General features: G+C 39.5%; 1 protein-coding gene across 4 annotated transcripts; it reads right to left on the bottom strand.

Annotated features, from left to right (window-relative positions):
• Positions 1–34,515: 34,515 nt before the first annotated feature.
• On the bottom strand, positions 34,516–56,142 carry LOC122070247 (cytochrome P450 CYP82D47-like). 4 transcript variants are annotated; one of them, XR_006137711.1, is made up of 3 exons: positions 56,012–56,142; positions 54,907–54,978; positions 35,499–35,631 (listed from the first exon to the last, which is right to left on the bottom strand). XR_006137711.1 is itself a non-coding variant. In XM_042634372.1 (2 exons), exons 1-2 carry the CDS (start codon positions 38,776–38,778, stop codon positions 35,005–35,007), a joined length of 1,575 nt encoding a protein of 524 aa, XP_042490306.1. In that variant the 5' UTR covers positions 38,779–39,388; the 3' UTR covers positions 34,516–35,004. The 4 variants fall into 4 exon arrangements, 1 of the variants encoding a protein (XP_042490306.1); XR_006137712.1 differs by having other exon boundaries at positions 54,907–54,998; positions 56,012–56,139; XR_006137713.1 differs by lacking the exon at positions 35,499–35,631 and adding an exon at positions 52,232–52,321.
• Positions 56,143–72,089: the final 15,947 nt, after the last annotated feature.

The raw sequence follows: 72,089 nt of genomic DNA, 5'->3' as shown, positions 1-72,089 counted from the left end.
CCCAGGTGGCCCAATTTCATTGACCCAGCCCCCAGGTGGCCCAATTACATTGACCTGGCCCCAGGTGGCCCAATTACATTGAAACGGCCCCAGGTGGCCCAATTTCATTGACTCGGCCCCAGGTGGCCCAATTTCATTGACCCGGCCCCAGGTGGCCCAATTACATTGATCGGCCCTAGGTGGCCCAATTACATTGATCGGCCCTAGGTGGCCCAATTACATTGAACTGGCCCCAGGTGGCCCAATTTCATTGAATTGGCCCCAGGTGGCCCAATTTCATTTATCAGGCCCCAGGTGGCCCAATGTCATTAACCCGGCCCCAGGTGGCCCAATCTCTTTGAATTGGTTTCGAGTGGCCCGATCTCATTATTGATTTCTTTAGACTGGCACATGGAAGCCCAATATAGGAAAAAGACAAATACTAAAGTCTTTTTGTAGGATTGGAAGAGCAGTAAATTTCTTTCTTGTAAATCGACAACCCAGGTTAGTCTCAAACTTCAAAGTAGTTAAAAGATATTACCTATTGCATTTCAGCTCCGTCATTAATGAGCAAAATGACGACAGTATATGCTCCAGGTGACAAAATGTTGTCGTTCTTTTCTTTTCCCTTCAGCCATTGGCACAGGCCTCGGCCAAAGAAGGGCATTCTGTAGACACCATCACCACCTCTGGCTATGAGGAATTATGGATCTTGGACATGACTTCTTGCTTCCAATTGATAGAGATTATATTTGATTTAGGAAACCTAGAAATATCCCCTACCTAAAAAACCCCAAAAATCCTGTGCAGGAGAAAAGAGGATCCAATTTTTACTTTTTATATACGAAAGAATTCGGTCAAGATAACCATACAGATGGATAGTACTCGAAAATACGATTCCAATGATATATGGCACATCAAATCGGATCATCGGTTCTCCCGCAATCTTCCCTGAGAAAAGCGCTCATGTCTATGGACTAGACCAACTTTCGGGCCCTCTGCTTAGGAATTGGGCCCACCCCTAGGTCCTAGGCTCATAATCCTAGGTGGTGACTCCAAACCCTTTTGTATGATCTCGATTACCGTATTGGACCATCATCAAATTCTTGTCTCGAATGATGAATTTTACACTCTTGTGAAGTAGGCCTCCACTTATCTCTGAGTGGCTATATGGTGGTGCGGGACCCACTGGGTAAGCACACACAACACACCCCTCCCTCAAGGAAGAGAAAGAGAGGAGAGAGTATAGAATGGATACAAGCCCTTTTCCTCCCCCAAAAAGGAAGAATGCAACAATTTTTTCGGCCGCTACCCTCACAACTGTACCCAGTCAGCTTGCTTACCCCAGAATCCTTCTCTAGCAGAGTCCACAACATCACAACCAAATGATATAAATAATTAAAATCAGAGGAGCTTGCAATGGATAATATACAATCCAGTAAGGATATTACTCACCCAGTGCATCTATGTTGTACCTGATAATATATGTACAGACTAATTTACTTACAGTAATCCATCACATTACATAAATCCAAGTATCAAAATATATGTACACAAAGAATCCTTCCACCTGTCAAACCATCAAAAACTGGTCTTTACCTCCTTCCTCATATATAAACAAAAATAATCATAATATCATCTCAAATAAACTATCCACCATATACACAATCATCGTACTCGCAATCATGTCCATGACTGAAATCATCAAAATCCATAGTACATGCCAACTGATCCAATACCAAAGCATCATGCTCAGTACTAGTAGCCTATAGGTGACTGCTCTCCTCATCTATATATCAAAGGAAAATGGGGGGTGAGCATTGGTAATGCTCAGTGAGGGGTGGGGTGGACACACACATCCATATGCAATGTATGCTCCACATATAAAGATGATTCGCATGAATCCATTTATTTATGTATACAATTTTCCTAGTCCTTTACTAAGTCTCATCACCTATGGATATAGTGCAACGCAACAGAGGTGGCATTCCCTATCCTGTACGTTGGACCCTCAGGAATATAAGCACGTTGCAGGCAGGAGCCTGCCGGTCCCGGTCAGAGCCTCAGTCCCCCTGGCTAACCCCTAGATAGTAACCCCATATAATAATATCCACCAGGCATATAGTAGGTAGTATCCTGTCCAAATCCATAACTAATATCACACATCTCATCATAAAGTGCACTGTTGATCAGGCAACCACATATATCAGGATTAGTTTGCACCTAACACCCTACGGATAAGGGGTGTAGCACTTAGGGTTGTGATACCTAGCCATCATACTAAATGATGCACAACCAATCATCCAAACCACACATGCACACATGGGCACCTGCTCGTGACCCATCTCACTTGCCTTACCTTCCACATTTCCATCACCATCAATTCCATCATACCACAAACATGAAAGTAGATGCAAATGAAGAAAATAAATGCATAGGCACAAACACAAGAGGTAATGCATGAACAACATAAATAAACACACCAAAAGAAGTAAGGTAGAGGGGCACCCACTCACCTGGATAATCTAAATCAGTTCCCACTTTTCTAGGTGTTGAACTTGTTCCCTCATAGTTAACTGGAACTTTTAAAATTCAAAATCATATATATATATATATATTTATTAATAAAGTTTTTAAGTTAGTTCACACCCTAATTGGGTCACTTTATATTCCCCTATAAGCCCTACAACCCACACTTTGTTGTCAAAATTTGAGGGCAAAATGGTCTTTGGAAGCCTAACCGGCTGGAGACCTTGGCTCGACCGGCCAGCCAGATATCTCCCACTGGTCGTGACTTTTTTGTAGAATTTTCATTTCACTACAGATTACCTATATACTTGGCCATTAGACTCCTATTTCTGCATCATAGCTTCATAACAGTGAATAAATACTTCAATCTTCATTACTTAATTAATCCAACATTAATCTATTTTAATTAGTTATGTTAATTACCCATTTCAGCAGAAATTCCATAATCAAACTTCATAATCTCAAAATTACAATTCATAGTTATAAATTAACATCAATTTCCCTGATCCAAGTCCAATCTAAGGTTGCATGCATGTATATCATCACAGATTTTACTTTGCATGTGAAGAATCAGGCCTCAATTCCTTTGCATGTACCATTAAAGTCTTCAGAGAACAAAATTGAGAGAAAGCTTTCATTTCTTCTCTAAATAATTCACTGTTTTAAGATCTTAAGTCAGAATTCTCACGTTCTAACCCCAATCGGTCATGGTTCTTATAACCATTTTTCTGATTTTCAAAGTCCTTCAACTTATCCATCAAAGAACAGTGAAATTAGTCTCCATATAGTTAAGAGTATTGCTGAAATTCCAGAATTTCTTCCATACAACAGAATCTGTTCATATCCCTTCTAATTTCTAAAAATCCTTCTTATTGCAAGTTCATATATGTGAGAATTACTTACCTATTTGTTGATCATTCCAGCAGCACTCTAAGTAAGTGAATTTCTTCTTTGATTTTCCTCTCTTCTCTTCTCTTCTTTTCTTCTTCTTCTTCTTTCATCTTTCTCCCTCTTGCTGTCCATGTATTGTTACGTGAGAAATGTGGTTGGTGGTGGCTCTTATATAGCCCCACTAACCCAATTATATAGATAATATAATATATTATATACACATATATGTATATATATATGAATATATACTACTTATACAAAATGAGGTGTATATATATATATACATATATACATAATTACATAATTAAAACTAATTATGTTTTGAAATTAAATTAATTTTATGATTTTACTAATTAACTCACTTATTCAAGTCAAACCCATGGGAATAGGTCCGCATGTCCAATTTCCAAAAGTGGGGCCCATTTTCAGCCAATTATGGCCCTTCTGTTCACACAAGCCTGTCATGTTCAGAACTCTCTAGCCGGTTGAGCCATACTTGCCCCCCTTTAGGTTTGTTGTACACCCTATCACTTCCAGTCCATTTTAAGGGTTAGTGAGCACCTGCTGGCTCACCTTGCTTGATGACTCTTCCAACACTGTTGGCAAAAGGCACAGGTACATGTCGGGTCATCGTTCCCTTCCTGGCATTCCACTGCTGCCAGCCAAGTTAGTGTTGGCTTCTCCAATCTACTAATCTAGCCTGTTCACAGTCAATGTAAATAGGTAAGATTTGGGGTGTTACAATTTCCCCCTTACAAAAAATTTCATCCTCGAAATTGTAAATGTTACTTGGTAAGCCAAACAATTCTGAGTGCTTTTCTTTCACTTCATCTTCTTTTTCCCAGGAAGCTTCTTCTTCGGATGGTTTCTTCCATTTGATCTTCACATATGGAATGGTTCGACTCTACAATTGATATTCTTTTCAATCAAAGATCCCTTCAGGTTGTTCTTCATAGCTCAAATCATCATTTAACTCCAAAGGTTCCATAGTAGGCAACACATGTGAAGGATCTAGAATGTGCTTCTTCATCATTGAGACATGGAAGATATTATGAAATCTGTCCAGCTCTGAAGGTAATGCCAACCTATAGGCTGTTTTGCCAATCTGATCCAGTACCTCAAAGAGTCCTATATACCTTGGACTTAATTTACCTCTCTTTCCAAATCTCTTGATGCCTTTGATTGGTGAAATTTTTAGAAATACCTTTTGACCTACCTCAAACTCCAAAGGCTTCCTTCTGCTGTCTGCATAACTCTTTTGTCTGTATTGAGTTGCCTTGATTCTTTCCCTAATCATATCTACCTTTTCACAAGTAGCTTATACTACCTCAGGTCCCAAAATTCTTCTTTCTCCCATTTTGTCCCAATACAATGGGGTTCCACACTTTTTTCCATACAAAGCTTCAAATGGTGCCATACCAATAGTTGATTGATAGCTATTATTATATGCAAATTCATCTAATGGTATATATTCATCCAAACTACAGCTCATAGCTATAGCATAGCCCCTCAACATATCTTCTAAGGTTTGGATTGTTCTCTCTGTCTGCCCATCTGTCTGAGGACGAAATGCTATGCTAAATTTTAGTCTAGATCCCATTGCCTTCTGTACACTTTCCCAAAATTTAGAAGTGAAGCGGGAATCACGATAAAAAACAATACTGACAGGCACACCATGATATCTCATTATGTTATCAATGTACAGTTGTGCTAATTTCTCCGTGGAGTAAGGTATCTTTATTGGTATGAAATGGGCTACTTTAGTTAGTCTATCAACAACTACCCAAATTGTATCATTTCCTTTCCTGGTCCTTGGTAGTCTTGTCACAAAATCCATGGTAACATGTTTCCATTTCCACTCTGATACTGAGAGAGTTTGTAGTAACCCATGTGGCCTCTATCTCACTTTTCCTATTAGTCCAAAAAACCATCTCCCACCCCATTGGTCCAAATTCTCATATTTTCATCTACATTGGCTTAAAAGAACCATTTTTTTCTACCATTGGCCAAGGGAATTCCCTTTCTCTCCCCATTGGTTCAAGAATCCTATAATTACCCTCTCCTTTGGTTTTTCATAACACAACACCACAACATCCAAGCCTTTAAGTAGGCATCCTTGAGAGAGAAGTTCTGCCCTCTCTCCTCCCCTTTGCCCTCTTGAGATTTTTCAAGTCTTCGGAGAGATCTTCATAAGATCCGAATTGTTCTTCAGATCTTCGAAGTGTTCTTCAGGGATTTGAAACTTCTAAATCCTTTGCCTTCTTTGAGTGAGATTTTGCATAGAAGAAGTTTTCCCTTAGTCCCCCACCCCGTCTTGAGGTACCTCCAGTCTTCGTGGAGATCTTCGTAAGATCCAAAGTGTTCTTCGGATCTTCAAAGTGTTCTTCGAGCCGAAGTTCCTCAATCCTTAGGATTAGCCTATCCCCAGCGGAAGCTCTATCGGAGTGCCACCTCAGCCTAGCCCTCCTATAGCCTATTCCCAGTGGATGCTCTGTCAAATCAACACCTCAGCAAGAATCCAAAACTAGCCCCTCTCTAGCAGAAGCTCCTTCTGTCTTCCATCATTAATAGCATTCATAGTTTTTCTCAACATATCGTCTTTAGGTTGGGCTTCATTGATCTACTTAAACAAGGATGGTCTAATAGTAAGAGTGGCAAGTGTCATATCTTCAAGCGTCTCCACTTCCACAATTACCTCTAAACCCAACTATCTTGCCTCTTTAATCAACATAGGGTTTGCAATAAGTGCAGCTAATGTAGTAACTTTGTGTTTCCTGCTGAGAGCATCGGCCACCACATTAGCTTTCCTTGGATGATAATGAATAGTGCAGTCATAGTCTTTCAGTAATTCTAACTATCTTCTTTGCCCCATATTCAATTCTTTCTAGGTGAAGAGATACTTAAGGCTTTTGTGGTCACTATAGATCTCACATTTCTAACCATACAAATAGTGATGCCAAATTTTTAAAGCAAAAATGACTGCTGCCAATTCCAAGTCATAAGTAGGATAATTCTTTTCATAATCTCTCAATTATCAAGAAACATAAGCAATTACCCTTCCATTCTACATTAACACACATCCCAAACCTTGTTTGGATGCATCATTATCTACCACCAAACCTGATATACCATCTAGAATGGTAAGGACTGGAGCTGTCACCAGTCGATTCTTCAAATCCTTAAAAATATTTTAACATTCCTTAGTCCAATGAAATTTGACTCCTTTTCTAGTCAACCAAGTCATGGGGGTAGAAATTCGGGCAAAGTTCTCAATAAATCTCCTGTAATAATCTACTAAGCTTAGAAAATTCCGAATCTCACTTATAGTCTTGTGAGACTCCCAATCCGGTACTGCCTTCACCTATCCAAGTTCAACTTTAATACCTCTAGCAGATACAATGTGCCCCAAGAAATTCACTTGTGATAGCTAGAATTCACATTTTGTAAACTTTGCATACAACTGCTTCTTTCTCAACCTCTGTAATATTGACCTCAAATGAACTGCATGATCCTCTTTACTCTTGGAATAGATCAAAATATCATCAATGACGACAATCACATATTGATCTAGTGTATCATGAAACATTCTATTAATCAATCTCATAAAAGCTGTTGGTGTATTGGTCAGTCCAAATGGCATAACCACAAATTCATAGTGGCCATATCTAGTACTGAAAGTTGTCTTCTGGATATCACTCTCCTTAATCTTCAACTGGAGATACCCTGACCTCAAGTCTATCTTGAAGAATATACTAGCTCCTTGCAACTGATCAAACAGATCATCAATGTGGGGAAGTGGATACAAGTTCTTAATTGTCAACTTGTTCAACTCCCGGTAATCAATACACATCCGTAAACTCTCATCTTTCTTCCTTACAAACAAAACTGAGCTCCCCAAGGTGACACACTGGGTCTAATAAAACCATTCTTCAACAAGTCCTGTAACTGTTCCTTCAACTCCTTCAATTTGGTTAGAACCATCATGTAGGGTGCCTTTGACACTAGTGCTACCCCAGGTATTAAATCAACACAAAATTTGATTTCCCTATCTGGGGGCACACTACACAGATCCTCTGAGAATACATTTGAAAATTCTTTTACTACTTTCAGTTCTTCTAGTGTTGCAATTTCCCTTGTTGTATCTTGGGACACATGGCAAGTATGCTTCACATCCTTCTTCTAACAATTTTTGTACTTGAATAGCAGAAATCAACATTTTCTTTGTTTTCTTTCTGTGTCCTTGAAATAAAAACTCGTCTCCATTTTTGGGTCTAAACAATATTTTCTTCTCAGCACAAAGCACACAAGCTCGATATGCTGATAGTCAATCCATACCTAGGATATCATCAAAGTCTTTCATATCTGTGTAAATCAAGTGAGCTATCATTTCTCTCTTACAAATCTGAATAGCAAAGGGTTCATACACATCCTCTAAATTCACAATAAACCCTATAGGTGCACTGACCATCAACTGATAAGTTAACATTTTTAAGTTTCACACCCAGCCTTAGAGCAAAATTAGAAGATACAAATGAATGAGATGCACCAGAATCAAACAATACATATGCTGGTCTATTAGAGACAAGCATTGTACTTGTCACCACTCCAAGTGCAACCTCAACTTCCTCAACTGTTACTGCAAAGACCTTCCTAGGTGCCTCTGACTTCTTAGTGGGTGCAGAAGAAGAAGATGTCACACTCTGATCACATGGTTTCCTCTGAGGATAAAATCTTGTATAATACCCCACCTGCTGGCATATATAGCATCTCACATTAATAGGTTGAGCTATAGACATTGTTCACTATGACTGTGCTGCCTGTGACTGGGTAGATACTCTACTAGCCTCTCTCTATCTCGTTACTATGGCAGAAGAAGAACCTAGAGGTACAGGAGGTGACACAGATGTTGTCGTTGCTGAAGTGCAGGTGTAGGAACAGATTCTTATGTTCCCGATACCAACTCACTTTCCCTCACATCACTCATAGACACCACAGGGTGAGCTCTAGTAGTGGGCCGACCCCTTTTCTAGTGTCGTTTTCCTTGCTGAGGTTGAGCCCGTTTTGGTGGCATATTGGGAATTTCCTAAAAATTATAGCGAATTAATTCCCTGTGCTCAACACATATAGTTTTAACAAGGATGAGTCATGCAACAACTGATCATATACATATTTCCTAGTTAAAATAAAAGTATTCATTCATATCATAATCATGTTTCTATCACACATATCAAATTCACAATAATTAGGCTTTTATCTTAAAGTTTTTATTTCTTTGTTTCCTATTGCACTAGATGATCCCATGGCCTTGTGGGTTGTCAGACTTCATCCCTGGAGTTTGCTCTGATACCACCTCTTGTCATGCCACACTCTGCCCTTCATATGGCACGAGCATGCCGGCACTGGATACCTTACCGTACCCAATCAACCCGCTTACCTCAGAATCCTACTCTAAGAGAGTCCACCACACCACAACTAAATGATATAAATAATTGAAATCAGAAGATTTTGTAGTGGATAATATAAAATCAAGTAAGGATATTACTCAACCAATGCATCTATGTGTAACACCCCAAATCTCACCTCTTTACATTGAATGTGAAAATGCTAGAGTAGCAGATTGGAGAAGCCAACACTAGCTTGGTTGCCTGTAGTGGAATGCCTGGAAGGGAAGAATGACCCAACATTTGCTTATGCCTCATGCCAACAGTGCTGGAAGAGTCAGCAAGCAAAGTGAGCCAACAAGTGCTTACTAACCCTTAAAATGGACTAGAAGTGATAGGGAGTACAATAGACCCAAAAGGGGAGCAAGTCTGGCTCAACTAGCTAGAGAGTTCTGGAAAACGTGTCATGTGGACAGAATGACCAGAATTGGCTGAAAATGGGTCGCACTCTTGGAAATTGGACATGTGGGTTTATTTCAATGGGTTTGACATGATTAAGAGAGTTAATTAATAAAATTATAAAAACTAAATTAATCTTGAAATATAACTAGTTGTAAGTATGTAATTATATATACATATCATATTGAATAATTATTATAACTATATATGTATATACATATATGTATGTAATATATATTATAGTATATATATAATGTGGGTTAGTGGGGCTATAAAAGAGCCACCACCGACCCTCTTCTCACACTATACTCACTTGGACAGCAAAAGGAGGAAAGAAGAACGAAGAATTCCTCACTCCTTGTTCTTCTTCTCACGGTGTTACAGTTGACACCACCTTTTACAATAACAAGAAGCATAATCTTATTCCAACTAAATGAGGTCGGCTACATGGATCCAGTATGAAAATAATAAAAATAAAAATGCACAAAAGAGAGGTTAAAAAAAAAAAAAATTGGAGGTAAGAGAAGAAGGTAAAGTAGTAGTCAAAGAAGCATCATGGGAACATCCTATATAAAGGATTGGCAAAACGGGTCCTTGTCCTCCTGAAAACAAAAAGAAGACAAGACAAGAAGAGAAGAAAGATTAAAGAGGAGATTTCTGGCCTTAATTCACTGTTGGAAGGATCAGCTGTAAGATCAATCATTTACTCACCAGTATTAACCTGTAACATAAAGAAAAATTTCAGAAATTGAAAGGGTAAGAACCGATTTGGGTTGGAATCTGTTGCATGAGGGAAATTCTAGAAAATTCTGCAGAAATCCCTATCATATGAGGTTTTAATTTCTGATTTGAAGAATTGGTTGGAAAAATGTACAACGATGTGCATCTACCATGACCGATTGGGGTTAATGTGTATGGATTTTCACCTGAAATTTTTGAACAATAACAAAACTTGAGAAGAAGTGAAATTCCTACATAATTTATGTTCTTGGAATAACTCAACTCAGCATGCAAGTAATTGAGGTCTGATCTCTTATATGCAAAGTGGAATTTATGAAGAAATGTATGCATGCAACCTTAAATTTTGGTTTGATTATGAAGATTTTACACTAACTCTTACCTGTGAATGAGATTATGGAACAATGAAGTATGATTTTTGGAATTACTGCTAAAAATTGTAAAGTTAATCAAAATTTATTAGAAGGTTAGTGAATTGATGATTTAAGTGATAGAAATTATGTAATATAGTACTGTTGTAAAAGTCCAGCACCAAAATAAGGCAATAAAGACTAGGTCTATGGAGAAATCTGTAGGGAGATGAAGAATTAAAATTCTACAGATATGGCTCGATCGATGGGAGATATCTAGCTGGCCGGTTGGGTCAGGGTCTCCAGCTAGTTAGGCATCTAGAGACCTTTTCGCTCTCAGACTTTGACAGCAAAGTGTGGGTCTGAAAGGGGATATGTAGGGCTATAAGGGTATATAATGTGACTCAAATTGAGATGTAAATTAACTCAAATTTATTTTAATAAATATATATATATATATATATATTAATTATTTTAGGAGTTCCAGTTAGCTGTGAGGGAAAAAGTTTTGCACCTGGAAAAGTGGGAACTGAGTCAGATTTTCCAGGTGAGTGGGTGCCCCTCTATCTTACTTCTTTTGGTGTGTTTAGTATTGTTGTCCATACATCATTTGTTGTGTTTGTTCATATGCATTTATTTTTTGCATTTGCATCTACTTTTATGTATGTGGTGTGATGAAAATGATGGTGATGGAAATATGGGAATTAAGGTAAGTGAGATGGGTCACGAGGAGGTGCCCATGTATGCATGTGTGTATGAATGAATTGATTGTCTATCATCTATTATGCTGGCTAGGTATTACAACCTCAAGTGCTAAACCCCTTGTCCGTAGGGGGTTAGGTATGGACTAATCCCGACATATGTGGTTTCCTTATCAGCAATGCACTTGGTGATGTGATGTGTGAGATTAGTTATGTATTTGGATAGGATATGATGCACTATATGCCTGGTGATTATTTTATACGGGGTTACCATCTAGGGGTTAGCCAGGGGACCGAGGCTCTGACCAAGACCTGTTGGCTCCTTCCTACAAAGAGCTTATATTCCTGAGGGCCCAACGTATAGGATAGGGAATGCCACCTCTGTTGCGTAGCACTATACCCATAGGTGATAAGGCTTAGTAATGGACTAGGGAATGTGAATAGTTAATTAAATGGACTTATGAGTATCATTCTTTAGTTATGGAGCATGCTTGCATATAGATGCATATGTTTCTTCTCCCCCACCCCTCATTAAGCATTACCAGTGCTTACCCCCTATTTTCCCTTGATTTATAAATGAGGGAAGCAGTCACCTACAAGATACTGGTACTGAGCATGATGTTATGGTTTTGGATCAGTTGGCATATACTCCAGATTTTTATGATTTCAGTCATGGATCTGATTGTGAGTGCGATGAGTATGTATATGGTGGATAGTAGGTTTAGTTGAGATATGATATTGTGCTTCTTTTTGTGTATACATGAGGATGGAGGAAGATACCAGTTTTTGATGGTTTGACAAGTGGAAGGAAATCTTTTTGTGTACATATATTTTGGTTACTCGAACTAATGTATTATATGGATCATTGTAGGTAAATTCTGAATTTTTATATATATACTATCAATATCACTTAGATGCACTAGGTGAATATTATCCTTACTTGATTTTAATTTATTCACTGTGAAAATTCTTTTGATTCTGACTATGTATAACATATTGGATGTGGTGTTGTGGACTCTCCTAGAGTAGGATCCAGGGGTAAGCTGGTTGACTAGTTACAATCAGGTATCCAATGCCAACATGCATGTGCCATATGAAGGGCATGGGTGTGACAAAGGCAGGTGGTATCAGAGCAAACTCTAAGACTGAATTCTGACAACCCACAAGCCTTTGGGATCATCCAATGCAATAGAAAATAAATAAATAAAAACCTCAAGATAAAAGCCTAATTGTTGTGAATTTGATAAGTATAATAGAAACATGATTAGGATATGAATGATTACTAGTATTATTTTAATTAGGAAAATGTATATATGATCAGTTGTTACATTACTCATCCTTGTTGAAACTATATGTGTTGAGCAATGGGAATTAATACACTATGATTTTCAAGAAATTCCCAATATGCCACCTAAACAAGCTCAACCTCAATAAGGTATACGGCACCAGAAAATGGGTTAGCCTACTACTAGAGCTCACCCTGGGGTGTCTATGAGTGATGAGAAGGAAAGTGAGTCAATTTCAGGAACAAAAGAATCGGTTTCTGCACTTGCCACTGCAGCAACGGCAGCATGTGTCACCTCCAGTGCTTACAGTGCAAGATGTGGCTACTCTGATGACCAATATGGTCCAGGGTATATAGCAAGGGCTGCAACAAATAATACAGCAGAGTATGCAACAGCAGCAACAGTAACAAAATAGGGTTATTGAGGAGTTGGTCACAATAGTGCGTGCTAGGGGAATACCAGTTCCACCTGCATAAGAGGCACCATAGACTATAGGCGAGCAAGCAACCTAAGATGTACCAGATCTTAGTACATAGACAGGACAACAAGGTTTAGAGAACCCATCAACAGTACAAGTGTAGACTGATATGAGTAGGTTGATGAAGAAATTTCAGAAGTATAAGCCTCCATATTTCAGTGTGGTGAGTTCTGACCCATTAGCACCATCAAAATGGATGGAAGGAATTGAGAAAGCATTAGCAATGTTAGGTTGTGATGATGAACAAAAGATCATGTGTGCTACCTATCAACTACAGAATGAAGCCTATGCCTGGTAGAAGGTTACCAGACCTATATTGCTAGCCACACATCCACATCCCACCTGGGATCAGTTTGTAGAGGTATTCTATGGGAACTATTTTCTTTTCAGTGAGAGAGATAGGAAGGAGTTAGAGTTTATGGCTTTGACTCAAGGACCTAAGTCAGTGTTGGAATACCAACAGTAGTTTGAGGATTTGTACTATTTTACCCCAGAACATATAAAGAATGACAGTGCAAAAGCAAAGAAAATTGAGAACTGTTTGAGGTTTGGCAATAGAGCTATCTAGTAGCTCATCAGCACCAGAATTATGCTGATGTGGTTTAGATTACAAATTCTATTGAGGATAAGCAGAGGAAAGGTTACCTGATTCAAGCAGCAAGAAGGGCAAGAACAAGAAACACAGGGAGACAGTTTGGAAGGTTTGGAAGGGAAGTTTCTTCTTCTGCCACAACAACCAAACAAAGAGAGGCTAGTAGAGTACCTACCCAGTCACAATCAACACAGTCACAACCAACAATGTCCATAGCCCAGCCTATTAATGTGAGGTGCTATATATGCCAGCAGATGAAGCATTATACAAGATTTTGTCCTCAGAGGAAATTTAGTGAGCAGAGTGTGAATTCTTCTTCTTCTGCATTCACCAAGAAGTCACAGGCAACTAGAAAGATCTCTGCACCCACCAAAGTCTATTAACGACAAGTAGAGGGAAGGTTACCCAAATAAGGGAGCAAGAAGGGCTAGAATAGGAAACACATGGAGACATTTTGGAAGGTTTGGAAGGGGAGCTTCTTTTTTTGCCACAATAACCAAACAGAGAGAGACTAGTAGAGTACCTACTCATCACAATTAGCATAGTCACAGCCAATAGTGTCCACAACTCAGCCTATTAATGTGAGGTGCTATATATGCTAGCAGATGGGGTATTATACAATATTTTGTCCTCAGAGAAAAGTTAGTGAGCAGAGTGTGACTTCTTCTTCTTCTTCTACACGCACAAAGAAGTTGCAAGCAACTGGGAAGGTCTTTGCACTAACAGCTGAGGAAGATGAGGTTGCACCTAGAGTAGTGGTACAATGCTTGTCTCTAATATACCAGCATATGTATTGTTTGATTCTGGTGCATCTCATTCATTTGTATCTTCTAATTTTGCTCCAAGGCTGGGTGTGAAACTTAAAAGCTTAACTTATTAGTTGATGATCAGTACACCTATAGGGTTTATTGTGAACATAGAGGATGTGTATGAACCCTGTACTATTCAGATTTGTGAGAGAGAAATGATAACTCACTTGATTTGCATAGATATGAAAGACTTTGTTGCTATCCTAGGTATAGATTGGCTATTGGCATACCGAGCATGTGTGTTCTATGCTGAAAAGAAAACCATGCTTAGACCCAGATATGGAGATGAGTTTATATTTCAGGGACATAGAAAGGAAACAAAAAGAATGTTGATTCCTGCCATCCAAGTACAAAAGTTGTTAGAAGAAAGATGTAAAGCGTACTTGGCATGTGTCCAAGATACAACAAGGGAAACTGCAACACTAGAAGAACTGGAAGTAGTAACAGAATTTCTAGATGTATTTTCAGAGGATTTGTGTAGTGTGCCCCCAGATAGAGACTAAATTTTGTATTGATTTAGTACCTAGGGCAGCACCAGTGTCAAAGGCACCCCACAGGATGGTTCCTACAAAATTGAAGGAGTTGAAGGAACAATTACTGGACTTGTTTAAGAAGGGTTTCATTAGACCTAGTGTATCACCTTGGGGATCTCCAGTCTTGTTTGTAAATAACAAAGATGGGAGTTTAAGGATGTGTATTGATTACTGGGAGTTGAACAAATTGACAATTAAGAACCAGTATCCTCTTTCCCATATTGATGATTTGTTTGATCAATTGCAAGGAGCCAATACATTCTCTAAGATTGATTTAAGTTCAGGGTGTGACCAATTGAAGATCAAGGAGAAGAAATCCAAAAGATAACTTTTAGGACTAGGTATGGCCACTATGAATTTGTGGTTATGCCATTTGGACTGACCAATGCACCAGCAACTTTTATGGGATTGATGAATAGAGTATCCTATGATATGCTAGATCAATATGTGATTGTCTTTATTGATGATATATTGATCTATTCCAAGAGTAGAGAGGATCATGTAGTTCATTTGAAGTCAGTATTATAGAGGTTGAGAGAGAAGCAGTTGTATGCAAAGTTTAGTAAATGTGAGTTTTGGCTATCACAAGTGAATTTCTTGGGGCACATTGAATCTATTAGGGGTATTGAAGTTGATTATGGAAAAGTGAAGGCCGTATTAGGAGTCTAAGACTGTAAGTGAGATTCAGAGTTTTTTGGGCTCAATAGGTTATTACAGGAGATTTATTGAGAACTTTGCCTGAATTTTGGCTCCCATGACTTGGTTGCCTAGGAAGGGAGTCAAATTTCATTGGACTGAGGAATGTGAAAATAGTTTTTAGGATTTGAAGCATCGATTGGTGATAGCTCCAGTCCTTGCCATTCCAAATGGTACAGGTCTGGTGGTATATAGTGATGCCTTTAAACAAGGTTTGGGATGTGTGTTGATGCAGGATGGTAGGGTAATTGCTTATACTTTTAGACCATTGAGATATAATTCTTACCCATGACTTGGAATTGGTAGCAGTCATTTTTACTTTAAAATTTTGGCGTCACTATTTGTATGGTCAGAAATGTGAGATTTATAGTGACCACAAAAGCCTTAAGTATCTCTTCACTCGAAAAGAACTGAATATGAGACAAGGAAGATGGCTAGAATTATTGAAAGACTATGACTGCACCATTCATTACCATCCAGGGAAAGCCAAAGTAGTAGCAGATGCTCTCAGTAGGAAACACAAAGTTACTAGATTAGTTGTACTTACTGCAAACCCTTTGTTGATTGAAGAGGCAAAAAAGTTTGGTTTAGAGGTAATTGTGGAAGTGGAGACACCTGAAGATATGGCACTTGCCACACTTACTATTAAACTATCCTTGTTTGAGCAGATCAAGGAAGCCCAACCTAAAGATGATATGTTGAGGAAAACTATGAATGCTATTAATGATGGAAGACAAAAGGATTTGAGATTTCCAATGAAAGATGGAACTTTGTGGTTCAATGACAGATTGTGTGCTCTAAAGGAAGAAAAGCTGATAGAGTTGATTTTGAGTGAAGCTCACAGTACTCCTTACTCTGTACATCCTGGAAGCACAAAAATGTATAGAGATCTGAAGAAAACATATTGGTGGCATGGTATGAAGACTGATGTAGCTGAGCATGTGGCAAAGTGCATGAATTGTCAGCAAGTGAAAGCATTGAGACAAAGGCCACATGGGGTTCTACAACTTCTTCCTATGCCGGAGTGGAAATGGGAACATGTTATCATGGATTTTGTGATAGGACTACCAAGGACCAGGAGAGGAAATGATATAGTTTGGGCAGTTATTGATAGATTGACTAAAGTAGCCCATTTCATACCCATGAAGATATCTTACTCCATAGAGAAGCTAACTCAGCTGTACATTGAAAACATAGTGAGATATCAAGGTGTGCCTTTTAGTATTTTTTCCGATAGTGATTCCTGCTTCACTTTTAAATTTTGGGAAAGTGTACAGAAGGCAATGAGAACTAGACTAAAATTTAGCACAACATTTCATACTCAGACAGATAGGTAGACAGAAAGAACAATCCAAACCTTAGAAGATATGTTGAGGGTTTGTGTTATAGCTATGAGCTATAGTTGGGATGAACATATACCATTTGTTGAATTTGCATATAATAACAACTATCAATCAACTATTAGTATGGCACCTTTTGAAGCTCTGTATGGAAAGAAGTGTAGAACCCCATTGTATTAGGATGAAGTGGGAGAAAGAATAATTTTGGGACCTGAGCTAGTACAAATTACCTGTGAGAAGGTGGATATGATTAGGGAAAGAAACAAGGCAGCTCAATCCAGACAAAAGAGTTATGCACACAGCAGAAGGAAGCCTTTTGAGTTTTAGGTAGGTGAAAAGGTATTTCTAAAAATTTTACCAATCAAAGACATCAAGAGATTTAGAAAGTGAGGTAAATTAAGCCCAATGTACATTGGACCTTTTGAGATACTGAATCGGATTGGCAAAACAGCCTATAGATTGGCATTACCTCCAGAGTTGGATAGATTTCATAATGTATTCCATGTCTCTATGCTGAAGAAGTACATTGCAGATCCTTCACATGTGTTTCCTAATGTGAAACTTTTGGAGTTGAATGATGATTTGAGTTATGATGAACAACTTGAAGGCATCTTTGATAGAAAAGAATATCAACTCCAGAGTCGAACCATTCCATATGTGAAGATCAAATGGAAGAACCATCCAGAGCAAGAAGCTTCCTGGGAAAGAGAAGATGAAGTGAAAGAAAAGTACCCAGAACTGTTTGGCTTACTAGGTAACTCTTGCAAACTTCGAGGACGAAATTTTTTGTCTGAAGGGGGGAAACTATAACACTCCAAATCTCACCTCTTTACATTGACTGTGAACAAGAAAGAGTAGCAGATTGGAGAATCCAAAACTTGCTTGGCTGGCAGCAGTGGAATGCCAGGAAGGCAAGAATGACTCAACATGTATCTGGGCCTCCTGCCAATAGCGTTGGAAGAGTCAGCAAGCAAAGTGGGCCAACAGATGCTTACTAACCCTTAAAATGGACTGGAAGTGATAGGGAGTACAACAGAGCAAGTCTAGCTCAACCGGCTAGAGAGTTCTGGACATGACAGGCCTATGGACAGATTGGCAATAATTGGATGAAAATGGGTCCCATTCTTGGAAATTGAACATGTGGTCCTATTTCCATGGGTTTGACACGAATGATAGAGTTAATTAATAAAATCATAAAAACTAAATTAATCTTGAAATATAATTAGTTGTAAGTATGTAATTATATATACATATCATATTGTATAAGTATTATAACTATATTTGAATATACATATATGTATGTAATATATATTATATTATATATATATATATATATATATAACGTGGGTTAGTGGGACTATAAAAGAGCTCCACTGACCCTCTTCTCACACTATACTCACTTGGACAGCAAGAGGAGGAAAGAAGGACGAAGAAGAAGAAGAAGAGAAGAGAAGAAGAAGAAGAAGAAGAAGAAGAAGAGAAGAGAAGAGAAGAAGAGAAGAGAAGAGAGGAGATTTCTGCCCTTAGATCACTATTGGAAGGATCAGCTGTATGGTAAGTCATTTACTCACCTGTATTAACTGGTAACAAGAAGAAAATTTTCACAAATTAAAAGGGTAAGAACCGATTTGGGTTGGAATATGTTGCATGAGAGAAATTTTGGAAAATTCTGCAGAAATCCCTATCATATGAGGTTTTAGTTTCTAATTTGAAGAACTGGTTGGGAAAATGTATAATGATGCACATCTACCATGATCGATTGGGGTTAATGTGTGTGGATTTTCACCTGAAAGTTTAGAACAGTAAGAGAACTTGAGAAGAACTGAAATTCCTGCATAATTTCTGTTCTTGGAATATCTCAACTCAACATGCAAGTAATTGACGTCTGATCTCTTACATGCAAAGTGGAATTTATGAAGAAATGTATGCATGCAACCTTAGATTTAGGTTTGATTATGAAGATTTTAATCTAACCCTTACCTGTGAATGAGATTATGAACAATGAAGTATGATTTTGGGAATTACTGCTGAAATTGTAAAATTGATCAAAATTTGTTAAAAGGTTAGTGAATTGATGATTTAAGTGATAGAAATTATGTAATGTAGTACTGTTGTGAAAGTCTAGTACCGAAATATGGCAACAAATACTAGGTTTGTGGAGAAATCTGCAAGGAGAGCTGGAAAAATTGAAATTCTACAGAAATGGCACGACCGGTGGGAGGCATCTGGATGGCTAGTCGGGCTATGGTCTCTAGCCGGTTAGGCTTCTAGAGACCTTTTTGCTCTCAGACTTTGACAACAAAGTATGGGTCAGAGAGGGGATATGTAGGGCTTATAAGGGTATATAATGTGACCCAAATTGAGATGTAAATTAACTCAAGTTTATTTTAATATATATATATATATATTATATTTTAGCAGTTCCAGTTAACTGTGAGGGAACAAGTTCTGCACCTGGAAAAGTGGGAACTGAGTCCGATTTTCCAGGTGAGTGGGTGCCCCACCATCTTACTTCTTTTGGTGTGTTTATTATTGTTGTTCATGCATCACTTATTATGTTTGTGCATATGTATTTATTTTCTGCATTTGCATCTACGTTTATGTATATGGTGTGATGAAAATGATGGTGATGGAAATATGGAAATAAGGAAAGTGAGATGGGTCACAAGCAGGTGCCTATGTATGCATGTGTGGTATGGATGAATTGATTTTGCATCATCTAGTATGTTGGCTAGGTATCACAACCCCAAGTGTTACACCCCTTGTCCATAGGGGATTGGGTACGGACTAATTTCGACATATGTGGCTACCTAATTAGCAGTGTACTTGGTGATGTGATGTGTGATATCAATTATGGATTTGGCCAGGATGTGACGTACTGTATCCTGGTGATTATTTTATATGTGGTTACCATCTAGGGGTTAGCCGAGGGACTGTGGCTCTAACTGGGACCTGCTGGTTCCTACCTGCAACGAGTTGTATTCTTGAGGGCCAAATGTATAGGGTAGGGAATGCCACCTCTGTTGCGTAGCACTATACCCATAGGTGATAGGACTTAGTAATGGACTAGGGAATGTGAATAGTTAATTAAATGGACTCTTGAGCATCATTCTTTATTTGTGATGTATGCATTGCATATGGATGCATTTTTTTGTTCTCCCCTACCCTTCACTAAGCATTACCAGTGCTCACCACCCTATTTTCCCTTGATCTATAAATGAGGAGAGCAGTCACCAACATGCTATTGGTACTGAGCATGATGCTATTGTTTTGCATCAGTTAGCATGTACTCTAGATTTTGATGATTTCAGTCACGGACCCGATTGCGAGTGCGATGATTGTGTATATGGTGGACAGTAGGTTCAGTTGAGATATGATAGTGTGCTTCTTTTTGTGTATATATGAGGATGGAGGAAGAGACCAGTTTTTGATGGTTTGACAAGTGGAAGGAATTCTTTTTGTGTACATATATTTTGATTACTTGGACTAATGTATTATATGGATCATTGCATGTAAATTCCGAATTTTTGTACATATACTATCAATATCACTTAGATGCACTGGGTGAATATTATCCTTACTTGATTTTAATTTATTCGTTGCAAAATTCTTTTGATTCTGACTATGTATAACATATTGGATGTGGTGTTATGGACTCTTCTAGGTAGGATCTTGGGGTAAGTGGCCTGACTGGGTACGGTTAGATTGGACTTGGATCAGGGAAATTGATGTTAATTCATACCTATGAATGAAATTTTTTTTAGATTATGAAGTTTGATTACTGAATTTCTACTGAAATGGGTAATTAACATAACTAATTAAAATAGATTAATGTTGGATTAATTAAGTGATAAAGATTGAAGTATTTATTCATTGTTATGAAGGTATGATGCAGAAATAGGTGTCTAATGGCCAAGTATATAGGTAATCTATAGAGAGCTAATAGAAATCAAAATTCTGCAGAAAAGGCACGACCAGTGGGAGACATCCAGCCGGCCGGTTGGGCCATGGTCTCCAGCCGGTTAGGCTTCTAGAGACCTTTTTGCCCTCAAATTCTGACAATGGGTCTGAGAGGGGACCTGTAGGGCTTATAGGGGAATATAAAGTGACCCAATTGTGGTGTGAACTAACTTAAAATCTATATTAATATATATATATATATATATGATTTTGAATTTTAGGATTTCTAATTAACTGTGAGGGAACAAGTTTAGCACCTGGAAAAGTGGGAACTGATTCAGATTGTTCAGGTGAGTGGGTGCCCCTCTACCTTACTTCTTTTGGTGTGTTTATTTATGTTGTTCATGCATTACTTGTTATGTTTGTGCATATGTATTTATTTTCTTCATTTGCATCTACTTTCATGTTTGTTGTATGATGGAATTGATGGTGATGGAAATGTGGAAGGTAAGGCAAGTGAGATGGGTCATGAGCAGGTGCCCATGTATGCATGTGTGATTTGGATGATCGGTCGTGTATTATTTAGTATGCTGGCTAGGTATCACAACCCCAAGTGCTACACCCCTTGTGCGTAGGGGGTTAGGTATGGACTAATCCCGATATATGTGGTTGATCAGTAGTGCACTTTGTGATGTGATGTGTGATATCATATCAGTTGTGGATTTGGATAGGATATGACGTACTATATGCCTGGTGGATAGCATTATACAGGGTTACCATCTAGGGGTTAGCAGGGGGAGTGAGGCTCTGATCAGGTTTCGATTGGCTCTTCCTTGTATTCCTGAGGGCCTAACGTATAGGGTAGGGAATGCCATCTCTGTTGCATAGCACTATACCCATAGATGATGAGACTTGGTAAAGGACTTGGGAAATTGTATAGATAAATAAATGGATTCATGAGCATCACCCTTATATGTGGAACATGCGTTTGCATATGCATGTGTTGTTCTACCTCACCCCTCACTGAGCATTACAAGTGATAAACCCCCATTTTCCTTTGTTCTATAGATGAGGAGAGCAGTCACCTACAGGCTACCAGTACTGAGCATGATGCCTTGGTATTGGATCAGTTGGCATGTACTCCAGATTTTGATGATTTCAGTCATGGACCTGATTGTGAGTGCGATGATTGTGTATATGGTGGATAGTTTATTTGAGATGTGATATTATGATTCTTTTTGTGTATATATGAGGATGGAGGTAGAGGCCAATTATGGTTTGACAGGTGGAAGGATTCTTTTTGTGTACATATATTTTGATACTTGGATTAATGTAATGTAATGGGTTACTATAAGTAAATTTTGAAAGTCTGTACATATATTAGCAGGTACCACATAGTGTCACACCCATGCCCCTCAGATGGCACAAGCATGTCAACACATTGTTTGCCTGTATATCATCACAGACTTTACTTTGCATGTGAAGAATTAAGCCTCAATTCCTTTGCATGTACCATTAAAGTCTTTAGAGAATAGAATTGAGAGAGAGCTTTCATTTCTTCTCTAAATAATTCCCTATTTTAAGATCTTAAGTGAGAGTTCTCACATTCTAACCCCAATCGGTCATGGTTCTTGTAACCATTTTTTTAATTTTCAAAGTCCTTCAACTAATCCATCAATGAACAGTGAAATTAGACTCCATATAGTTAAGAGTATTGCCAAAATTCCAGAATTTCTTCCATACAACAGAATCTGGTCATATCCCTTCTAATTTCTGAAAAATCTTTCTTATTACAAGTTCATATAAGTGAGAATTACTTACCTATTTGTTAATCTATCTAGCAGCACTCTAAGTAAGTGAATTTCTTCTTTGATTTTCCTCTCTTCTCTTCTCTTCTTCTCTTCTTTTCTTCTTCCTCATCTTTCTTCTTTCTCCCTCTTGTTGTCAAAGTATTGTTGTGCGAGAAATGTTGTCGGTGGTGGCTCTTATATAGCCCCACTAACCCAATTATATATAATATATATATATACTACTTATACAATATGAGGTGTATATATATATACATATATACATATATACATAATTAAAACTAATTATGTTACTACCTTATTCAATTCAAACCCATGGGAATAGATCCACATGTCCAATTTCCAAAAGTGGGACCCATTTTCAGCAAATTCTGGCCATTCTATTCACATGATAGGTAGGCCAGTCATGTCTAGAACTCTCTAGTTGGTTGAGCCAGACTTGCCCCCCTTTGGGTCTGTTGTACTCCCTATCACTTCCAGTCCATTTCAAGGGTTAGTAAGCACCTACTGGCCCACTTTGCTTGCTGACTCTTCCAACACTATTGGCAGGAGGCACAGGTACACGTCGGGTCATCCTTCCCTTCTAGGCATTCCAGTGTTGCCAGCCAAGCTAGTGTTGGCTTCACCAATCTGCTACTCTTGCTTGTTCATAATCAATGTAAAGAGGTAAGATTTAGGGTGTTACATGGTCCCTTCTACGTGAAAATGGATTCTTAAGTTGAATGGGGGCCTTCCCAAGATGTTTTCAATGTGTGGCCCCACCTCTTGGTACATTTCATTATTAAAGCTTGGGAATTTTCTTGTGAGGTGTGAAGGCTTGGACTAACCTTCTTCTATGTTCGGAAATCCTTCCATTTATTGGGCCATAGATAGCAGATACAGGCGGGGTCGTCCTTTTCTTCTTAGCAAAATATAGTTGTTACCCAGTACTCATTGGAACTGATGTCCTCTGGTGCCTCATCTGTACATTTAAAATAGGAAATTTTAGGGATGGGTATAACAATCTATGGTGGTAAAGTATAAAAAATAAACTAATTGAAAAATAACATAGGGATGGAATGTGAGAATCTATAAAAGAAACACAAAAAATCTAGATTAGGAAAGGACATAAAGACAAAAGGCCTAATCTTGATAGGAGAAATAAGATAAAACCAAAAGGTTGACAAAACTAATATGCAATTTGCATGGATTGAGGAAATAACAATAATAATAAGATACCACCGTGGTATCAGAGCCACGGTGGTGGTGGATTCGGTTTATTTTTTACAGATTTCTTTTCTTTTGTGTAATCATATTATTTTTAGTTTTTGACGGTGTAGAAGCCTTTGGACTTTTGGGAGGAGTGGCAGATGAGAGTGTAAGACCACGTTTGTGCCCAAATTAAGTTGGATATACACCATCAAATGACTAGATCTAGGAGGTTACCCCAAGTTTAAGACATCTCAAATCATGAATCGTCTATCCCGCTCTATGTCTATGAGATCGGCAGGTGAGGCTAGCACAAGTTCTAATGTGCTCAATTATGATGAACAAACTACAAGACTTGACCGTCAACTTCAAACCTGGAATATGCCAAAAATCTCAAGAATTGATATCTATGATCGAGACTGGTTTGGCCTCGAGACTGTTAAAACCATAGAACAAACCATTAATTTCACCCCGTAAACGCAAGAAATTCAACTTTTTTATCCAAATACCCTACAAGAATTATATAAAGATCACAAATTTAATTATGTCCATATTGGTTTAGTCCAAGTGGCCATCAAACCACTTCACCGAGAAGGTCTTAACACCTCTATGTTGTTAGCCCTTCGCGACCAAAGATTTCTTGAGTTCAATGATTCCCTTCTAGGAGCCATTGAAACAAGCCCTTGTTATGGACCCGTCCATTTCAATGTGTACCCAAATATGTCCATAGCCCTTGAGGACCCAAGCATTTTACATTCGCTCAAACTCAACCTCAAAACCCATGGATACAAATTGATGCATGGAACCATCCCAATTTTCATCATCCACCGAATCAAATACAAAGCCATGAAATCTATTCAACCTTGTGCCCGTAGGGCTTCTCCTAAGGGACAGACCCTTTACCTTGAAACTAATTGTATTCAGGGTCAAATTGTCTACCTAAAACTTTGTCAATGGAAAGATATCACTTTCCCTGAGGAATGGCAGCTGCAAACAACTGCAATTCCCCCTCAAGTTTCGAACACTAGTATCCGTTCTATCTCCCAAGATTCTGACGGATTAGTTTCCATTCGGTTTAACCGACAAATATCCCCTCCTGTTTGCCAAAGTAGTTCCCGAAGATCATGCTCAGATGCATCGACTTCCTCTGACATAGGTAAATGGATTCCCCAAACTAGGACTCCACCACCTTTCCAAAACCTTATTGGTCTCCAATCCAGTCAAAATGTTGTCCATGGAACATATGAAACCACAACTACCATTCCTGAAACAACCCCTTCTGAGACTCTTGATCAACAGTCTCCAACACACTTTGAGGTTGCACCGCCTCCTCGTGATCTAAGTAATCTCGGAGTTTACATGATTCAAACAACCACAAATTACCAAATTGATAAAACTTTACTTCGGACCGATTTTGAGTCACTTAAAAACAAACAAAAACGTGACTGGTTCTTAAAAACTTTCAACCTTGAACAACAAGCACAAATTCGAACAAAGTGGTATAATTTTATGACAAACCTTAAAACAAATGTTTTCTTCTTTACATTTTTTGATATTTATGCCCAGGATAACAATATCCACTATCCCTGGCATAATCAAATATGTACTCAAACTGCTTCTCACAAATCTTGGACCCTTTGCACTGGTCCAACGACTACTGCTATCCATCCCCTGGTGGAAAGTATCAAACATAACTATAAAAATAATGAGATAATTGCCTCCCCATTCAAAGTCTCCAAACAAAAGGATCCAAACAAAAGACAAATTGAATAATTAAATTTTACAAATTTAAGTCTTCAAACCATACGTACTCAACTATCCAGAGTTAAGAACCTTATCCAACCTAAACTGTTAGCCTCTTCGTCTATGACACCGGCTCCGGTTCTAACTTCTGTTCCTCTATTCAAACCTTATAATATTCCCCAAAAACAACAAAATGCTCTTAACAAATCATTTATCTTAGACCAAATTAATCAACATCTTACTATTCTAAATGCTGTTGAAGCACATTTAGAAGCAAATTTGGACGATCCACAAACACCAGTTCAAAACCAGCCCTCAACTGAACCCTCGGCTGAATCAAATAATAGAGGTGTTCACACCATTATAGGATGTTCTTTAGATTCTTCCTCAAGTTCTAAAGAAGAAGACTTCCCACATATTAAACAAATTGGTCAAAGTTCAACCCAACATCCTGTCTTCCCTGACCTTCAAATTGAAGCTAGAGGAACTGCTCCTCAGGCTTCCTACCAAAGTGGTATCATCTATGAATGGAACATAGATGGTTTGTCTAAACATAATCTCATGAACAAACTCCAGGAAATGACCATGGTTAGCAACGCACATCGTATAAAAAATACACCTGATAGTGTTGTGGCTACCTTACTTGTTTCTGGCTTTACTGGCCAACTCAAAGGTTGGTGGATTATGTCCTGACCGATGTACAAAAAACTGAAATCCTAATGGCTGTCCAAATTACACCTGAAGGGACCCCTCTTCTTGATGGTGAATGTATTCATATTGAGGATGCTGTTAATACCCTTATTTTCAGCATTGCTAATTATTTTTTAGGAAACCCTTCTCGTCTCAAAGATAGAACAGCCGAACAACTATCAAACCTTCAATGTAAAAAATTACATGATTTCAAATGGTACAAAGATACCTTCTTAACCAAAGTCTTAACCAGACCTGACACAAACCTTCCCTGTTGGAAAGAAAAATTCCTTACAGGATTACCAACTTTATTTTCTGAGAAAATCAAACAACGCCTTAGGAAAGAAAATAATGGGATCATTCCCTATGATCAAATGTCTTATGGCCAAATCATTAGTCTAATTCATGAAGAAGGCCTCGCCCTCTGCACAGACATTAGACTAAAGAAACAAATTCATAAAGAAAACAAATTTTACAAACGTGAATTAGGAGGTTTTTGCGAACAATTCGGTTTTCCTCCCCTTAGACCTCCAACAAAACATAAACACAAGTCTTCTCGCAAATACTATAAAAATTTTCACAAAGACAAAAAGTATGTGTCTCATAGACCATTCACAACCCCTGAGTTTTATCATAAAACTCCTTCAAAACCTAAGTATAACAAATATAGGAAGCCTTTCAAGGCACCTAAAAATTTCAAAGATCCAAAACCTGACAAATCCTCTCAAGGATGTTTTCGATGTGGCAAACCTGGCCATATCGCCAAATTTTGTAGAGTCTCAAATAAAATTAATTCCTTACAAATCTTCGAGCAAGACAAAACCCAAATTCTTGCCTATTTCAAGAAACCTCTTCATCCTCCTCTGAAGATGAAAATTACAAACTTAATCAAATCCAAGCTTCTGAGCATACTACTTCCAGTTCATCTAATAATGAGAATTTTCAAGCTTGTGCTTGTGATTCATACATTATTGGTCTTAGCTGTGAAGATTGTGTTCCCAAATCTGTCCGGATGCTCCGTGCATCCCCTAATTCAAATATTTTCGATTATATCGATAGTCTGACAGACCCTAAACAAAAGAAGGCCTGTCTTGAACATTTTAGAAACAATGTTTCCACCCAAAATTCTCCTCAACCATACAATCTCCAACAAATCATGCAAAAATTCGATAAAATATCAAAACCTCATATTCTCGACCATTCTGGTCGAATCAAATCCCTTGAAACTACCACTGCGTCTTTGCAGTATGAAATAAAACATATCAAACAACAATTAACCTTCCTAAATTGGCAACAAAACCAACAAGCCTCAACTTCAAATAATGAACCACTAACAAATCCTTTTGCAAACCAAGAACTTACTGAACCTAACCCTGTTATCCCTGGTTTTGTATCTACCATTACTTGTCAAAATTGGTATATTCACATAACCTTAGTTATTAACGCCTCATTTAAATTTTCTGTCATTGCCTTAGTTGACTTTGGTGCAAATGCCAATTGCATCAACGAAGGTGCCATTCCAACCTAGTTCTATGAACGAACTACCCAATGTCTTAACAAGGCTAATGGATTTGGGTTAAATGTCCAATAAAAATCTCAAATACCCATGTTTGTAACAAAGGCCTCTGTTTTCCCCAAACCTTCATCCTTGCAAAAGATCTTGACCAAACCATAATCCTTGGTCAACCTTTCCTACAGAAAATCAAACCATTTAAAATAACCCAAGATGGAATCACGACAAAATTTCAAGGACAAAAAATTGTCTTTCCTTTTTTACAAACCCAAAATCTTATGAACCAAAGTGTCAATAAAATTAAGCAATTAAATTTCCTTAAAACATAACTTCTTCACCAAAGAATCTCTGAACAAATTAAAAATTCCAAAACATTCATCAAATTAATCAAATTAAATCCAAATTCGAGTCCAACCTTTGTTCTGATGTCCTTGATGCCTTCTGGCATCGTAAGCAGCATATGGTTTCCCTTCTATCTGCTTTAGGATTTTCAGATTTTCAAATCCCAACTAAAGCTCGACCAGCCCAAATAAACCAAACTCTCCTTGAAACATGCAAAGAAGAAATTAATGACCTCCTGGCTAAAAAGCTCATTCGGCCCAGTACTTATCCCTGGAGTTGTAGTGCCTTTTATGTCAACAAGGCTGCTGAAATTGAATAAGGAACTCTCATGTTAGTTTTTAATTACAAACCATTAAATGATGCTCTCCAATGGGTCAGATACCCAATCCCAAACCAAAAAGACCTCTTACAAATAATTTACCAAGCAAAAATCTTTTCAAAATTTGATATGAAATCTAGTTTTTGGCAAATCCAGATTCATGAAAAGGATAGATACAAAACTGCCTTCACAACCCCCTTTGGCCTATATGAATGGAATGTTATGCCATTCAGCCTCAAAAATGCTCCCAGTGAATTTTAGAAGATTATGAATGATATCTTCAATTCTCACAGACAATTCACTATTGTCTACATTGATGATATCCTAGTCTTCTCAAATTCTATTGAACAACATTTCAAACATTTTAGGACATTCTACCAAATCATAAAACAAATGGTCTTGTGTTATCCAAAAGAAAAATGAAATTTTTCCTCACCAAAGTAGATTCCTTGGTCATTTAATTGAAAAGGGTACTCTTACCCCCATCGATCGTGCCATTACCTTTGGTGAAAAATTCCCTGATCAAATTCTCGACAAAACCCAACTACAAAGGTTTTTAGGAAGCTTAAATTACGTTCGTGATTTTCTTCCCCAAATCAGAAAAATAGCCGAACCCTTATACCTTCGACTTAAAAAGAAACTAACTCCTTGGTCTTCGGCCCAAACCTCGGCCGTCCAGACTATCAAAAAATTAGTCAAAGAAATTTCTTGCTTATTTATCCCTAATCCTGAGGCCTTTAAAATCGTTGAAACCGATGCCTCAGACATTGGGTATGGAGGGATTCTGAAACAAAAACTTCTAAATGATAATAAAGAACAAATAATTCAATTCACATCTGGTATTTGGAATTCTGCCCAAAAGAATTACAGTACCATCAAAAAGGAAATTCTATCAATTGTTCTATGCATACAAAAATTTCAAAATGCATTATTAAATAAATCATTTTAATTTCATGTTGACTATAGCGCAGCTAAATATGTTTTACAAAATGATGTTTCAAATCTTGCATCAAAACAAATTTTTGCCCAACGGCAAGCTTTATTATCGATTTTTGAATTTCAAATAGAATATATTAAAGGAGAATCAAATTTTGTCCCTGACTTTCTTACCCGTGGATTCCTACACGGCCAGACTCCACAAATCAACCTTATCAGAATGGCTCTCCGTAAGGAGTCCACCTCTTCATATTCCATTATCAAAACCAAATCCAGCTATGGCGCCTCTGCGGCACCATCGAATCAAATAGTCACTAGGAGCCAGTCCCAATTGGCCTCCTCAAATAAACCTTACTCCCATGTTGTAGTCTTGTCCTCTATAGTAGGACCCATCCAAATCACAAACAGGCCAAGTTCCAGCCTACATACTACACATGCCAAACCCCTCCAAACTGCCCAAGGACCACAAACCAAAAGCCAATACCATGAAAAACCTTACAAAGGACCTCTTTACTATTGAAGAACCTCTTTTCCAATATACGGACTCGCCTGTCAAAGTAACTCAAAATGTTTTCTTTCAAGGATGGCCCCATCATTCGGCCTCTGCCGCAAAAAATCAAGAATTCTATGAGTTTATTCTCGTAGATACTGACTCTGTCAGATTCAAACTCAATTATGACAAAAAGGATCAAACTTTGGTTACCTATACCACGGTGACGATCTGCAAAACCCTTACCTTTCAAGATTGGGGTGGTCACCCCCTCACCACAAGAAATTGTCCAGTGACCTTTAATCCTCAAACTTATACCTACTATGATTACCAGGAAGCATGGTACAAAGCCTTATGTTTCCAAAACATAATACACCGCCACTCTTGGTTTTTCTGTTTTGAATACAGATTTAATAATTAAACACCCCTCTGGTTCCCTAAGTGGTGGGACCGATTTGGTCCTATGGTTGATATCCTTCCACCTCAAATACAAAATTCCTTCCAAATATTTTGTCAAAACTCAACCCCACAACCACACCAACCTGATCTTCTCCGGTTCTTTCTCCATTGCCGTCTGGCATGGATACTTTACTGGGAATACCAAATATATGATCTCCAGACATCCGATTGGGGCACCCCAGTCCTTTGTCAGATCTTCAACGTCAAATGGTGGGATAATTGTGACGTCTCCAAATGTCAGAAAACTGCACTCATCCAAAGTCTTACGGGTCTCAAACCAGTTCCGACCCTCCAAGCTCATCCAAATCAAGCATCAAAAGTGAGAAAGAAGCCCTCTTGGCCCGTCTAGTTGAGCTCAGATCTGACTCAGACAGTGATGAAGGCTCTAGTGAAGGTGCTTACAGTCTAGGGTCTATCAAAGGATCTATGCCAGCCCAATGCTATGGCCAAGATCCATATGAAGATGATCCTAACTATGAGCCCGCCAGCTCCAAGGCATCTTCCTCAAGCAAATTCAAAGAAGTAACCTCACGAATATCTCGTTGGGCCACAAAATCAAAGTCCTCTTGGACCAAACCCTGATTTGGTCCCCTAACGACTGCCAGGTCGGTTCTAAATTGGCCGATCGGTGGTATAGTAAACTCACCTAGTCAAATAACCTCGGACAACCTATTAAGGAAAGGAGGTACTGCTACTGTCTCAGGTTAAAGGACAGTCCAACCAATATCCGGCTCAAACAAATAGGATACAAACCTCTTGATCAAACCAATACAAAAAATAGTGTCTCTGACACGTGGAATGTCGTGGTAAGATCATTGAAGATTCCAAATCATAGGATGACAGCAACTCCAACTTTCGGCGCCAACAGTGTCCCAAATAGCGTTCTAAATTTCAGTGTACAGTACCAAATGAAATTAGGTACTATTACAAATTCTGTACTGTACCAAATGAAATCCAAATCCACCGAAAACTCAAATGTAATTCAAATTCACCTCCTTGCATTATAAAAGGAGCACACTCTCACTACCCAAAGCACTTGAAAAATACACCCAAATCTTGTAACTAGGAGAGAGAAGCTCTAGAGAAGAATTCTTCATCCCTCGCAAGTTCTTCCAAGACCTCCAAGTGCTCCACCGGTCTTCAACAATAGGCTCCAATCATCTTAAGTCTGATCGTCCTCCAAAGGTTAGCTACCCAAAGCTCAGAGACTCCTCAAAGACCAAACACCCTTCTTCTTCTCAAATCCTCCAACCCAAGCCTACCCAAACCTGTAATCGGATCTCCAAATATTAAGTATATTTCAAATTATTTTATTTGATTGCATTATTAGCTTTCTGCATCAGTATCTGCATACAGCAGCTTCTTGTTCTATCTTCACAGAAAGCCTACAGTAGTGCCTCTCGACTGTGAAAAATAGATCTGGTTAAACAGCTTTTTATTTTTCTTTTAAATTTTCTGCAACTCTATTTCTTTCTTTAAGTTCTTGGTCTTGCTTTGTTCTTTCATTTATTTGTTTATTTTAATTCAGCATGATTTAGTTCTAAGTAAGGTATCGCACCTATCTTAGTGTTAATCTCCTTACTGGATCGGAGTACGGTATTACACCTATCTCATCCTTCTTACCATATAGAACCAGGAGATCCCTATTTCTCTGGATTTTGGTATAGATCGATCTTGTTACCTGGTATAATTATTATTATTATTATTGGGTTAAATGGTAAATTAAAGTAGAAGAGTAAAGTACAACATCAAAGCCAAAAGGGGACTCTGAACAAAAGAACTAAACAATATTCAAATGATGATACATCAAAATCCTTGGAGAGGAAAAACAACTAACAAATGATTATAGATAAAAAAAAGGGGGGGGGGTGGGGGAGAGAAGAAACAAAAATACAAAAATGATACATTAAGTAGCCGGGGTGGGGGGAAAGATAAGATGAAGTTCCTAGCATATAGCGAGGTGCATATTTCTTAAAGTGTTTGGGCTTTGTCATACGAATTGGTTGAACCCTATTTCTAATCTCAAAAGTAAGGGCTTCCCAAATTCGATATATTGTTTTTTTGACGAGGAGGTCTATATTGTATTGTTTCTTTCCCATCAAATATAATGAATCAAAGCAATAAAAGCAAGATTCCCAATGCAATCGCTAATTGATTTACCATTGAAGTTTCTTAAGATCCACCTCTATTCTCTCTAAAAGAGAGAGTGATCGATCATGTGGCCAACACTTACTACAGACTCCTTTCTAAACAAATCTAGAGAAATGACCAGAGAAGATGGTCCACATATTCTAGAGAGTTCTAGCATAAGATACATTCTCTTATGGAGGAACGTATTGTTACATTTCTCTTATGGAGGAATTCTTGAGTGGGGAATGATAATGTCATAGCACACTGTGAATCACAGGATGCCACTAAAGGGGGGTGAACAGTGTCAACAAATATTTTTGGACTTAACTATTTTGCATGGTCTTATAAACCATTCAATATACAGTTGTATGATTGTCCATCATGTAGCCACTCAATGGCCCAAGTTTACATGACAACCACCCCTATCCTACAGACATACACACCACTCACTCCAATGCAAATTCACATATAAAAAACACAAGATATACGTGGTTCGGCTCACTGTCTACTCCACGGAGCAATACCCTTTATGGGTTTCGTATTTTTCTCAATACTCTACTAGGTTTTGAATATAATTAAGTTACATGTGATATGACACCTATTTCAATTTGAGATGACACTCAGGATAGGGTTTCACCCCAATCTAGTCAAGTCTTAACTTAACTGGTTACAATATCAAAATAGGCTTACAGAATGCCCTAACTTACAAGTTTAAGTGACTGCACACAATTACAATGCAAGTCCCCTCATAAACAACTCAAGTGTTCTACACACAATTACAATGCAAGTCCCCTCATAAACAACTCGAGTGTTGGTTTAGGCTTTTACCAATCACTTGGTACACAACCTATGCACTATTTTTACACCATGTCCATGTTCCGCCTTCTAGGGCTTGCCTAGCCGTTCTCTATGCACTAACTAGGGTTTGCTTAGCTGTTCATTTCCTTTTGTTTAGCCACTTGAGGGCCGTTGCCTCCGACTTCTCCTTCGACCTTTGCCAATCAGAGAGGACATTCAATTGAGTCGGAACCTGAATTTAAAGTGGAAGACCAGGATGAACTTAATTAGGAGATGTGCAATCCAAGATTTCTATTCCTCTTACTGGACCACCAGACTTTTGATCAAGTCACCGAGAAACAATTGGTGTCGCCCAAGTAATAAATCTCTACCTACTTGGGCCCGCCATAGACGCATCGAATAAAAATAGAATTTGAAGGATATAGATTACCTCCTCGATGTAACCCTTGTTTGTTTATGGCTTCTCAACACTTGAATGGCACTTCGTGTATGATCACTGTCTCAACACCACCAAGTGATCTTCAAAAAAAATTTCTACACAAGAACCAAAGCATGAATGGTTTGGGTGATCTTCTTTTGGCCAAATCCATTCTTGGCAACTCTTGTAGGCCTCAATAGATGAGTAAATTCCCCCATAAATAACTCAAGTATTGGCTTAGAAAATTTACCATACACTTGGTGTACAACATTATACACTTTGAAATGTGACTTCTACAAAATGGGTAATTACTTGCTTGGATATGCAAGGATTAGCTTGAGCTCACTCCCCACATTGTGCTAAAAGAAAAACTCAAATATGTTCTTCCACTTTCTCTTTTATTTTTTTGCTCCTTCTTTAATAAAGGCATCTATAAATCTTCAACATTGAATACCAATCCTTCAAAGAAGCTTCAATGGAGCTTCAACCAACACTAAACAAGAAGATAGAGAAGATTTAATATATCTACCAAAGCCACACAAAATCCCTTTTGTTTCTCTGTTCTCCTCTTTTCTCTTCTAGGTTATTTCTTCTTTTTGTTCTTAAAGAAGATATGAATAAAATCCCTAAAATCCACTTAATAAGGTTCAATAAAAACCCAAAATCGTGTATAGTTTAAGCACTCGATTCATATCGAAATCCACTCTGGCTGATTGGCCTTACCTCAGTGCGAGAGGCATTAAATTTTATATATGACTCCAAATGAACTTATCCTTATTTTTTTATGAAATTATACTGAAAATTCTATCACGTTTTTCAGAAATATCCTTCCTCTTATTCTTCTTAAAAGTGCTCAAAATTAGAGTAAAAACCAGAACTGAAGCCATCATGAGATTATGATATGATAAAGGACTAGACCCTCAAAAGTCTTTTAAAGATTTTGATGAGAATTACATGATTCAATCATCACATTTTAGCATTTTTGTCATTAAGTTTGGATCATGTACGTTGATCTAGTATTTTAGATCATGGCAAACACAATGGTATAACCTTGTATAGGACCAATATCTGAAAATATACAATTAACTCCAACAATTTTTAGATATAGTTTAATTTGTACTTTAAAAAACACGACCAACTTCTACGAGAATTGATCCACTGCACGTAAGATCACCTGGTCATACATGAGAGCATCCAACACTTGTCATTTTTACTTCCAAATATACCCCTCTTTCACCCTTGCAATTGTAGAAAGTGAGACCAGTATTAGATGTTTACATGTACGACCAAGTGATTGTACGAAAAGCGGATCCCACCTCAACTTGTATGTGGTACAAATTTGTGGATCAACTTACATAATCACTTAAATATATATATATATATATATATATATTACAGGACTCAATCCAATACCAACCAGCCACCTTGACAGAGTCTAACAAATGAATAGGGTAGGGTGTGAGTTCATCAGCTAGAGAAACAACTCAAGTCACGATTTGTATGATACCTCAATATTCATAAAGCTTAGAAGGAAGACGTGGGCTAAGGAGAACTTCAAGTGGGGTAGCCTTCATGTTGGTCAGCCCTGGGGTCTCTGTCATATCAACAGGTGCACCTGTAGGATTTTCAAACTCAAACCCATGGAGCAAATGGGCTATAGTCAAGTGCAAAACCTGAAGAGCAAAAGAAACCCCTGGGCACATACGCCGGCCAGAGCCAAAAGGGATGAATTCGAAATGCTGACCCAAAGCTTCAATGTCCACATGGCTTGTGAGAAACCTCTCTGGTTGAAATTCATGAGGTTGGCTCCATACACGTGGATCTCGATGAATCTTCCATATATTGGTTATCATTCGGGTGCCTACTGGTACATGATAACCAGCAACAATGCACTCTTCCATGGCCTCTCGTGGTCCAGACAATGGAGCTGCTGGGTATAGGCGAAATGTTTCCTTCACAATGGCTTGGAGATATTTCAATCTACTGATATCTGATTCCTTTACTTGTCTTTCCCTACCCACATGCTTGTCCAACTCTTCCTGCGCTCTTTTCATGGCATGTTGATTGTTGAGTAGTAGTGAAAGAGCCCAGATTAGTGTAATAGTTATAGTATCAGTTCCCGCTAGGATCATATTCTGCAAATACCAATTCATATCAGAAGACCGAAAAGGAATAACAAGTAAAAAGCTTAACAACACTTCTTGGTAAATTGGCTTTTAGTGTAGTGATTCATCATATCAAGTGGGAAAAAAATAAAAAATGATGATCATCCTTTCCTCTCTCTATTCAACAAATTTGAGATGCCATTATCTTTGAGATTAGAAATAAAATCCTTTCTATTTGTGCTATGTTCCTAGCTAGATTCTATCGGAAAGTTGCATCTTGCTCATTCTCGAGATCTCCCCTAGGAAGAAATGGTCTGAAATTTGGATCTTGTACAATTCCCCCTCAGGCAGCCGACACGTGTAAAATTCCATATTCACGACTCAGATTAGTCTACCATGATACAATCTTAAACCAGTGAAAAAACCATTTTGATTCAAACCATTGGAAAACAAACCGAAACAAACCGGATCGATTCATCTTTTTGAAATAAGAGCTGAAATATTTTCCCTCTATCCTCTTTCGACTCTCTCTCTCTCTCTCTCTCTCGGCCTCTCTCTCTCTCTCGATCTCGACTCTCCCTCTCAGCTCTCTGTAACCAAAAGCTCGGACTTGCTTTTTCCCTCGACTCTCCCTGCTATCTTGACTCTCCCTCTGTTCGTCGCTCCCTGCTCTCTCGATCTGTTCCACGCACTCGACTCTCTCTCTGTTCGTCACTCGACTCCTCTCTCTCTCTCCTATCTCAGTGGATTCGAATTCGTTGATTTGATTTCGAATTTTTTATGAAGACTACTACTACTACATCGACTGGATCGAGAAGCTTTTGTTCTTTTTTCTTTCTTCTTTCTTTTTCTTGCTTGAAGAGTTTGTTTTCTTTGATCTGATCTTTTCCTCTCGAGCAGGAAGAGATTCCATGGCTGTTGCTATCGAACGCTTCTCCATCAGGTAGAACCTAAGAATCGTTAATTTTGGTTTTTTGGTTTTTTGGTTTCAAATCTCTTTGCAGGTTTTAATATTTTAATGAGTGATTCGGTGGTGTTTCAGAGAGTATGCTTCGAAGATGAGGAGTGTTAATGTGGAGAAGTCTTGGCCGTTTCATGATAAAGAAACGATGAAGAAAGAAGAGCTGGCGGCAAAGCTTCCGTTGATGAAATGCCCGAAATATCGGTGGTGGAAGGATGAGGTGGAGGCGATGAGATCTAAATCTTCTAATTTTCCTGCTAATAAGTCTGATGTTGATGTTGTTGATGATGATGAAAACGGTAAGAAGATTCTAGAAGCAACTGGCGAGAGAAGCGGATGTGTGTCGGAAAAGCTTCCGGTTGAGAAGATTGAGGCGGTTATAGTGACGGGTGAGGAGGAGAAGGTGGTGATGAGTTGTCCGGTTTGTCGGAGTTTTACGGGGACAACTGTGAATGCGGTGAACGCGCATATCGATGATTGTTTGGCTCAGACTACGTCGAAGGTGGATCACCGGAGATTACAGATGAGGAAGTCTACAGAAACGCCGGCGGCGGTGACGACTAAGGTGAAGTCGAGGACAAGGAAGAGAAGATCTATTATGGAGATCTTCGCTGATTCTCCGCAGATCGAAGCTGTGAAGCTCGATTGTGAGAATCGACATGTGGTGGTTCCTGAAGAGGAAGTTGATTTGAAAGTCTTGAAGAAAGCATCATCAGATGTAGTTGGAATGAAGAAAAAGAGAGAAAAGATAAACAAGAATTGTTTGAGAGATGATCCGGGGATGATGACGTTGAAGGTGAAGAATATATATTTCTGTTTTTTTTTTCAAAAAGATGGACCGATCGGGTTTGTTCCGATTTGTTCCGATTTGTTTCCGATTTGTTCTCCAATGGTTTGATTCAAAACGATTTTCTCACTAGTTTAAGATTGTATCATGGTAGATTAATCTGAGCCGTGAATATGAAATTTTACACATGCCGGCCGCCTAGGGTGGCATTGTACAGAATTGTACGAGATCCGAATTTTAGACGATTTCTTCCCATCTCCCTTATATGTATTCCCCCTAGTTTCGTTGTTGTACCATTCTCTATTCACTCTTTGTTTGATCGTTTTCTCCCCCCTCCTGGCTTTTGATGTATCTGGTCTGTTTTTGTTTTGGTTTTATCTTTTTTGTTTTTAGGTCTTCCTCCCTTGGCTGGCTTTGGTGGCAGTAATTATATTTGCTTTCATAAAAAAATAAAAAATATAAAAATTAAATTAGTACTCACTAAGCAAGTGGCCTTGATGACGGTATCGGCGTCATAATCACCGAGCTTGGTGTCTTCTATCGTAGATATCATAACGTCCATGAAGTCTTGTTCACCACCCTTGGCCTTGTCGCTGCTTGCAGAAGATGATCTCTTTTGTTGATGCTCCTCCAGCCATCTTTGGAGTATAGAGTCCATGTTCTTGGCCATCCTCTTCATTTTTTTTTCGTATCCCTGCAAGTCTAATCCTTCAAGAAAAGGGATTGCATCCGAAATGACAGATAATCCCATCAAATGAAAGAATTCTCTGATGGCTTCTTCACACTTCAGCTTTTCCTCCGTATCAGTCCCAGAATATCGCTTCCCAGCTACAATCCGGACCATAATATTGAGCATCAAGTCCTCAAACCAATTCTTCATATCCACCCTGAGGTACTTACTCTTGTCTGGCCACATTTGGTACAGTTCTTTTATGGAGGTTTCAACCTCTGAGGCTTGGACATGCTTGAAAGTCTCTAGACGTCGATTTGAGAGAAGTTCAAGATTAGCTATCTTGCGCAATTCACGCCAATATGGTCCATAATGGGTGAATCCAAACAAGCCATTGTTATAGCCCATAAGCTTTAGGGCAATGACCCTAGGTCGGTTGGAGAGAGCCCTATCATTTGTGGTGAAACACTCCTTTGCCACCTCCCAACTACTCACCACCAATGCACGATGGACACCAAATCGAACGGTTAATGCTGGTCCATACTTGTCAGCCATGGCTCCCAAGGTAATGTGAGGGATGGATTTCCCACCTAAAAGATGAAGGTGGCCAATAATAGGCCATGCCCCGGCCGCTTCGGGTGCAAACCTTCTATTAGAAGTGTTACTGTTGTTATTCCTTGGCTTCCATAAGAGGTAGTAAAGGGAGAAAAGCAAGGGGAGGAGGAAACCTATGACCAGGAATTGAATAAGAGAATTCATGGCAGCTGGAGCAGGGCACTCAGTTTTTGAATGTGTTCACAGCTGCTCTGTTTAGTGGGATAAGATTTATAGGAGCAAGTCAAGAATGGGATAAGATTAATATGAGCAACTCAAGGAAGGGTACGTTTAAGTCAATAACGATGGCCAAAAACGCCAAACGAAGCACTTTAAAATAATATGAAACGTTAAGCGTAGCTGGGGAAGGTCCCTGCTAGTTGAGCAGGCAACTGGGCTCCATGTACTTGTTCAAATATCAAAGACTTTCTTATTTATTTAATTTTTTTTTGGTCCAACTCAGATTTCTCGATCAAATTTAGAGGATTGATTGCAATTGAACGGCTCTATTCTTAACACTTGTCAGCGATGAAGTAGACGTAAAGACAAGGGAGAGGATCATTATCCTTGAGCAATTGATATAGCTTATCTACAAGGAAAACAAGTAGAGAAAGTCAAAAGAAAAACCTCATTTGTCAATTTTTTTATTTTTTGAAACATTTGTGCTTCCTCTAAACTTCACATCAAAGGTATGTGTCGTGTTAAGATTATGCAAGATATTGCAAAAAGTGACCCCACCTATAAATGGAAATCAAATAGGTCCTTGAAATAACACCATAGTGATCTATTGGCTTGACACAAGGAAATAAAGCTTTTGATTAAAAAAAAAAAAAAAAAAAAAAGCAGGAAAAGCCAAAGAAACCTCTTTTGTTCCCATCTAATTCTTCATCAAAGGTGCGCGCTGCGATAAATGGTGTAAGATGCCAAGGTTTCTACGTTCATGATTTTAATTAGAGGGTACCATCTGATCATCAAATGGAAATGAGTAAATATATCACTCTCCTCTCCTGAACTATGGTATAATATCGACTTGATCCCACCTTTTTCAAAAATATCACTCACCTCCCCTATAAGAAAAAGATTATAACTAACGACCCCAACCGTTAGAAATCACTGTTAAGTCAACTTATATTTTTTTGTAATCCCCAAAATATCCCTTAATTGTGAAATACCCAAGATACCCTTAAGTGAAAGAAACCATTTTTCTCCTCAACGATTCAGCCCTCTGCATCTTGTCCATCGTTGAAACACGATTCTCCGCTACCTTTGTCGCTGAAACGAAGGAGAAAGAGAAGAAGCTTCATCGATTCTTCCACCTGTGATGGCATCCTCAGTAGATGGCATCGTCTTCTCATTCTTGCTTGGGATTTGGAACCCTAGATTTCAAATCTAGGAATTGAAGGTTGCAAGCAGCAAGTGCTGAGCCAGAGTTGAGCCCCACGACTGGGCATGTGCCTATCCTTAGGCCCCTCGAATCGCAAGGTTCACCCAGAAAGAACCAAATACTCGACCACCACCTTATCGACCATACGACCATAACTTTGATTGTTAAGGGGGCCCCACGTCATCCAAGTAACACTCCTTAACTAAACCTAAGGCAACTGTTCAACCAAAGACAGACCCTGGTCGAGTTAATAGTTATAAAGCAGGACAGCTCAGCTTCAAGTGGAGGATTCATCCAAATGGGAAGAGATCCCAAAATCACTATAAAAGGGGCACGAAATAGTAGAAGCAGGTACGCACTTTTAAGGACTTCAGATTTATTCCTTTTGAGAGCAGACCAACACTCGATTGACTTTAAGGGAACTCTGGGTCAGTTATTAACATGTGTGTGCAGATCTCAGCCTACGAGGGATCTCAATCCAGTGATCCAGCATCAGAATGGAGATTGGCACTAACATGGATCATCTATCCTTTTAATAAATATTAATTTTATTTAGGAAGAATGAACACTACCTGGGAATGTTTATCTACGTTTGGACACAATGGGTGCAAAAAGACCACGTTGTCCCATGTTGAAGATGCTTGTGCATGCCTTCCCATTGGCCATGTGCGTTGGCATGTACCTATGCTTGTGGGTAGCATTTTCTTGCCTTTTTATTTATTATGCATGATTATAATGGGCTATGGTTATTTTTGGGTTTTCACCTAAATTTGTACTCGACTAAGGTTAAGACTTTACATCTTGTTCTTTTAGTCGTCACATTATGTATTTTCTGGAATGGTGATTCTAGGACATGTGTTTGAGTGCATATATGGTGTGGGCACAATAAATGATCACTACAAGTTGGTTGTAAACAAGGTTATCATTTATAGAATTGGTCCCTGAACTTGAGAGGTCCTATGCACCATGGGTTTTGGCACATCAATGATTGATATATTCCTAATTATATATTAGTGTACTAGATTCATTTTGTTTGATCGAGAACAAAAGAGTCGCTCAATATGAAATTCATTGCCAAAACTGGCGAATATCACTTGCAGATAATGCTCGTGTATAGTTGGACAAAAATTTAGATTCAATAATGGTTTTGTAAAAAAATTACACTTTTTTTGATAAAATTATTATTATTTTATTAAATGTTACGAAAATATTTTCATTCAATCATAGAATTGCTGCAGTATTCAATGGATTAGGTTTAGTAGTCTTTGAATTATATGTCATGTATCCTATTATTTGATATTGTTTCAGTGGTGGGACTGATATATATGAAATTAATTTGATTAAATTGTGATTTTAATTTTTTGGGAAAATTATGGCATTAACTGTTGGTGCCAAAATTTGAAAACATGTGCCCAATGATGTGGCAAGGATGGTTCATACATGGAAGGGAAACGTGGGCTGACCGTGGTGTTTTAAAAATCTATTACACATAAGCAACGTGGCACCAACACGTAAGGGCAATTGAGGACATGCGCGTAGAACGCTCTTGTCAAGGGACATGTGTCATAGGTGTATTGGAGCCCACCTTCATGACGGAAGTGGGTTGGTGGTGTACGTGGAGAATGATTAGATCCACAGATTATATAAGGAAAGAAAATCATCTGAAAGGGAGGTCCTCAACCAATTACATAAGAACCCAACAACAATGCAATTCTTTATTTCCTTTGCTTTCCATTTTTTGGAGATAGAAGTAGAGTAGAACTCTTTGTCTTTTCCTCCACAGGGTCTATCGTTAGACTCTAGTGCATTGTATTCAAAACCCCTACAAGGAATGTATTGTTGTTTATTCATATATCTTTCGGTGGTTTTGATTACCCAAAAAGTCCCTGGAGCAATCGAGGCAAGAGGAGAGCCCAAATCACTTGATCGAGGTCAGATTTATCATTGAATCCAGTCAGGAAGGATTCTGGCATGCCCACGCACTCATTAATACGGTCAGTTGACCATAATGTACTAAGGGAAGAATTCTGTGCCAACATCTTTTTGGCACTCCCAGTGGGACCCTGGTGAGCATGGTCGCCCAAACAAGGAGTAGTTCCAGAAATTCAGAAGAGCAGCAAGTGTTGAACTCCCCAGAAGTTACAAGCTCAAATCTTGAGGCAAACAGTCCATCTTTCGGAGGGAACCTAGGATTAGCCACCGAAGATGTGTCGAGACACTTGGCGAAAACCATGAAAGGGGCATTTTCGGCCCTTCACTGAAAATATGCACCAAGCGATATCCCATTCCATGAATAGTAGAATTGACCAGAAGTGTGACCAGATGATGGTGCTCCTAGTGCCGCACATACAAACGAGCAGCCAGGCCAACCCCAACATGGTCTCATCAAGCAACCCCCCTGGACTTGGGAAACAAAGCAGAGAGGCGGAATCATGACCTAGGAAGGGAATGTTGGAATGACTCAACGCCCACAGGTAATGTATTCCAATTCTACCTACTAACAGGGGTCATGGTACGGACCAGCCAACACGATCGCCCCAAGGGCAAGCAATGTCCCTATAAACAACTCATCGTATGCACTGACCCGCATGGCTGCCCCAAGGGAAAGTAATGTCAACGTAAACAACTCGTGGTATGCACCAGCATATTCGGTCGCTATAGGGGCAAACGCCATACCACTAGTTGGCCAGCCCCACCAAGGTAATCACAACGACCATCCTAAGCAGAGGAATTGGGGCAGGGCAACCGCCCCTCGACAAAATATGCCAGAACCTCAAGGGGTACCTTGGCATGACAACAACGTGTTTGACCGAATAGAATACATCAGAGGAACCCGGTCTTAGCAGTGCCAGAGCCACTAGTTGGCCAAGGTAACCCCATGGTGGTTGACTAGGAGGAGTTGATTAGGGTAATTCAGGACCAGATCAACCCCACCTTTCAACCGGTCACAAGACCAGTTTATAGAAAGCCATACCCTAAGTATATCGACTTAGTCGATGTGGGTAGGAATTTAAAGATACCAAAATTCTCCAAGTTCTCGGTAGAAGGCAATATGTCCACAGTGGAGCACATCACTCGTTTCACTGTCCAGTGTGGGGCCATAGGGACAAGTGACGTCCTAAAGCTAAGATTTTTCCCCGACTCTTTGACCGGGGATGCCTTCTCATGCTACTACAATTTAATGATCAATTCCATTCAAAATTGGGGGAAAATGGAAGATAAGTTCCACCTCCAATTTTATAGGACCGAGCCCACAGTATCAGTGTCTGACCTAGCAAGGATGCACCAGGAAAGTGGTGAATCCGTTGACCAGTTTGTCAACACTTTCAAGGTCGTGAAACACCAGTGCATGGTCAACTTGCAAGAAAGTGAGTTTGCAAAGATGACCCTTAGCGGCCAATCTTTAGAATTAATGAAGAAGTTCGTTGGTCAAGATTTCACGGACCTGAGTCAGTTGGTGGCACAAGTCACTTGCTATGAGTAGATCTTGAGAGAAGAGAAACGCTTCTCTTTTGCAAACAAGTACAAAGGGACGACGTATAATCTGGCCCTCATGGGTTCTGGTCAATAGAAACTAGCCAATACTATTAACTGTGAAGTGGACCTGGCCGAAATCGTAGAAGGCAAACCTTATGTTTGGAAGTTTTTGATCAAACCCTAAGATAGGGTGACCATATAAAGCATTCCAACGACTGAATTACAACTCAAATGTGAGGTATTTGCTCAACATCTCCAAGGCTGAAGTCATCTTGGACTAGCTTTTGAGAGATAAGTAGATCAAGTTCTCTGAGGGGCACCAAATACTCCCAGCTGCTGACCTCAAGGATAGAAAGTACTGTAAATAGCATAACTTAGACTCTCACTTTACTAATAGTTGATTTTTTTACGTAATGCCATATAGAAATATAAACAATGGTCACTTGAAGTTTTCGAAAGGATAAAGGTGTGATGATGGTCGATGAGGACCCTTTCCCCATGGTCAACATGGTAAATGCGGACCTCTCGGGCTTATTGTCCCGACCACAAGCAATCCCCAGGAGAGAAAGATTGACCTTGTGGCCACTCACTTCCCATCTAGCCCTGGCAAAGTCAATAGATGTTGTTGAGCTACAGCCTCCAAGGACGAACCTAAGGTTGAAGGTTGACTTCAACCACGACCGAGGCAAGAAAGTGGTGCCGGAACAAGAAATGCCATCCGATGAGCCGTTGGTTTTACTGAAAGATTTGAAGGACTTGCAAACCCAAAAAGGGAATGAAAAACCAGGAAGCTTACACTCACAGTCAGGAGAAAGGTTCCAGTGGAGCATTTGTCTCCACTGCAAGCATTTGATAGAGGTGGCCACCCGTTCAGACTAACGGTAAAATAGAGACGTTCGAAGCCCTAAGGCGGCCCCTAAGGCTAGATAGTTGGACATCAGCGCCATGGCCCAATCTGCTGGCCTGACCAAGAACCGTTAAAAAATCAAAAATGGCCTATGACCATCCAAACCTATGTAATCCCAGGAAAGGGGGGCCCATCACAGTCATAGAAGCTTTCGTCTAGGGCGGGACACAAAAAGAAGGTTGGATTTTGGGGGTGACCTACCCAAACTAAGGCCTCATCAGAGGCAGGGTGAAGGAGGATGCTTATCAGTTAAAGACAGAGCGGGTTGTTCTCCATCTAAAAGTCCATAGAAGGAGCGGGTCCCATCCAGGGAACACATAAAACATTCCCCATAAAAAGGAACCCTTCAAGACCGTCGTCACACCCGTAGGGCAAGGAACGACGGTTGGCTAAGAAGCCCATACTTACGAATGGTAAGACCAGGGTTGGATTGCACTGACCATTGGCATACGGCTTGACATCCTAACTTCCCTTTTGACAAAGGGAAAGGGAAGAGGGAAGAAGGCACACCAATTAAGGGTGTCAATTTCAAACTGAAATCGAATACCGAATCCAAAACTGAGCCGAATTAATCAGACCAAAATAAACCGAATTAATTCAATTCAAATTTGGTTTGAGTATGTGAGTATGGACCTTAGTTTGGCTCGATTTCAGTTTAGGATGTAAGAACTGTTGGTTCGAACCGAATTTCTCTTAAAACCAAAAAAATGAAAAAATCCTAGTATCGTTATGAGAGATTTGTTAAGTGGTAAGTGTTTTTTGCAATTTATCATCATATTTACATGTTAAGACAATTTTGGAGTTTGCAATTGCCATAAGGCCCATAACTTGAGCCCATTATGGAATTTGGTCCATCATAGTCATGGTCCAAAAGTGGAACCATTTTCATAACTGAATTAAAATCGAGGTACAAAACCGAATTAAAACTACATATCAGAACCGAATTAGAATCGAAATCGAACCGAGCTGAATTAAATCGGCTTGTGTATCTAAATACGGAATCGAGTTAGTTCTCGATTTGGTTCTGGTCCACCTTATCATCATTCAGAACCAAACTGAAACTGAATCGAACTGATTAACACCCTTAACACCAATATCGGTCATCACGAAGGGTGTCAATCTGTTTAGTTTTGGTTATTCGGTTTGGTTTCAGTTCGGTTTTGAATGATGATAAGGTGGACCATAACCAAATCGAGAATCGACTTGATATTGTATTTAGATACTCAAGCCGATTCAATTCAGTTCGATTCAGTTTCAATTCCAATTCGGTTCTGATATGCAGTTTTAATTTAGTTATGAAAACGGTTCCATTTTGGACCATGAATGTGATGGACCAAGGGCCATAATGGGCTCAAGTTATGGGCCTTAAGGCCATTTCTAACTCCAAAATTGTCTTAACATGTAAATATGTGAGGATAAATTGCAAAAACACTTGCCACCTAAAAATCTCTCTTAATGTTACTAGGGTTTTTTTTTCTTGGTTTTTTCAGAGCAATTAGGTTCAGTTTCAATTCGAACCGATGGTTCTACACCCTAAACGAAAATGAGCCGAACCGAGGTCCATACTCACATACTCAAACTGAATTTGAATCGAATTAATTTGGTTTGATTTAGTCTGATTAATTCAACTCAATTTCAGATTCGGTATTCGGTTTCAATTTGAAATTGACACCCTTAGTCATCACAATTCAGTAGACCGTCAAAGAACCAAAAGGCCGACATAAGGTCCAAGAGCTACCAACCAGGGTGGAGATTTACCCAGGCATTCAGGGGCAGGGTACAGAACCTAGCACTAATACAAAGCAAGTGTCCGACCTAAGAATAGAAAGTAGTGGAGACTTTGAAGAATTTGTTAGCATGATGTTTAGATCAGTGGAGGCCCAAGTGCCCATAGAGGAGCTCGATTCTGATGAAGAGGACCAACTTCTAGAAATTCTAAGGGTGGATTTGGCTACCGAACTAACTGAGAAGCTAGAAATCAGATCAAGAAAAGAGGAAGAAAGTAGGCCTCCACCTCCAGAACCAGCACGAGAGATGGTGAAGATCTTGTTTGACCGGCCAACCAAAGAACTGACCCAACATTTGAAGCTACTCTATATTACCATAAGCATAGATGGGAAATCTGTCTCAAGGGTACTGGTAGATAACGGTGTCGCAGTCAATATACTGCCATCACAAATAATGGCCAAGCTCCAGCGAAATGAAAATGACTTGATCTCGGTGGATGTGGTTGTGACAAACTTCCTTGGAGGAGCAAGTTCCCTAAGGGGTGTCCTACCAGCTGAGCTAAAGATTGGAGACAGAAGCTCCATGACTGTTTTCTTCGTCATGGATGAGATGGGAAACTATAACGCACTATTAGGACGTGACTGGATCCACACTAATAGATGTGTTCCATCCTCCTTGCATCAATTCCTCATGTTCTGAATGAAGGAGGTTAGGTGGAGGTAGTCATGGCAGACAATCGGCCCTTTCTAGTTAATGGTAGTTTAGCTGACACCATGTTTTACTATGGAGACGTATCCCTAATTAAGTTACCTTAAGCCAGATGAAGAAGGCAAGCATACCATTATGACGGTCAACCGATTTGGCGCATTACCAACATTACTAGGAGGTCGCCAGTAACAAGTTGATGCCATTGGAAGATGCAACCCAAGATGGATTAAGAAGCCATTAAGAACATACTTAGATGGCTAGTAGTGGCCCAAACCGAACATCGATTGGCAACTCCACCAACGGTCATGGCCGGCAAGCAAGAATGCAACCTGACCGTTAAGGTCTGAATCCTCCCACCAATGCCACCAAAGATGGAAGAAACATTGGCCAAAGTAGATGATCCTTTGCATAAGGTAATTCTGGGCACAAAATTAGACAAAAGCCTATCTTCGTAAGCAAGTTCTTATGGCCAGACTTCAAAGAAAAACTTGTAAACCTCCTCATGGCTAATAGAAGTTGCTTCCCTTAGGACTATTCTGAAATGCCAGGATTAGACCGCAGGCTCGTAGAGCATCGATTGCCCATCAAAAGTTGATATAGAACATTTAAACAATTCCCCAGGTGGATGGCTACAGAGGTCATCCTAAAACCAAAATAGGTTGAATGGCTGCTTAAGGTTGGTTTCATAAGAACCGCCAGATATGTGGAATGGTTGTCAAAAATGGTCCCAGTCATAAAAAATAATGATAAACTTAGAGTGTGCATTGACTTTAGGGATTTAAATAAGGCCACACCTAAGGGTGAATACCCAATGCCCGTGGTGGACATGTTGGTGGATTCTGCGTCCAAACATCAAATCCTGTCATTCATAGATGGTTATGTAGGTTACAACCAGATTTTTATAGCCGAAGAGGATATCCCTAAAACGGTATTCTAATGCCTAGGGTCATTAGGGACTTATGAATGGGTAGTGATGCCATGTGGTCTTAAAAACACGGGAGCCACTTACTAGAGGGCCATAAATACCATATCCCATGACACGATTGGCCATTTCCTAGAGGTATATGTAGATGATGTGGTGGTCAAATCCCAAGGCGAAGATGAACACCTAACCACTTGGCCAAGATATTTGATTGGATGAAAATTCACGGTCTGAAAATGAATCCGCTCAAATGCGCCATTGGCGTGTTTGTAGGTAACTTTCTAGGATTTCTGGTACATCAGAAAGGCATAGAAGTGGATAGGAACAAGACTTGGGCCATAAGGGAGGCCAGACCTCGCAATAATAAGAAATTGCAAAAGTTCGTTAGTCAAGTCAATTTCCTTAGGCGATTTATCTCCAACTCAGCGGGAAGTGTGAGACCTTTTTCCCCTTTATTAAAACTTAGACCACCAAGCCCCGCTCGAGGAAGTAAAGAAATACTTGACCAACCCCCTGTTTGATGCCCCCACGAAAGGGGATTCCAATAAAGTTGTACGTGTCTACCTCATCATAATCCATAGCTGACTAATTGGCACAAGACAACAAGCACGATTACAAACAGGCTATGTACTATTTAAGCCGGTCTCTGAATGACGCTAAAATAAAGTATACGACCATCGAGAAACTGTGCTTGTCATTATATTTCTCCTTTACCAATAACGGTACTATTTGATCCCAATGACTGTAAACTTCGTATGCCAGACAGAAGTAATTAAGCATGTGCTTAATAAACCTATGGTGCAAGGGAGGATTGGCAAGTGGGCCATGGCTATAGCCAAGTTTGCCTACAATACATGCCTTAAAAGGCTATGAAGGTGTAGGCATTAGCGGATTTTCTAGTTGACCATCTACCATTAGAAGTATCACAAGAGAATACGATCAGCCTGTGTCCTTGGAGGATGTTCTTCGATGGGTCAAGAACGGAACAGTCAGCTGGAACAGGAGTGGTAATCATCTCCCCACATGACGTGGAAACACATCTGGTCTTTCAGCTATGTTTTAGGTGCTCAACCAACCAAGCAGAGTATGAGGCCATGCTGATCAGCTTGGAGACCGTCTAATGGATGGACATGCCAATGTTTGAAGTGGTTGGGGACTCCCAAATAGTGGTTTCGGAGATTGTTTAATAGTATTGATGCAAGAGTGAATCACTGGTGGTATACCTAGCTAGGGCCAAAAGTCTGATCAAAAGATTCCAAGACGCATCCCTTAGGTATGTTCCAAGGAAGGAAAACTAATGGCTAATAGTCTAGCCCAGGCCGCTTCAGGTGCAAAACTGGGAGAAGGCTAGTGTGAGCAAGTGATAACCCTCCAAAGGAAACTATTCTCATTAATTGCAAAATACGAGCCAGTAGAGGTGAACAGCTTGGAAGAATTGAAACCTGATTGGAGAATGCCACTACTATAATATTTGTAGAATCCCAATAGCAAGACTAACTGAAAGACCAAGTACCAGGCCCCAGGGTACGTGGCCTTATGAGGTTAGCTCTATAGAAAGGCTGAACACGTCTATTATTGTAATGTTTAGGGGTAAATGAATCCTTATAAATCATGGCCAAAATCCATGAAGGAATATATGGAGCACATCAGGCCGGCCCAAAAATACAGTGGTTGATTAGATGGTACAACTATCATTAGCTAACAATTGTGGACGACTCTTAAGCTATCCCAAAGGATGTCAAGCATGTCAAGGAGATGGACAGCTCCAATGGGCTCCAATGGCTAACCTGCACCCTATCATCAGATGATGGCTATCCAATGGATGGGCCATGGACATCATTGGAAAGATATACCCTCCTTCCAGTAATGGGCATATTTTCTTGTTGGTCGCGACAGACTATTTCACCAAGTGGGTAGAAGTCATCCCCCTTAAGGTGGTAAATCAAGCAGATGTAATCAAGTTCTTGAAGCAAGGCATCATGCACAGGTTTGGCCTCCTCGAGACCATAAGTTGTGACAACGGGAGTGTATTTATAGGGGATCTGGGAATGGAGTTTGCTAAGGAACATGGAATCACCATTATCCACTCAACCCCTTATTACGAACAAAGGAACGGCCAGGCCAAGGCAAGTAACAAGGTTTTAAAATCAAACTTAGCTAAGTTCATTACTGATAATCCTTCTTCTTGGGATGAGTCGCTATCTGAAGTCCTTTGGGCTTACTGGACCACCAAACAGTCAGGTGCGGGAACCACAATTTTCTCTCTGATGTTCGGTCACGATGCGGTGCTACCCCATGGAGGTTATCATAAAGTCATTACGGGTTGCACGCCAGCATAGCTTGACACTATTTGATTATAGTGAGGCTATTTTGACCGAATTAGAAGACTTAACTGAAAAGCCTATCACGGCACTAAACTATATACAGGCACAAAAAGGTTGGTGGCCAAGGCTTATGATAAGCAAGTTAGGCCTAAGGAATTTTGGGTGGGTCAGTTGGTATGGAAGGCTATCCTACCAACTGGGGCTAAGACTATCCCATTTGGCAAATGGTCCCCCGCATGGGAAGGACGGTTTGGAGTATACCAAATGCTCAATGGAGGAGCATATAGGCTACGGGATCTGGACGAGCAGATTCAATTAAATCCAATTAATGGGAAGTATTTAAAAGGGTACTTCCCAACAATGTGGGAACCAGCATAGATAACACATGGTCCACTTCCCCTAAGGTCTTAGGCAGTGCTGACCAACCAAAGAAAGTATTGAAGAACAGGGGTGAGAAAGTAAGACTTAATTGCCTAGAGCCCAGAACGACCAGAAACATTCATAACAAATTAGAGGGGGAGGTAGCAAGAAAGAGAAAATAAGGTAGAAGAAAATCATCCAAACATGCTGAGGGGGCATTCCTCTTTGACTTTCTTGGCTCGCAGGCCCTAAAATTTGAATTGGTCGGCCATCTAAGACCAGCCAGCCTCGAGTTTGTAGTCTATCTGAGATAACTAATGGGTGGACTCATGCAGATCCCTTTCCCAGGCCTCAGCACATGGGCCAGAAGCTTGTAGGTATTCAGCCAACAACGCTACTTCCTCATTGAGCGCCTTGAACTCCTGGGCATTAGACTTCATCAACTGTTTCTCCTTCTCTTTCTCCTTTTAGAGGAGGTTGATCTCCTTATCCAGGTTCTTAATTTTTTCCTTGGAAGTTGTTGCAGCCGCCATCAAGCCCTCTAGTTTGCCTTCCCCTACATCTGCCTTCTGAGAGGATGCCCTGTTGACATTGAGAGATTTTTTAGTCGAATCTATAATGTCGACTGCCTCAGGAATGGAACTCCCAATCAGTTTGCTCAAATTCTTGAGATACTCTCCTCAAGCCCGTTGCTTCAATGAGAGAGTCGGGTTAGCCAAAATCTCATCTTCAACTCGCTCCATGTCAGCAGTCCGCCCACTCCTCCAAAACTCCCTTGTAGATAGATTGGCCAAGGATTGATACAGGGCCTTTACCTGGTCAATAATGGAAGGACCTTAAGAAGATTCACGTTGGGCCATCGTGGAAGGTTGAGGTTTAAAGGACCTGAGAGCATTTAGATGGGAGAGCATGCCACCAAAATCCGGGAGAGGATGGGAGGTCTACGGAAAAGAAAAATTAGTATCCTCCTCTTATACATAAAGAAAAAAAAGAGAGAAGAGAGAAGAGAGAAGATCGTTCATGAAACCTACTTCTTCAAAGATTGGAGGAGATGAGACTGTAGGCAGGATAGGAGGAGTGGTGGTATGACTGGAAGCTTGGCCTTCACTTTTAAGCCCACCAAAAACCTCACAAGTGCCAGTATGGTGATGCAAAGGCATAGTGGTTTCTTCTTCAGATAGATGGGGAGCTAGATATAAGCATTTCGAACCGAGACCACCTAGATGCCATCGAAGCCAACTTGGTCATAGTGGCTACTGGCTGTTTGCCTCATCTCAACCTTTTAAGGGAGAGTTCTTCTTCTGGAGGGTCACTCATCAGTAGATCAGATAGTTCCTCGATGACCTGGGCTTTTTCATGGGCATCAAAAGACTACTGAGCAGTATTAGCAAGAAGTGCAACTAGAATGGAAGAGTATATATATGGTGGTCAAATAAGACAAAAGCATGGACAATCAAAAAGGAAAAGGAGAACTAGAATACCAAGGTAGGACCACAGCCACGTGGTCCCTTACACTATGCCACTCATGATCAGTGGCCAATAGACCTAAGAAGGTCACATGTTTTGTGGCTTCATAGGCTTGGACGTTCACGACGTTAGCAATGGCAAAAGGAACGTCTAGCAGATAAGGCTTCTTCTCCATTAATGCACAAACTCGCGATGGAAACGGTCATACCTTATGGGAAGACCATGGATGGACTTACTCGCATTCTCTGGCCGCGCCATAAATTATAGCACTTAACACACTCTAAATTTTATATGGCCCTTCGATGTCTCTCCTTCATAGCCTGACGATCTAGGTTATTCTTAATATGAAATGCCTTTTCATACTTTACGATATAGTTGTAAACAGGATTACCTTTAGAAGATCAAAAACATCGTTTCCGGTCACCCTGACTCTACATATCAGAAAACAAGGTTGTGTTAGAACCGTTGCTGTGAGCTAAAGTAGTAGATGCATGGTCAGAAAGAGTTGCATCTAGATCCCCAACATAGTAGTACTGCCACCAGGGCTGGAAGTCGTTGGTCGCGGAAGGTGCCAGCAAGAACAAAAAACGGATGAATTTGAAAAGAACTAAGGCCTTGATGTTCATGATCCTATGAATATCTTCCTTGCTAAACAACGTAGGATGGTCAAGTTTCTGGTAGGTCAGAGAATAGTAACAAGGATATGGAGCAAATTGGATGAGGCCAAACTGATGTGCCATGAAATGCAAGTTATAACACTTTGCCCACACATATTGTTCTTGGAATGCTCGAGGGTAAGTCCAAAGTGTAGGTCACAATAGGTCGGGTAATTAGCCCACAAATCAGGCCCAATCAAAGGATTGCAGAGAGCAACGACAAGCCATTTGGGTACATTGTTGAGAGTACAGTAAGGAACAAAGAACTCATTAGGATGGCCAAGTGGAAGAGTGGAGAAGAAGTCATAATAATCTGCACAAGAAGGAGGAGGCACGGTGTGGCTGAGGTTCTATCTGGTACTGTGGGTCCAAAGGTTAGTAGCATAGTTATGATTGTAACTTTGACGGTCTAGGGCATGGTGTGGTTGAGGTTCTATCCGGTACTGTGGACCTAGAGGTCAGAGGATGTGTGATGGGTGGTAATGATTGTAACATTGATGGTCTAAGGCATGGTGTGGCCGAGATGCATTTTCAGTACTGTGGACTCAAAGGTTGGTATTACAATGATGGCTACTATTGTATGATATAGATGCATATAGAATGCATGGTTAGGATTCACAAACCCTAGTGCTACACCCCTTGCCAGTAGGGGGTTAGGTACTGGCTAATCCCAAAGGGTGATATGTTATTGAGAGTACATCGTACTGTACTCCAAGGTAGAAATAGCATGGGTGACCTATGTCTATGATTCTAGGACCGTGGTAGTTCACAGTGTGGGAGACCAATGTGTAGGATTCTGGGACCTATAAACTTTTGCTTGCAGCGGGCTTGTATTCCTAAGGACCAACGTATAGGGCAGGGAATGCAACCTACGCTACATAGCACCTATACCATATGATGGACATAGTAATGGAAATATGAAAATAAATAAATGGATTCATATGCATCATATGTCTATGTGGAACTTACATTGCATCTTATGTTGTGTGTGTTTTCTCTTAATGGATTCATATGCATCATATGTCTGTGTGGAACTTACATTGCATCTTATGTTGTGTGTGTTTGCTCTTAATGGATTCATATACATCATATGTCTGAACTTACATTGCATCTCATGTTGTGTGTACTTTCTTGCCCCCACCCCTCACTGAGCATTCCTATGCCCACCCCTCTCCTTCATCTTTCTAGTTGTTGAGGCAGAATGAACTTTGGTAGGGGACATGAGGTTTGTGTCTTTGAGACACCAGAATGCTGACGGACGTCACTCACACTATTTCACTTACTCATTTTGATGTTATTGATGAAATATGTAAGATATAAATATTATACCTATGGATTGTTAACAGACAAATCTTGTATATTTGTAATTTATTACTTTAGTACGTCACTAGTGATATTTGTATGACTTGTTTTAGCGTACTCTGATTTTAGTTATGGTCTTGATGGCATTTGTAAAATTAAGATACTACATCTATGATTCTGGAGGGTTAGGCTAACTAAATGTAGGTGTCCAATGCTGCATACCTTGGCTAATTTTGGTAGGGTATCAAAATTGGTCTCCCCGCAAACCTCCAAAGGTAACCCCAAGCAGACAACCATGGTCCCGGAATCCTATACCTCGGTCACCAGTGCAGTGGATAGCCATGGTCCTGGAATCCTACACATCGATCACCCGTGCTATTTTCACCTTTGAGTACAGTATGTCATACTCTCAATAATGTACCACTATTTAGGATTAGCTAGTACCTAACCCCCTATTGGCAAGGGGTGTAGCACCAAGGTCTGTGAATCCTAACCATATGCATTCTATATGCATCCAAACCAATCAATCATACATAGGTGGCCATCATTGTAATACCGACCTCTGAGCCCATGGTACCGCAAACACACCTCGGTGACACCGTGCCTCAGACCATCAATGTTATAATCATTACCTCCCATCATACATCACATATCTTCTGACCTCTAGGCCCATGGTATCGAAGAAAACCTCGGCCACAACGTACCCTAGACAGATAGAGCCATAATCATAACTATGCTACTGACCTCTAGCCCATGGTGTAGGAAACACACCTTGGCCACACCATACCTCAGGCCGTCAATACCATAGTTACAACCATGGACCTCATCCATATAGCCACATTCCATATTCAAAACACACAATCACGTAATCACAATGGCTTACCTCTGCAATCCAGAAACCTGTCCACAGTCTTACCAATCCATATTCATAAGGTAACAGATACTAATAGCAACAACTTGCATAGCAACAACATAAAAAATCATACATACACATAATTCATGTAAAAATAGAAGATAATGTAAAAACACTCTGTAAAATAAAGTTAAGCATCCCTCACCTTGTTACCCAAATCACAGTTGTTACCGTTGAGTTCTTGTTACCGCGTATCCTCCCCGAGTGATTTAGGTTCCTAGACCAATGTGTATCATTCTGTCAACATTCATAATATACTTACATCATAATTATTATCAAACTAGATTAGATAGGGTCATTCCTATTCCCAACCCCCCTTTCATTAATTTTTAACCCAGGTAGTATCCCATTCTCTTCTGTAACATCTTTATATTTATACATATTAAAACCATCATTTAGGGGCCATACTATCCCCTATCATTACTATATTTGGACATATTGTCCTTCTCTAATGTATTTTATAAGTCCTCAGTAAACCCATTAGGTTACAGGTAAGCACTATGACCTTTCTAGTCTCTGGAAGCCTAACCGGCTAGAGCCTTCTAGTACGACCAGCTAACATTTGCTCTCCCGCTCTCCCGCTCTCCCGCCTGTTACTCCTTTTCTACTAAATTTCGATTCTGCCAGTTTTTTGCAGGAATCAAAGCCTGTATTTGGTTCATACACTTTTGTTTTAAGGCTCTATTCCCATAATAGAAGTATATTGCCTTGATTCAGGCCTTCCATAAATCCATTCACAATTTCCATTTTTAATTTCTTAATTTATACATGTAATTTAGAAGAAATTTCCAGATTTTCCTCATATTGAACCATGTTCTAACACAAAATCATGAATTAAAGGTGGGATTTCAATATCCAGCCTCTAATTTGATGATCAATTCCCAAATTGGACAAGTATGCAAAGAATCCATCCCCAAATTCCCTTTGCATGTTACTCTTAAACCTTAAAACAGTAAAATCAAGTTGGGATTTCACCTCAATTACAAGTAATTGCTCTGTTTAAGAATTTTAAGTATGAATCTTAACATTTCAGTCCCATTCGACCTTCATGCATGGTGATCCATTTCAGATTTAAGCTCCCTTTCAATTTTTCATCAAAGAACAGAATTTCATATGCTCCATGTTCATATGCCTTACTGAAATTCCAGATTTCACTTTCATCTTCTTATTTCAGCCGAATCGGCCCACTCTAACTTCCAATTTCTGAAATCATCTTCCCATTTCAGGTTCATAAAAGTTAGATTTCTTACTTGTTAGCAGAAATCTCCAGTTGCTGCCTCAAGAAATCGATCTCCCTCTTGATTTCCTTCTCTTTCTCCTTTCTTTCCCTTGCTGTTCAAGTGAGAAAATAGGAGTACTGAGGGTCGGTGGAGCCCTATTTATAATCCCATCTCCCTTAGTGGAGAGTCACACCTATTTTATGAATATAATATATATTATCTATAAATTACCTACATAATGTCATAATATTAATATATACATATATATATATATATATAATTAATTACATACTTGGATTGGATGGAAAAAGACCGATTTAGGAAAGAGAAGCTCTGGGGTGGAGATGGCTTGTGCCCTCGGAGGCGGCCAGGCCCTTCATGGTGGCCGCCCCCCTGACCATGGAAAACAAAAGGCGTATCATGGATTTTTGCGGCCCTACTCACTCTCTGCAGGGGTCTCCAATCCCTGTTGCTGAATCTTGTACAGGTAAAGAGACCATCCCTGAGGAGGTCCCGGTGGCTATAGACGCAAATGAAAATGGGGAAGCGATTAGAAGATCCTCTTATGCTACAATTGCCCATCGAGCACTTCTAGATGCCGAGGCTTTGCCTGAGCCAATCCATGCTAGCTCACTCACTAAAGTGATTATTCCACAAGAAGCATATGAAGAAAAATTGCAGTCTTTCAATTATACTTTAATTGGTAAGGTGAACTTTCGACTTGTCTCCATGAATGATGTGTGAAATGATTCAAAGGAAGTTTGGAGGCTTAAAGGAAAGGTCAATCTGGAACCACTAGGCAAAGGATATATTCTCTTTCGATTTGAACTCGAAAGGGATATGGCGTCCATGTGGAAGAGAGGGCCGGTCAAGGTGCGAGGGTAGATCATTCGATTTCAAAGATGATGACCAGAATTCAATATCCATGAGGACCAAATCTAGACCAAGTTGGTGTGGATCCGCTCCAAGTCTACCGATGGAGTACTAGCATGAGCGAATCTTGCTGTCGTTGGCTAAGGTTTTGGGTAGACCTATGGCCATCGGTCAACGCACGATGAATGGCTCGATGAGGAATTATTCCAGAGTTCTTGTGGAAGTGGACGTAAGAGGCATCCATCTAGAGGAAATACAGGTGGAGAGGAAGCAATCAGGCAAGGACGCTTTGTTTTGGTTTACGCAGCGCATCACTTATGAAGATGATATTAAGAGATGCGAGTTTTGTAAGAAGCTGGGACACTCCACTGCTGATTGCAGAGACAAAATGGGGGCTGCTAGAAGGGACGAAGAGGTGAGGGAAGGGAAAGATGAGCTTGAGGTAGACCATGGCAGGTCAGAAAATACAAGAGGAGGGGCTAGGGCTGCTGGCAATCCTAGCAGTGACAGAAGTCCTCGGATAGTAAGAGAGCGATCCAATCCTCTTTTTAGGGAAACTGACCATATAGGACTGGATATGCATAAGAGGAAAGAATTAGTTGCTGATTTAAATGGATATGACGACAAATCAGCACTTAGAAAATTGGAGATTATTCTCCCTTCAGATCACGTCCAAGGGCAATTTTCCAATATTCAAAATCTTGTGGATAACCCGCTAGGTGAGAGCGGTTATGGGTCAGACCCATCAGACCATGAAAATTCTTTGTCTGAGGAAGATTCTGAGTCCAGGGAGGAATCCTCTGAGGATGTTGCAAAGACTGATACCCAAGGGGCGATAGTCACTAAAGAGAGAGCCTCGTTACCTTGCACGCTTCACCCTCGGAAAAACCAAATAGCTTATACTGTTCACCGTGGAGGTCGCAGGGTTGCTAGAGTAGGCAAAGGAGGGCGTGGATAAGACTGGGGTGGTCCTGATCATATCATCTCGGGAGTATCTGAAACACAGTTAGTGGGGTGGTAGGGTGGTAATTCAACACCCAGAGGTCGCAGCAATTGACCATGTTATTTTTTGAGCGAGCTTGATAAGAGAAGGAAGGATAAAGGTGTCACAGAGACGGGGCAGACCTCGGTGTCTGATAGTTAGGTTGCCTCCAAGAAGTGATTTTATGAAAATCCTCTTCTAGAATATTAGAGGAGTAAAGAAGGCGAGTGGTAAAAGAGCCTTGAGTGACTTAATCAGATAGAAAAGTCCAGATTTTCTATGCATTGCGGAGCTGATGGTAAATGTAAGTGCCTTCCCTAGTTTATTTTTTAATAAATTGGGTTTCTATTATGACTTTATTTGCAATAACCGAGGTGATAGAATTTCAAACTTATGGATTTTATGGAAGAGAAATATGAAAATTCTTGTGACTATATCCGAGTCTAAGCAACATGTCACAATAGCCATGAGTTGGGGCATGCAGCAAGTTCAGGTTTCATTTGTTCATGTGAGTTGCTTCAGAGTTGATAGAAGATCTATATGGTTGGATTTAGTGGTCGATTCCCCTCAGTCTCCCACCCCTTGGGATATAATTGGAGATTTTAATGCGACCCTGTAATCTCATGAGAAGTGTGATCCTGGGAACTTCAGCTTGGGTTCGGCTGCAGAGTATGGAGCCATGGTGGATGCTTGCTCTATGTCTCAAGTGCCTCCGCTGGGTAGAAAGTTTACTTGGTCCAATAATCGGCGTAGGGGAAATTTTTGTACTGTGTTGGAAAGAAGTTTCTACAATGAAGAATGTATCTCTTGCTTTCAGGACTGCTCTCAACTAGTCCTTCTGCGGATGGCATTTGATCACACTCCACTGCTGCTGATTTCCAATATTAGCCAATGGCCTCACAATTTCCCTTTCCGCTTCCACCTTTTTTGGATGGATCACGTAGACTTTAAGCAGGTGGTGGCTGAGTCTTGGGTGGACTGGGTTTTAGGATTGCCCATTTTTTCTCTTATGTCCAAGCTAGAATGTCTCAAAGGGGTTCTTAGATGCTGGGCGCAGTCTGCTTTTCCTAATTTTGAAAGGGCTCTGGATGAGGTGAAACCGAATCTAGCTTAGGTGCAGGAACAAATTGATTGCAATAGGATGAATGACCATTTGTTTGCCCTAGAGGCAGATGCTAAAACGAGTTTGGTCAAAGCTCTAGAAAACCATGAGAGACTCTGAGTTGAGAAGGCGAGAATCAAGTGGATGAAATATGGAGATTGAAATTCTAAATTCTTCCATTTATTTGGAAATATGAGAAGAAATAGAAATACTATCAGAGCTCTAAAAAAACAAGATTGTTCATCTGTGGAAGGGCAGCCTCAGTTAGGTGAATATATTGTGGATTTTTATGAAAACTTCCACAGGTCTATTTCGATAGGAGACCATGTGGAGCTTTTGGATAGTAGCCCAAAGGTTCTCCAGCAAGATGATATTTTTCGTCTCGACTCGCTCCCTAGTGATACAGAGATTAAGTCGGTAGTGTGGAAATTGGACTCAGATTGCTCGCCCAATCCCGATAGATTCTCAAGTGCCTTCTTTAGGAGATGCTGGAGCATAGTGGATAAAGAGGTTTGCAATGTTGTGAGATCTTTCTTCAGTAAAAATTGCATGCCTCATGGAGTCAATAATAATTTCTTAGTCTTGATTCCTAAGACGGAGGGAGTAGAGACCCTGGATAAATTCCGCCCTCTGTGCATGGGAAATTTCTTCTGCAAAATAATCTCTAAGGTGATGGCATTGCATCTAGAACCTCTCCTTCCCAAGCTTATTTTAGAAGAGCAGGGTGCATTTCGGGAAGATGATTAATGACAATATTTCTGTTACTTCGGATCTGGAAAATCTAATGTTCTCTTCCACAAGAGGGGGAGGCATGGGTCTGAAAATTGATATCAGAAAAGCATATGACACCATATCTTGGCCCTTTCTATTCCAAGTGATGCATCATTTTGGTTTTTCTAGGATACGGATTAGCCGGCTCCATCAAATATTGTCATAAAAAAAAATATTAGTCCTTGTTAATGGAGGGCCGCAAGGATTCTTTGGTGTGGAGAAAGGTCTGAGACAGGGCGATCCAATTTCTCCCATGCTTTTCATCATAGTAGAAGAAGTTTTATCTAGAGGCTTGACGAGATTGGTCCAGAGCAAGAAGATAAAGACAATTCAGGGCCCCAAAGGCGCCCCTAATCATTGGCATATTCTATTTGTCGATGACATTTTCATCTTCTCAAATGCAATCTTGAGGTTTGTTCGCAATTTGAAAGAGTTCCTAAGGAAATACCAAGATTTCTCTAGGTAATTTATCAGCTTTGAGAAGAGTAATCTTTTTCTGTGAAAAGTTGCTCCGAATCATAGATAGCTCATTTCAGAGACCCTGGGAATTCCTATTTGTAGCTTCCCTACTCGCTATCTTGGTGTTGAGATTTTTAAGGGACGAGTGAAGAAGGATGCGCTTCTGCCTGTGATGGATAGGGTTATGGGCCGCATAGCTGGATGGAAAGAAAAGCTTCTTTTGATGGCTGGAAGTGAAATTGGTGAGATCTGTCATATCTGCCATTTTGAATCACAGTTTAGCTATGTATTGGTGGCCATCTTCTCTCCTTGAGACAATGGAGAGATGGATGAGAAATTGTATTTGGACTGGGGAGGTGGATTCCTCAAAGGTAATCATGGTAAGATGGGATTCTATTTGCAAGCCGAACGAGGAGGGGGGCTTGGGGATTAGAAGGCTTCGAGACTCAAATATGGCCATGCTCAATAAGATGGTGTGGTGTCTCAAGCATGGGAAGCATGCTGCTAGCTCATTTCTCAGGGCAAGATTTCTTAAGAAGAATGGTTCTTTTCATACAGGTTGTCGACCGTCCTCTATTGCCTTGGGTATCAGAAAGGTGTGGAATTTTGTGGATTTGAATGAGAGATGGATCATTGGTAACGGGGACCTAGCGAGATTCTGGAAAGATAAGTGGTGGGGACCCAACTCTATTTTGGACAAGATTCAGGATGCAGATATCTCTTTCCTTGATTCCGATGCTAAAGTAGGTGATTTTATAAGAAATGTGAATGGTCCCTTCCAGATGTCAACTCGGATCTCCTCAGGACCATTTTTAAGGCAATTAAGAAGGTAAAAATTCCCAATGATCAGGTGGAGAACTTATGAGTATGGCAATTGACTCCATTGGGATCTTTCTCTATTGCTTCTGCTTGGGATAGTATTAGAAGAAAATCTCCAAAAGTGCGTTGGAGCTCCTTGATTTGGCACAAAGGTCTTTCCCCCAAATATTCCACTCTTGGATGGCATCTTGCTCATGAGAGGCTTGCCACATATGAGATGGTTAGAAAGAAAGGAATTCAGCCAGTGTCTCGATGTTCTCTCTGCAACCAGGAGGAAGAAAGCATGAACCATATTTTCCTAAATTGCCAGTACTCGGTGGGCATTTGGGAGAATTTTACAAATTACTTTGGTGTGTGCTGGTCAGGTCGTAGCTAAGTGGCAAGTTTGATGATGTGGTGGAAGAGGAAGGCAAGAACTACCAATTTGAAGTCTCCTTCGATGATGGGATTCACTATCATTGCTGCCGATATCTGGTGGGTGGGAACATAACAGAAGCCACTATGAGGACATTGCTAGGAATGCGATCTACTCCTATGAATACATTCGGCAAGAGATTTGTCTATGCTTGGGAAGCTCTAAGTGAGAGATTAAAACAATTTCTGATATCATTTGCTACAGAAAATTGGGATTAATAGCAGAAAATCAAAATGGTGTGCCGCATCTTGAAGTGCATTGGTGCAAGCCTCCAGTAAATTGGATCAAAATAAATGTTGATTGCAACTCTCTGGGTAACCCAGGCAAAACAGGGGCAGGGGGCATTGCCAAAGATAGTGAGGGGCAGGTATGTAATTCCTTCAGTACTTTCCTGGGTATCAAGAAGATTTTTGAAGCTGAATTTGAAGCTGTCTTGGAAGGAATTATGCTCGCTCAAAATATGAATGCAAGAGGTTTGTGGATCGAGTCAGATTTTGCAACTGTAGTGACTATGATCCAAAAAAATCAAATTCCATGGTTTGTTCTTCAAAAGTGGATTTGTGCTCTTCCATTCTTGTAGTCTATTCCATGGAAGATCTCCCACTGTTTCAGAGAGGCTAACACTGTTACGGATTACCTGGCGAAGAAGGCTTCCAAGTTGGGTGTCTCTGCTTCTTCGGTGGCTTTACCGAGTCATATTATTGCTGATTTAGAGGATGATGTGATGGACAGTCACAGATACCGTTTCTTCTAGGGTAATGCTTGGCTCCCCTACTGGTGGCCATGCTGAAGGTGGAGGTTTCAAGTGGCTCTAGGGGTTTCGGGCTTGTCTTTGTTTCTTTTTCTTGGTTCCCTTTGTATTTGGTCTTTCCTATTTTTAATAGTATTCTCATCTTTAGCAAAAAAAAAATTACATACTTAACTTTGATTTTCTATAATTCTTATGTATATTATTATTATTTTACTTATAAAAGCTCATAGAAATAGGTCCTCACGCCAAATTATAAAGGTGGGACCCACAATAGTCAAAAATGACTATTATGTCCAACTGATTGGCCAGCCTGTCTTGACCAAGACTTTCTATCTGGTTGAGCTAGATTTGTTCCCCCTTGAGTCTATCGCTTTCCCTATCATTTCTATCCCTTATTAGAGATTAATAATTACCTGTTGGCCCACTTTTCGTGCTAACTCTTTCAACACTATTGGCAGAATACATAGGTACAGGTTGGGTCATTCTTCCCTTCTTGGCATTCTAATGCTGCCAGCCATGCTAATGTTGACCTCTCCTACCTGTTTCTCTAGCCTGTTCACAGTTAATGTAAAGAGGTGAGATTTGGGTATTACATTAGAATCCCATTGGAATTCAAGCACCCAAAAGCAATCCAACTGTGTTGCCCGCTCAAAGTGTGCAACTTACTTTATAAATGAGTAGGAAGGGGAGAGAGCAGTACATATTTTTTACATATCCTCTCTCTCTCTCTCTCTCTCTCTCTCTCCCCCTCTTTGGTGAGAATTTAGGTTTTTTCTGAAACCATAGGTGAGAGAAGGTTAGTGTGTGCATTCCCAAAAGATGCAATGATTGCATGAACAAGTTCCTTGTATTTCTTGACTGATGAAGAGCTAAAAAAGGATAGGAAAAGCCAAAAAAACCTTATTTGTTCCTTTCTAATTTCACATCATAGGTGTACCCTCAAATACTACATTTGGGCAGACATGTATGATGGCGTTTCCCAAGAACTGTTTTCTAAAGATAGTTCTATAGTAGCGACTTTCATAAACCTCTGAGGTATGTACACAGTTGGATAATGTCACTTTCCTGAAAGGGGCCGTTGCAAATACCCATTTAGCCACAGTTTTTTAAAACATCCATTGAAAATAGTATATGGCCGCGGATAAATAAAATTGTTGTTTATTGGTAAGTTTTGTTGCTTTATCCAATCTTGGTGATCAATATATATTAGGGCAATTTACCATCACTCTCCCACACTTGGCCTATATTTATTAAAATTCTCCTGTTTGCTATTTTTTTTTATACTCCCCTACTTTTGGATTTTTACATCTTTTTCTCCCCTCCTCTTTTTAAATACCCAGATTACCCTTCATTTTTTACTTATAACCTGTTCATCCAGTTATTATTATTATTATTTCTTCATTTTCTCTCTCCTCTTTCTTCTTCTCTTACATAAGCAAAGGCAACCCCCCTCACCCACCGTCAGCCCTGCCCCCACTCTACAGCCCCAGGCAGGGTTGAAGAGGCTACAGTTTACCACCAGCACACCAATTTCCTTGGGCCTCACCCCTCTGTCTTCTCAGACAACTTGTCCAGGCCACAAACATCACCGTCGATGCCTCTGCTCTTCCTTTCTTCATCTTCGTGCAGTTCTCCGAAGACATCATCACTTTGAGTATGTATGACTAATCCCCTATCCTTGATGACTCTAGGATCTGCCTTTGAAAAGCCAGCTTGCCTCGTCGAATTTCCCCTATTTGTGAGCTTGATCTATGAATTGCTCTTTCAATACTTGCATTGTTTAGCAATTCAATTTCAGTGTCCACTAACTTAGCCATGAGTGTAATTAATGACGAGACTATAAGAGATGGGAGGAAAGCAACGGGTCACTCTCGTCAATGTAAGAATCCATTCTTTCAGTTTCAGAGATCTCTCCTCTTAGTCTCATTCATGTGATCAGGTCATCAATACAGTAGCTAATGAACAACTCCACAACCCACGGAGTCAAAAAATTCTATGAACACCAAAAAATTATAGAAAAATCGAGAAGGTAGTTGGGACAAAGCGAAGACGAGACATAAAGTAGAAGGAAAGGGCGAAAACGAAGACCATGAGGAAAGCCAGAACCGTAGCAGAATCATTACGGGTTTCTTCCCAAAGTTTCATCCACAGCTGCTCCTTGCTTAGGCTCCCAACATCGGCACTGAACACCAGTACCAACACCGGTATCATGGCCAGGTATCCAAGCTTGACATACTAGATGTTCATGGACTGTAGGAAGTCTAGCAGCCGACTAACCCTCACCTAGAAGGTAGGGGAGGGGTAGGGTGAGAGGGTTGGGTAGGAAGGATACGGGGTGGTGTGGATTTACTTCCATGGAGTTAGAAGGAGAAGAAGAAGAGAGACAATGGTAATATAAATAATAGAAAAGAGGCAATAGTGAACCAGTTACCAAGTGAAAGTGAAGGGTAATCTAGGTATTTAAAAAGAAGAGGGAAGAAAGAGATTTAACGGTCCAAAAACTGGGGAGTATAAAAAAAAGAAAAAAAAAAAATTCAAGGTAAAGGAGTTCTAATAAATATAAGTTAAGTGTAGGGGAGTGATGCTAAATTCCCCTATATATTATTTATTCGAATATGGGGGGGGGGATAATTGTAGAGCACCTGAAGCTTTGAAGAGAATTTTGGTCTCTCATGTTCCTAATGTACGTTATTTGTCTAATGGAGCCCTTGACTCATCCTAGTAAGTTTCCTTCTTTGTTCATTAACAAGAATGGTTCTGCTATGGGATTTATATATAATGGTAGGGTGGGTAAGCCATTAAATTTCTGGATTATATGGAGGGATGGCGTCCCTCTACCTTCTATTATCTCTTCGTTTGATTAGCAGGTGACAAACTGTTATAACATTAGTCGAGAAATGTGTTTTCTATCTGCGGTGCATGCGAATAGCTTTTTGGCTAGTAGACGTGATTTATGGATGGACCTTTGCTCGTCTTTCTATTATTGTGGTGCCTTGGATGGTTGTTGATGACTTCAATGCTATGTTGTATTCTTATGAAAAGAGGGCTTAAGAGGTTTTAGTCAGAGATCGGCTTTAGAATTCTCTTCGATGATTTACCTGTATTCACTTCTTCCTCTACCTTCTAGGGGTAATAAGTTCACATGGTGCAACAATGGAAGGGGGGATATGTGTCTACTGTCCTCAACAGATCTTTCGGGAAGAAAAGCGGTGGGATTTCTTTCATAACCCTTACCAAAGAGTGCTGCCTGGGGGGAGTACTCTGACCACTCGCCTTTGTTGGGGGTGTCCAAGATTGTTAAAAAACGTAAAGAATTGTCTTTTTAGGCTTTAGAGGTTTTGGATGGATCATTTGGATTTTAGTTCAAGTGGTTGCTCAGTCCTTGTCTACTCAGGTTCGTGGTAATTTTTAGGGTCCTTTGTAAGCTTAAGCAATTAAAGGAGATGTGGAAAAGCCTGGTCTCATCAATCTTTTCCTAATATTCCTATTAAAGTTAAAAGGGTCAGGGTGGAATTGGAGGATCCTCAGGAGGATATTAAAACAGTGAGACATAATCCTTTTTTATTTGACTGCGAAAAGGAGGTTACTCAGGAACACCAGATCGCTCTTGCTTTACATGAACAGTTATGGGCTAGAAGTCTAGGAATCACTTATGTGTGGTGATGGGAATACTAAGTTTTTTTCACTGATCTACTAAATTCCTAGGGGTAAGAGCTCTTTGAGACATTTTAAGAAGCAGGATGGTACAGAGACTTTGGATAGTGACAGGATTGGTGAGTACATGTTATCCTATATTAATAAGTTTTACCACTAGTCCCTCACATCTGACTGGCAGGCTCTTCAATTGCTTTCCGAACCTAACATCTAGTGATGATAACGCTAATTTGACTGTGGTCCCATCTGAGGAAGAGATTATGTCAGTGGATTTTATCTTAATGGTGACAGCTCCTTTGGTCCTAATGGTTTCCTTGGAGCTTTTTACCATATTGGATGGGGTGTTGTTGGTAGTGATGTGCGTGGTGACATGCAATTTCTTCAGTGAGGGTGTTATAGCATTTTATGTCATAACTAAGGGCGTGAATCATAAATTTATTTCTCTCATTCTGAAGTTGGATGGTGCGATCACCCTAGATAAGTTCAGACCTATTTGTGTAGGCAATTTCTTCTATAAGAATATTCCAAAGATTATGGCTACTCGCATTGCTCTAGTTTCTTTCCTAAGTTGATCTCTTCAGTACAAGGAGCTTTCCAAAGAGGTGACATAGATTTTTCTAATATTAGAATGGCTTTGGAATTTGGCTAATTTCTTACCTAAAAAGGTGTGGTGGGGAAGCCTGGGATTGAAGCTGGATGTGCAGAAAGCCTACGACACTCTTGACTGAAATTTATTCTTAATATTTGAAGAAAATTTGGTTTTTTTGTGAGGTTTGGATCAATTAGGTATCCTAGTTACTCACTTCTGCTAAATTCTCAAGCCTAGGTTGATGTTCCTTCCCACCTCGTGTTCATCGATGATGTGTTTATTTTTATAAAAGTTGATGTGGGGGAGGTCAGGCATTTGGCGTCAAGCCAAACAATCTATTTGGGAAAGACCGATATTTTCATTGGCAAGGTTAGTGCAGGTCAAAAGGCCAAGTGTTTGAGCAATTTGGGGATCCTAGAGTGTCAACTGCCCAGAAGGTGCTTGGGTGTTGAGATTTTTGGTGGCAGATCAAAGAAAGAGCATTTTCTTCCTATGCTTGATAAGATTAAATCAAGGCTCATAGGTTGGAAGGGAAAGCTGATTTCTTAAGCAGGTAGGAATTGTTAGTGAAGTCTATAGTGCAAAGCATTCCTATTCATAATCTGTATGTTTACTGGTGGCCTCATGATGTTATTGCTACCCTTGAAAAATGGGTCCAAAGTTTCATCTAGTCTGGTGATATTGACACTATGAGACATATAACCATCAAGTGGAATCTTATATGCATGCCTATAGAGGAGGGAGTCTTGGTATAAAAAGGTTAAGGGAAATGAAAAAGGCCCTTCTATTAAGCTCTTATGGGCTACAAAGAATGTCACATCTCTTTTTTTGGGAAGATGATACAAGCTAAGTATTTAAACACTTGGAAGGCCAAAGTTGTCTGGAGTCACCACAACACTTTGGAAAGGTATAAGGAGGGTGCGGGATGATGTGGAGGCCAATGAATCTTAGATCAATAAAGATGGACCTTCTATCGATTTCTAGCATGAAATGTTGGTGGGCAACGAGTCGCTTATGACAGCCTCTGGTCTTTGCTCATCGTCTGGTCTTTGCTCATCGTCCTTTTTTGAGTTTAGGGCCAAAGTGGCAGACTTTATTAGGAATGGATCCTTGTTTTTTCCTTATATTTCATCCCCTATTTTGCAGGAAAATTTAATGTTTCTTAGTCTATGTGGTGGCTCAACATGTGTGGAGTGCTTTCCTTTAATTTTTTAATGTGTCTTAGCCACAACCCTTGTCTATTGTTGAGCTGGCCCAGTGGTGGTTATCTGAAGCTAGATTGCTCCCCTTGAAGGAAGCGTGGTTGGCTGGTTTTTTTATACTCGTTCCCTAACTTCCCTTATGTGACTAACTGCAGATGAACCACAAGAGAGAGACAATATCAAAGACTATTGGCTAGTGGCAGTTTCCTTCTATAAGGGAAGGAATGATTCCACTTGCAAGTGTTACTCATGCTAGGACAACTGGAAGAGTTACAAATATCAAAGGAAGTCAGTGTAAGTCTTCTGCCATTAAGGGGAATTACCTTAACCAGAGTAATGAATTACACTAAAGTTGGGCCCACACCCTTGTCAGGCCATAAAAAACCCTAGTACAACAAGGTGAAGTTGTCCTAATCATGTTGGGCACAATTTACCCACATATGTAAGAGTATTGTGACAAAATAGGTTATTTGGCTGTGGGGCCTGGGTCCACATATCCGTGCATCTTAGACCACCTCCAATAGTTGGTCTAACCTATTAATGAACGGATTAATGTGTTAGATCACTAAGGTGGGCCCAATAGTACCGATTGGGAAATTAACCCAGTAATGGGAGAAAACCCATTTATTTCTTAAACAAGCCTCAGTGAACTTAAGTTACAATGTAAGGAATTATAAGCAAAACCCATATGTTTTCTAGATAAGCCTTAGTAAACTTAAGTTACCATTTAAAGAGTTATTAGAAAAAACTCATTATTTCTCCAAACAACCCTAGTTCACTTAAGTTACTATAAATAGAATTAGTTTCTCATTCATTTCATTCCTAACAATCTAAAAGCAAGAAGAAGGGAAGCAAAGGAGAAGGAAGAGGAAGAGAGCAAGGGAGGAGTTCACATCCACTCACCTACCCATTGAAGGTGAGTTTGTAATGCCTCAAAATTTGGAGGCCCTAATGACAATGCTAAGGTGTAGACAATTAGTATAGCATGGTGGGGTTGGTACATCATAGTATCTGTTGTGTTATATATATATATATAGATGTATGTATGTATGTATGTATGTATGTATGTATGCATATAGTAAATATTATGTATGCATGTGTATGGTGTGTGGTAAAGGTGTTAAATGAGGTAAGGGTTGTTGCCGACTATGGTATGTACCATCTCTTCTCATTTCTACCATTTATGCTCTTCCTCATCAATTGTATTCAATAGCCATTAACTAAGTGAATACTTATTTTGGATTTTTCTCCACTAATATTTAAGACAAACCAATGAAGTGAGAAGGTAAATCTTAAATTTTATTGAATTTCATTTCTAACAACAAAATTCAATTTCACATATGGGGATGTGGATAGAATTAAAGTGTGTTACGTTTTAGGTGGAATTTAATACGAATGAAAGGAGGTTGACTGGAAAGTTTAAAGAGGGAAGGTGGAGTCTTCTCTCATTCTTGTTTTGGAGAAGATTTGATGAACTTGAGAGCGTTAGGAGAAAAATAGATAAGAAGAGTCATTTCAGCAGCTTGTGAAGGGATTTGAGGGCAGAAATTGAAAATCAAGAAGGCTTGAAGCTAGGAGCAAGGAGGGATGAAGGGCCTAAGCTAGAAGAGAGGATTTGTGTTCTTCAAGAGGTAGGTCTTCTTCCCCATTTATGATTCAGGGTTTACATTTAATAGGAGAGATTCAAAACTAGGGAGCAAAAATAATGGAGAAAGAAAGTGACAGAAACCGAGAGGGAGGGAGTATGCATATGCAACTCATTTTCAAATCAATTTTGGTTTTAAAAATAAAATAAATGAAGAGGGAAAAATTATGAGAGAGAGAGAGAGAGAGAGAGAGAGAGAGAGAGAGAGAGAGAGAGAGAGAGAGAGAGAGAGAGAGAGAGAGAGAGAGAGAGATGGTTGAGTAAAAAGAGGACCCTCTACGTTTTAGAAAAACTAAATACTAAGAATAATAATACTAATAATAATAGTAATAGTAATAATTAAAATAATAATAATAATAATAATAAATAAAAATAGTAGTAATAAAATAATAATAATAATAATAATAATAATAATAATAATAATAATAATAATAATAATAATAATAATAATAATAATAATAATAATAATAACAACAATTAGAAGCATGCATAAACTATGTGAGAATTAATTAAAGAATGAAATTGGAGAAAGAAGTAAATTCCTAACATGAAGGGAAGCTTACAAAAACTATATACTCTTAAGCAGCTTCTTTGTTGAGAATAAAGAAGACTTTTTGAGAGAAACTAGGAGATTTCACACACTATCTCGTAATTATGTGTGAGAGAAGGGAGAATTGGACGGCCAGGAAAGGATAGAAAACAAAATTAAATTAACGGAAGGAAAAATTTGGGAGATAGAGAAAGCATGCAAGAAAGAGAATGAGAGAGGATGAATGTAGGGTTTAATTAAAGAAAAGACATTCAATTACACATAAAAAAAAAAACACACTAATTATGCACTAATTGAAAGACAAAGAAAAAGAAAAATACAAGTTACAACCCCTAAGATGAATAGTTTAATGGGAACACCTAGAACATACAGTATAACAAATAGCCCAATTATGATCATCTGAACCATGTAACTAAGGGTAAATGAATATATTTGTGATGCAATTAGGGGTGCAAAACTGTTGAGCATTTCTGTACAACTATTAAACGGTCATTTTACTAATTAAATAGAATTAAGATTTTTGGTGAATGACACAATACTAAAAGTAAGAAAGGTTTTTAATTAATTTTAAGGGAATCATTAATAATAAACTGAGAAAGTAAATTTGATACAAATTAAAGCCTAATCGTTGGAATATACTATTTTAGGTAATTGTTCTTACAAGCGAAACATCAATCAGGATCCTAATCATAGTGGAGGCACCAGTGAGTGGAACTTTGTCATATCATTGACTTTTTATCGCATTTCATATCTTGATATGTTTTATCTTTTATCAATATGACAATATTGTTTTATAGGCATCTCATTAGCATTTATAGCATTTTATGTTTTAGCATTTATATTTTAAGCACTTATGAGTATAATGACATTGCTTCATGATTTTCTTTAAGAAACGAAATACATGAATTTATAAAATATTAAGAATGATGAAATGGCCTCAAAAGAATGGCATTGAAGGTCCATCTATGTCCACTCCATCAAATGGCTCAGAATTCCCATCAAAGGGTTTGGGAAGGACAAAATGGACTGAAAGGGAATGTAATGAAAAAAAAATGACAGCAGAAAGAACCCTATATGACTACCACCTTTTTCAGTAGGGGTTTAGGTACTGAATGAAGGCATGACCATCCCGTCAAAGAGCTTGAGGTTCCCATCAAAGGGCTTAAGATTTTCATCAAAGGGGTTGGAAAGGACATGAGGTGCTAGCCAACCCCATCAAAGGACTCGGGATAGGCAACCGTGTTGATCAGCGGTGTGTCCTCCTTATCATGATGCATTAGGTAGTTCATATGATAATTGACTTAACTTAGGATTTTAGGAGTATAAATAAATTTGTCATGATTTTTAATGACTATGTGAAATTATTTATGAATGATTCAGAAATATATATATTTTTTATCCTTGTTTATATATTTTAGAATGGAAGTATGTGTATGTTTTATGCATTTCATGACTATGCCAATGTTATGTTTCCACCAGTATGCATGTTTTTGTTTCCTGGTATGACATGGTTTCCCTCACGGGGCTTGTTAAGCTCACCCACCATGTTCCCCTATAGATCAATAAGCACATGTTGGTGGAGCACAAATGGATGTGAAGAGAAGACGAGTTATATTTTATTTTAGTACTTGTGTTAAGAACAATTATAATAGACTTATTGAGATTTTATTTGTAGCCACCAAACATATGATGGTCAGTTGATGGATTATGGACTTTAGTTTAATTTTCTATTTATGAATGGTTTTCAATGTGTTTGTTTGGTTTATGTATTTAATTTATTAATTTGTATGGGTAATCTATGAGATATTAGTTTTATTTTTTTGCTCATTTGATCATCGCTCGTGAGGGCAGTACCTATTACCTTATCTTAGGATTGGGTCATTATAGATGGTATCAGAGCAATGGTTTTACGATTTGTGAACCTAGTGTTTGGTGGCTTAGGAAAAAGGGGGGGGGGGGGGAGCAATGCATAAGTAATTGTAAAGATAAATGCACAAAAAATTGACATTATACGAATCTTCCAAGGCTAGTTGAATTGAACTTAACAAAAAAAAATGTCATAATATACTGAAACTTATGGGACCAAAGGTGTGACACAAGATTTCTCAATAGAGTAAATGCCTAAGTTCTGAATCCTATTCAATTTGAATAAGTAATTAGGACACATTTGAATGTCTGAATGGTCTCCTTTCCTTTCATTGTCAGGGTTTTGATGGCCCCAAGGAGGAGAGGAGGATACCCTCAACCCTTATCTGGCCTAGGGGATATTCCAAATCCACCAGCACCAGTTGGGAGT

Source organism: Macadamia integrifolia, unplaced genomic scaffold, assembly GCF_013358625.1.
Source record: "Macadamia integrifolia cultivar HAES 741 unplaced genomic scaffold, SCU_Mint_v3 scaffold864, whole genome shotgun sequence".
Lineage (NCBI taxonomy): Eukaryota > Viridiplantae > Streptophyta > Magnoliopsida > Proteales > Proteaceae > Macadamia > Macadamia integrifolia.
The sequence above is the reverse complement of the archived record's forward strand: the minus strand, read 5'-3'. Positions and strand labels throughout refer to the sequence as shown.

Coding starts and splice junctions, on each gene's coding strand:
- LOC122070247 (XM_042634372.1), bottom strand. CDS start 38,778: ATGAATTCTCTTATTCAATTCCTGGTCATAGGTTTCCTCCTCCCCTTG. Junction 35,632..37,830: donor TCATCAAGGCCACTTGCTTA/GTGAGTACTAAT, acceptor TGGTATTTGCAG/AATATGATCCTAGCGGGAAC.